The 63,537-nt window shown below is 36.5% G+C and overlaps 7 protein-coding genes across 19 annotated transcripts in view; 5 read left to right on the forward strand and 2 right to left on the reverse strand.

The window, feature by feature from the left end:
* Positions 1-1,904: 1,904 nt before the first annotated feature.
* LOC135594684 (transcription termination factor MTERF5, chloroplastic-like) lies at positions 1,905-7,741 on the reverse strand. 4 transcript variants are annotated; one of them, XM_065085118.1, is made up of 3 exons: positions 7,523-7,741; positions 4,553-4,614; positions 1,905-3,529 (listed from the first exon to the last, which is right to left on the reverse strand). In XM_065085118.1, exon 3 carries the CDS (start codon positions 3,159-3,161, stop codon positions 2,010-2,012), a length of 1,152 nt encoding a protein of 383 aa, XP_064941190.1. In that variant the 5' UTR covers positions 3,162-3,529; positions 4,553-4,614; positions 7,523-7,741; the 3' UTR covers positions 1,905-2,009. The 4 variants fall into 4 exon arrangements, with proteins under 4 accessions (XP_064941190.1, XP_064941188.1, XP_064941191.1 ...); XM_065085116.1 differs by having other exon boundaries at positions 7,510-7,741; XM_065085119.1 differs by lacking the exon at positions 4,553-4,614.
* A 1,193-nt stretch (positions 7,742-8,934) lies between these two features.
* On the reverse strand, positions 8,935-18,421 carry LOC135594685 (transcription factor TGA1-like). 7 transcript variants are annotated; one of them, XM_065085121.1, is made up of 9 exons: positions 17,816-18,421; positions 16,467-16,623; positions 16,311-16,385; positions 14,678-14,737; positions 14,525-14,602; positions 14,376-14,439; positions 13,413-13,708; positions 12,637-12,911; positions 8,935-9,518 (listed from the first exon to the last, which is right to left on the reverse strand). In XM_065085121.1, exons 2-9 carry the CDS (start codon positions 16,587-16,589, stop codon positions 9,362-9,364), a joined length of 1,128 nt encoding a protein of 375 aa, XP_064941193.1. In that variant the 5' UTR covers positions 16,590-16,623; positions 17,816-18,421; the 3' UTR covers positions 8,935-9,361. The 7 variants fall into 7 exon arrangements, with proteins under 7 accessions (XP_064941193.1, XP_064941194.1, XP_064941192.1 ...); XM_065085122.1 differs by having other exon boundaries at positions 14,537-14,602; positions 16,467-16,626; positions 17,816-18,418; XM_065085120.1 differs by having other exon boundaries at positions 16,467-16,626; positions 17,816-18,414.
* An 8,614-nt stretch (positions 18,422-27,035) lies between these two features.
* On the forward strand, positions 27,036-28,938 carry LOC103969648 (UBP1-associated protein 2B-like). Its single transcript, XM_009383249.3, has 2 exons — positions 27,036-28,541; positions 28,666-28,938. The coding sequence occupies exon 1, from the start codon at positions 27,078-27,080 to the stop codon at positions 28,530-28,532; it is 1,455 nt and encodes a 484-aa protein (XP_009381524.2). The 5' UTR covers positions 27,036-27,077; the 3' UTR covers positions 28,533-28,541; positions 28,666-28,938.
* A 6,461-nt stretch (positions 28,939-35,399) lies between these two features.
* Positions 35,400-44,957, forward strand: LOC103969649 (aspartic proteinase-like protein 1). The gene is made up of 10 exons (XM_009383250.3): positions 35,400-35,982; positions 38,651-38,786; positions 40,959-41,191; positions 41,312-41,539; positions 42,501-42,639; positions 42,718-42,791; positions 42,880-42,979; positions 43,843-43,906; positions 44,016-44,087; positions 44,638-44,957. The coding sequence occupies exons 1-10, from the start codon at positions 35,681-35,683 to the stop codon at positions 44,874-44,876; spliced, it is 1,587 nt and encodes a 528-aa protein (XP_009381525.2). The 5' UTR covers positions 35,400-35,680; the 3' UTR covers positions 44,877-44,957.
* A 4,398-nt stretch (positions 44,958-49,355) lies between these two features.
* LOC135594853 (transcription termination factor MTEF1, chloroplastic-like) lies at positions 49,356-50,006 on the forward strand. Its single transcript, XM_065085361.1, has one exon. The coding sequence runs from the start codon at positions 49,356-49,358 to the stop codon at positions 50,004-50,006; it is 651 nt and encodes a 216-aa protein (XP_064941433.1).
* Positions 50,007-52,515: 2,509 nt separating this feature from the next.
* Positions 52,516-56,168, forward strand: LOC135594687 (transcription termination factor MTERF5, chloroplastic-like). Its single transcript, XM_065085128.1, has 2 exons — positions 52,516-52,745; positions 54,427-56,168. The coding sequence occupies exon 2, from the start codon at positions 54,825-54,827 to the stop codon at positions 55,986-55,988; it is 1,164 nt and encodes a 387-aa protein (XP_064941200.1). The 5' UTR covers positions 52,516-52,745; positions 54,427-54,824; the 3' UTR covers positions 55,989-56,168.
* A 2,427-nt stretch (positions 56,169-58,595) lies between these two features.
* LOC103969665 (uncharacterized) overlaps positions 58,596-63,537 on the forward strand; it is a 7,049-nt gene continuing 2,107 nt past the window's right edge. The window contains exons 1-2 of one of the 4 annotated variants that reach the window (XR_010480196.1): positions 58,596-58,732; positions 59,202-60,782. The gene's annotated coding sequence lies outside the window, so the exon portion shown is untranslated. Of the gene's footprint in view, positions 58,733-59,201; positions 60,783-61,684 lie in introns of those variants that run through there. The other 3 variants (XM_065085130.1, XM_065085129.1, XM_065085131.1) reach the window with 3 other exon arrangements.

Below are 63,537 nucleotides of genomic sequence, written 5' to 3' on the forward strand. Positions count from 1 at the left end.
GAAATTGATAGATAACTTACGGATGCATCCCAATAGGAGTAGTCTTTCATAACAAATTTTAAATATCTTAATTATATGATAACTTTATCAACCTTACAAAAAGATACAGGATAAAAACGATATTTGTCAAGACGAAAGAGAAAAGTCATAAGTTGTTGATGATGTTACAACTTAAGAGGTCCTTCCCATGATCAAACACATAAGTACAGAGTACTAGAGAAACAATTTAATAAGATAATTATTCAAAGTACTAAAAGTTGTTGCTCGTGATTTCCACGTACCTTCATAATTGGAAGTTTCATGCTAAAAGGGTATCTTCATAATTGGAAGTTTCATGTTAAAAGAGCCTCAAAGAAAAAGACCTGTTTTTGATGAAATCGAAATCCTCTTAGGGTGAAATCTTATATTAATAATTTTTTTATTTTAGTTTTGAAATAAATAATCATGTCATGAAACAAACAAATCATATATATCCATCATGATAAACAGAAAAGAAGAAGTGGCCATCAGTGGCTTATGGAAGAGACCAGTCAACAAATTATTTACTAAAAAGAAATATATTGTCATTGAGTTTTTATGATTATGAATAACTTAAATACATAAATCTTGATGTTTTCTAATTTTTCATTAAGTGGAGGAGGAATATATGATGTATAGCATTATCATCCATTCAACTAGTTCTATTATGATCATTTTTCATCTCAGGCTTTCACTTAGATTGTTTTTCGATAAAGACTCCTTAAAAGATTTACTATATTATTCCACGTAACATATGAATAGTGACTTAGATTGTTTTTCGATAAAGACTCCTTAATAAGATTTACTATATTATTCCATGTAACATATGAATAGTGACTCCTCGTCGTCACTTGATTATAACAGTATATTTTCTAACAAAAATAAAGACGAGTGATACAGAGGTGGATAAATGGTAAGTATACATTCAATTGTTATACGGCTTAGACCGTAATTTCAATCCAAATGCATTTAATAATATCCATGATTCTATCCTTATTCATATTTTATTTAAATAGATCCCAATCATTTAAATTATAGTTCAACCATCAAGATTTTACATATTCCAATAAAATCAGTAATTAAGCGTAATCCATACCAATTAAAAATGATTGAGGCCAAGTTAAGATAGATCAGCTAAGAGAATTAACCATCTCCGGTAGAAACACAACATAAACGCTCGAGAATATTTTTGACCATCTTTCTAAAGTAATAATTCGTTCTCATTCACATCCGTATCCGTATAAAAGATTTGGCTCGTGGCATGAAAGAATATATAAAAAACCAATCTCAAAATCAAAATGGATGTTATAGTCTTAAGATGATTCAATAGCACAATCAATAAGCAATAGGAAGATACGGTTCGAAGGATGATAATACATACGGAGTTCATAAAAGCTTTTGTTGTTAAATTTTAAATAACTATACAAAAATGTAATCATAAAAAAAAAGAAGAACCCATTAAATATTTGGAGTTTCACACTTACAACATGTTCCTTATAGCTGGCGAGATGGTGAACTAAGCAGACATTGGATCAAAGAAATCCATATCAATATGACTCTTTCACAACATTAAAAACTCCAACATATTAACATTCTAAGATGACTTCACAAGTTCCAACAGAACCATTAATAAAATTTCTTTTGTAACGCTTCACACCAACTAACGTGACTGAGGCAAAGTTGACAATGATCAGTTGATAGAAACTAGCTGGCTATGATAGAAACATAACACAAAAGCTTGAGAAAATTTGGGTTACCTTTCTGAGGAAGTGACTGTTTCCCCACTCGTTCTTCCAATTTCTGAGTCAACAACAATATCAAAGAATCCTTAAATTTTGTTGTAAAAAAAATAAATAAATAAAAGAATATCAAAATCAGCACCGATGTTATACAAAAAGAAACTCCTGGAGAATTTATAATGTCACAAAATTTGAGATGATTAAATAGTGCCATCAGTATGAACTTGATCTTTTTAATATAAAGTTTCAATTTCAAGCAACAACATGTGGCTTTCCCTGCACAGCAGCAAGATAGGAATCATAGAGAGAAGTAAATTTCTCCTTGTGCCGGAAAAGATATTTCATTATGAACTTCTCCTCAGATAGTGGTATGACGGATAGTAGACTATGTCCTTCATCCAGCAATTTATTCTGCTTAAGAAAATTCATAACCTCATATCGAGGTCTCAGCCTCTTCTCCAAGCTGTAAGTAAGAATCACGGGACAGCAAATGATAGATGTCAGCTCAAAACCAGCTTCCTTGATCAGGAATGTCATCTTGTCACATATGGTCTTGTTTGAGAGTGCCCAAACGTTTGGGCACTTCCTGAATGCAGCAACGATGTCAGGCTGGGAACACCCAAAGCTCATCAGAGTTGCACTGGTAGAATCAAAACTAGATTTGTTCATGCCCATGACTACATGAAGTGCACACATGTATACTCCAGAGTCACGTGGGACACCCAATTCCTCAATATATTTGATAACCTCCTTTAATTTGTCTATTCGACCAAAACAGCCTGGCAATGTCGCCACCATATGCATGATACGCTCGTCATTGATGCCATGTTCCCTCAAGAGAGATATATTAGGTTCTATCGTCCGAGCCAAGCTATAACTAAGAATAAACTTGTTCCTCTTGCAGGCTTTCAGAAGCCTCTCATTCGAACCTAATAGTGACCTCCAGAAGTTGATCCTCGGTTTGAGGTCACGTAAAAGGAGCGCTTTCGGACATAATGAAACCAGCTGAACTATTTCAGTGTCAGAAAATCCCATGTCCTGCAAAGATCTCATCCTGGGCTTCAGGGCAGTCTCTAGATTAGCATGCAGCAAACTGGGTGCCCTCTTGATAAGCTTCATGACTTGTGCATCACTCCAACCGCTCTGCTTAAAGAACTCAATGGAAGGACTTGAACTTGGAAGTTTTTTTTCACAGATGCGATCCTTGGCTATTTTTGCAGCCTCTTTTGAGGAAAGTTCACATGACTGAAGGGGGTCGACCAACATAAATTTGGTTCTATGATTTGAACTGTGATCTTCGGCAGTGGAAAAGCTTAACACACTGCAGTGTTGATAGGAGGAAAGATGGATCGTGGACTTGTTACATGAGAGAAGGCAAAATAGCCTCTTCTGCACCAAATACATTGTCTTTTGAGGCAGTATCACGTACTTTTTGTATATCTGCCCTCTCCAATCCAAATTCCTCAGCCTCAAATCAAGGATGTTGAAAACTTTCAACTAATCATCTGTCTCAGACAACATCCTCCACCACTCATGTTAATCCACATGCATTCAGTTCCAATTAGCCATTTCTTTCACAGATAAGTCTCTAAATGGTGTTTGCGAGTTGATAAAGAGTACCTATGATTAGTTACTCATTCTCATGCTCACATCCAAGCAATTCTCCACCACTGAAATAATGGCTTCAAATAACACCTGCGTACTGACACTAAATTCCACTTATTTTTCTGTTGTAGTTGGTGGGTTTAAAAACTACCAAGCGTCCTATATCCCTGTAGCAATTTAAAAACCATATCAAATGTATTTTCATCAAATATATAAGAGTATACTCATGTTTATACTAATAGGTTGAACATCGATCACTTGCAAAGGGTACTACAGAATTCAGAATAACTGGAAGATGAATAATGTTTTCTCTAACATCGGATTCACTAATGTCCTACAACTAAAACCTGAAACATTTCAAATCAGCACTTCCAGAGTAATTGATCCATTTCATCAAGAATGCCAAGAGATGATCTAGTTATAAGTCTAGCAAAACCGGTAAGTAGAATAGACACTGTTTAATCAATCAATAACAGTAATTTGTGAGGTTCAACATGCTAAAAGAGGCATTGCTGATGAAGATGTGCAACTCGACAAAAGAAAACAACATAGCTGGAAGACCAGAGAAAGGCAATAAATTTTCTGAAAAATGAATAAAGAGATAAGAAAACTGCCTCAATCAAGAAATGCTACAGTTTAGTTGGCTCTATGCTGACAAAGGAACTTAATTTATGAGAAACATGCTCATGTAAACAACTTCAACTACAGTAAAAACATTATATGTAGCCTCAGCTACATATCATAAATGAAGAAAAAAAGCCTAGATCAGTGAGTTGCCAATAAAACCAGCAAGTGCAAACAACCACAATAATAACAAAAGCCATGATGTCCAAACTATTCACGATCAGCCATATGGATCTTTTGCATCATTGAACTCTGTGTCAGAAAATATCTGTAGTTAAATTAAGAGCATTCAAATCTCTTTCTATTGTTACCAGTAAAGTCCCCTTCAAATCTCCAACTAAACCAGCAAATACAAGATTTGACAATTCAAATGTAAGCAGGCCTGTGTGTTTTGAGGCACGAACAAGTCTCAAGTAGTGAAGATAGTTGCTTTCAGTACTACAGCAGAGAACACACTATGTTGACATAAAGGTGTAAGGTTATACCTAACCAAATACATTGAGATTTTGGGTCTATTTTGGGGTTTGGAGATCACATCAAATTCTAGTTGTTTACTCAACTTGTACCTTAGTGCGAGTCAGGTCCATTGGAGCATTTGGGGTTTTGTGTTGAAATTTTCTGGTGTGGCCTGTAAACACAATGCAGTAGACATTATAAGAAAACTAAGAGGTTTGATGAACCAAACACTTCATCAAAATAAGCAGTTTCTGTTGAGAGAGCTTCTTTTAGGAAACTTGGTCAGATTGGTACTACTTAGATGTATTTTGAATTATAATGCTTCACATGAGGAATAGTCAGACTAGTGCATGATTCTATTAACAAATAATTATAGTTTTCTTTGGCCAGTGACCCAATTACTGGCTCTGCTATCTCTTTTTCTATCTTTTCCCTGCGATTTATTTTTTTAAGACTTCCCCAGTTCTCTTTGCTCTATCTAAAAGCAGTACTTTTGCTGTCTAGCTTAACAATAGTATTTAACTTGCATTCTGCAACTTCTTATTTCTTTAAAGTAAATGCACATACATGATATGCAACATTGAACATTTGGGATTGTTAAAATTTATATTATTAGTTCAGTTCTAAACCAACTCATATCCGAGGGCTGAAAATTAATTTTCACCAGTGATTTACAAAACGCTAGGCGCCAAGGTCCAAAAATGCCCAAGACGCTAGGCGCTCGCCCGAGCAAAACGAGACGGTAAAATATAAAAATATATAATATAATTAATAAATTTAATTATTTAAATAAAAAAATATGCTAAGAAAATTAAGAAAATCAAGTACAAAATCACAATGTGACATTAATAAAAGGTCTCAAAAATCAAAACAATAAAATTTTACATCAAATCTATTTTCTTGCTCAGCAACTATATCGACGCCGATGTATATGCAAAGCGGCTATCACCTCTCGTCGTTACTCTCCTTACCCACAATAGCCACCCACAGCCCCGAGTGACGTCGTCGTCCACAATCACCAATGTCATCCGCCACCACTAATTGAAATATTAGAATTATCTTTTTCCCTTTTATTTTCGTATTTTCGTTGATAAAACCGACAACATTAAAGTAAATAAACCTAGATATTGCACTTCTATAACAATAGGGATACCGATGTAATTTTTTAAAATGTAGGAATCGGGATGCTAAACCTAGATATTGCACTTACATGCAATAGAGAGTAGGAATTGAGGATGCCTAGGGCACTCCAAAAGGAGAGGGGAAGAAACATTGGAAGGGAGGTGAGTCACGCGTGGGTAGGGAACAAATTGCTTGTCTTAATGGACCCAACATGAGTTAAATATAGGTGCAACACCACTCGGGCGTGCGAGTGGGCCGCCCAGCGCCCAACCGGTGCTCGCCTAAGCATCGCACGAGTGAAAACGCCCACGTGATGTGCACAACAAAGCGCTCAGGCCTCGTCTCACCTGAGCGATTAGGCGAGCGCCAAGCACCCAGTGTTTAGGTTAGATAGAACTAAGATGATCTAACTAGAATCTCATGACATTTAAAAAATAGATATGCAACCAATGTAGCTCAAATTCAATAATCTTTTTGGACCTATGATGAATTTTGTTCAGATCAGTGAGAATATGCCAATAAAACCAGCAAGTGCAAACAACCACAATAATCACAAAAGCCATGATGTCCAAACTATTAATCATCATCCATATGGATCTTTTGTATGTTTGAACTCTGTGTAAGAAAATATCTGTAGTTAAATTAAGAGCATTAAAATATCTTTCTATCGTTACCAGTAAAATCTCCTTCAATCACCAACAAAACCAGCAAATACAAGATTTGACAATCCAAATATAAGCAGGCTTGTGTGTTTTGAGGTATGAACAAGCCTCAAGCAGTGAAGATAGTTGCTTTCAGCACTACGGCAGAGAACATACTATGCTGACATAAAGGTGTAAGTTTATACCCAACCAAATACATTGAGATTTTGGGTCTATTTTGGGGCTTCGAATTCAAGTCAAATTCTAGTTGTTTACTCAACTTGTACTTTAGGGTGAGTCGAGTCCTTTGTGTCATTTGGGGTTTTGTGTTGTTCTGGTGTGCTTGAAAAGGATACTACGATGCAGTAAACATAATAAGAAAACTAAGAGGTTTGATGAACCAAACACTTCATCAAAATAAATAGTCCCTGTTGAGATAGTTTCTTTTGGGAAACCTAGTTAGATTAGTATTATCTTAGGTATATTTTTAATTAAAATGCTTCACATGAGGAATAGTCATACTTGTGCATGATTCTATTGACAAATGATAATGATTTTCTTTGCACAGTGACCCGATTGTTGTCTCTGCTATCTCTTTTTCTAACTTTTCCATGCTTTTTTGTCACTAGGACTTCCCCAATCCTCTTTGTTCTCTCTAAAAGCATCACTTATCCTGCCGTCTATCTTAACAACAGTATTTAACTTGCATACAGTGACATGCTATTTCTTTAAAGTAAATGCTCATGACATGCTGCTGACTGCTTGCTGGGAGGGTAGCGGGTAACTATCAGGGAGTAGGAAAGGCGAGGGGAAGATGTATAGAGAGAGCGAAGAGGAGTGTAGAGGAGGGAAATGGAGGCCGTCGGAGCTGGAGTAGGAAAATGGAGATGGGGGCTGTCGGGGCCGGAGCAGGATAATGGAGAGGGGGCTGTCGAGGCCGGAGTAGGAAAATGGAGAGGGGGCTATTGGGGTCGGAGGATGGTGAAGGTGGCTGCCGGGGTCGACGGGGGACGGGGGCTGTGATGAAGTGGAGGAGGGGGAAGGGACCAAGGAAGAGGGGCGGGGGGCTGCGATGAACGGGGGAAAGAGGGAGGAGAGAGGAGAAGGGAGGAGGAGGATGATGGCAGGGAAGCGGGAGAGCTGTGGCGAAAGGGGGAAGGGGAAGGAGGGATCGGGGAAAGGAGAAAGGGGGCTGCGACGAGGCGGGGGGGCGGTGGGCTGCGATGAAGGGGGGAAGAGGGAGGAGGAGGGACGAGAAGGGATTGTACGACGGCGAAGGAGGAAGAGGAGTAAGAGAGAGATACAGGGTGCTGTCACCGTTCGCCGACGGAGAGGAAGCCGCAGCATCCACCGTTCGCCGAGGAAAACGCCGCAGCGATAAGAGCTCGACGGAGGAAAATGCCGCCGCCGCCGCTGCCGGCTCTCGCCAAGGTACACGCCGCAGTCGCGGTCGCTGTGGAGAAGGAGACAGCTTCACCACTGCATTTAGGGCACGGTTGCGAATTTGAGGATGCCGTTCTCATCTGGTTCGATCGAACCAGAAATAAGTTACATTATAATTTTATTCGGCTCCTTTGGATCACTCGATGTTTTGATGATTTTTGAAATTTTCTGGTGTGCTTGAAATAAAAATTATAAAGCAGTACATAAAATAAGGAAACATTAATTTATGAGGTTACGTGGTCGATTGATCCTTTACCAACAAGTGTAATAATGTTACTGCACAACTATGATAAGATCAATTAACAATAGGCAAGAAAGAAGAGTTCTTTTGACTCCCCTAAAAATAATAAATAAGTCTATACATATCTTAGTCGGCATTTGATGATAGAAAAGCCTCGGATAGTAAGCCAAAATAATCATGTAGCATCAAATTTTTATGCTAAAAAAAATCTAATCAATCTGTGGATCCAGAAGTCTCCTTTACAATACATATCGAATGACTTTCTCAATAAATCTAGCATCATAGGTTATGTTACAATAATTTGCAATCTCATTCTAAGGTTTGATTTTATGATTTATTTACTCAATGATTTGGCAAGATCCTATTACTATATGAAAAGCTTTCAATTTGTTGTTTAGAAACATTGTAAGAGATACTAGAGAAAAATGATTTAAGCCTGCATATCTATTAAGTCCTCACTACAAAACTCACAGTGACAAACTTAACAACCACGAACTAAAAAGAAGCATAACTTGAAGAACCTATTAGGCACAACCAACAGCAGAGCATAAATTATGTCGAAAAATAAATTAGAAGGAGAAACGCAGCCAACCAGAAATAAAATTTACTTACAAATCATCTAATACAAAGTTCTTCCATCGTGTCTCGATCATCAGGATTTGAAAGAACAGTTAAAAGTTGGAAGCTATATTTTTTTCGTGTGTTTAGTAGCATCTGCAATGGTCTTAAATGTACCATGAATAATGCAATGGTAGTGAATCTGACTCGAGATTAGAAGGTTGCATGTTCGATTCATGTCGGGTTCAAATCCCGTAATCTTCTATTTTGTTTTTGTTTTACGATTTAAAATATTTTCTCATCATAATTTCTAACTTTCCGTTTTACATGTGACAGAAGAATGAATTTGTTTTCTCAACTTTCAGTGAGTGTTTTCTCAACTTCCAGTGAGAGAGAGTAATCAATGCATCTACAACACAATAATCTCCTGTTGACACTGCTACCTTCCAAATTCTCATCAACATCCTGTAGCAACATCCTAACCAGATTATACAACTGTCTTTGAGTTCCGTATAGAAATAGTAGTGCTCAACCTTTTAACTTCAACATTACATCGGTTTCTTAGTTGATCATCCGTAATCATGTTCTGTAAATAACATATGAACACTACATCATGAATTCAGCTCTTAGTCCTTGAATTATAAATAAATCTCTAACATTCTTTTATCTATTTGATTCCAATACGATAAACAGACTAGCAAATGCAGCTTTGTTGTTGGCTATGGAGCTTCAACAGATATCTATAGATCATCTCCACCAGCAGCTAACCATTAGAATTTGAGCGGTTAAGCTATTCGTAAAATTGATCCAGATGGATGCTGGTAGCCATCTTGTCGATGCTCATTCCCTTGGCTAGCTGACTTGGTCTTCGGTATTTGAACATCAAGTTGTCATAGTGCCTCCTCCAAAGATTTCTAAGCTGGTTCATGAGGGAGGACGAGTTGCCCATAGGGAACTAAGCGTGCGAAGGCATTGGAAGTAGTCACCCAAGGCAAGTAACCCTCGTGCTGATTGGCGAGTTGTGAGGATGCTGTACATTTGCTGCAAGGCCTGTTGTCGAAGGTGATCCGCCTGTTTCAAAAATTAAGGATGATTTTACAATTAGACGAATATGCAGTAGCAAATTCGAAGCAAGATATAGTAAATTATCATATACTAATTTTTATTGGTGTAAATGAGCATTTGATAAAAGTACATATTATGAAAGGAATAATGAGAGACCTACTGTTGACATTAGAGTTAATACTATATTTATTATTTGCATTATGCATAATTGCTGATGATATGCATCACATGTCCTATCAAGAGAGTGAAATGTAAAAGAAGTTTGTGACTTTATATATACCAAGTAATGCAAACTCAAGTAGAAAATGATAGTTAACTTACGGATGCATCCCAACAGGAGTAGTCTTTCAAAACCAATTTCAAGTATCTTAATTAGATGATAACTTTATCAACCATATAAAAAGATATAGGATCACGACGATATTTATCGAGGCCTAACGAAGAAAGAGAAAAGACCTTCTTTGATGAACTCAAGATCCTCTCAGGGTGAAATCTTGTGTTAGCCATTTATTTCCTTTTATTTTAGTTTTGAAATAAATAATCATGTCATGAAACAAATAAATCGTACCTATCCATCATGATAAATAGAAGAGAAGAAGTGGCTATCAGTGACTTATGGAAGAGACCTGTCAGCGAATTATTTACTAAAAAGAAATATGTTATTGTAGAGTTTTTATGATTTTGAACAACTTAAATACATAAACCTTGACATTTTCTAATTTTTCAACCATTGGAGGAGGAATATCTGATGTATAGCATTATCATCCATTCAAGAGGGACTTGTTGAAAAATAAATGAGGATATAAACAACAAACTTTCTAGAAGTTTAAAAACTAGTGCAGAAAAATGTGAGCTCCATTTGTTTTCATTTTGTTGTTCAAAATCCTTCGAAATAGATATCTTTTATGTTCTTTCAGAATTCCTGAAAAGAATTTTACAAACTTCAGCATCATTACTAACTTATAATCACTAGTTGCCCCACAATCATCCAACAATTGAGTCCTTCCTCTTATAATCTTTCATTAAGTTAAAATTTTGACAACTAAACATATAAAAAAATAATGATACTGTTTCTTATTTTGAAGACACCAAAATGGTAATACAACATTACCGGAAAACAAAAGCTTCATAACACAAACCAAGTTGTACCAAGCAAAAATTTCAGATACTATTCTCTTGAGAAACTAAAAATTAGTAGTCAATATTTATATGTTTTTCAAAATAAGGAATAGATATCTTTTATGTCCTCCTTTCAGAACTTCTGTAAAGAATTCTACACTCCCCGCAACCATCCAACAACCTTCTCTATATTCAGTCTGAGTCCTTCCTCTTAGAATCTTTCATTAAGTTAAATTTTTGACAACTAAACATATTATTAAAAAATATAATGATACCGTTCCTTATTTGAAGACACCAAAATGGTAATACAACATTATAGGAAAAAAAGAAGCTTCATAACACAAACCAAGTTGTGCCAAGCAAAAATTACATATACTATCCTCTTGAGAAACCAAGAATTAGTAGTCAATGTTTATCTTTTATGACCTTTTAGAACTTCTAAAAAGAATTTTATACTCTTTAGCATCATTACCAACTTATAATCACTAGGTACGGGTGGTACGTACTGATCCACCAGCATATTAGTATGCGGACCGCCCAGTACCTGGCGATATCGTTGATTGTGGTTGTTTCTGTCTCTTTATATCCTGAAACAGGTTGGTATCAGTTGATTTTGATCGTCACCACCTGCTACCAGGAGGTATTAGCCTAGCTATAGCGAGGGAGAAGAAAAAAGAAAGAGAAAGAGGGAGAAGAAGAGAGAGAATCTTACGTCCCGATTTGGTGCCGCCCTCCCTCGACGATTCCGATTCGTCGCCACCCTCTCTCACCGAACGTCGTAGATGAGGACGTCCTCTTCTCCTCATCACCTCAAATGAGAAGACGTCGTGGTCTTCTCCTTGTCTAAGGCGACGAGGAGAAGAGGGGAGTGACGTCACCTCTTTTTAATTTTTTTTATATTATATGTATATATATGTGTATATACATATACATATATATATATATACATATACATATACATAGACATACTACACACACACACACATATATATATATATATATATATATATATATATATATATATATATATATATATATATATATATATTTCAATATGCCCTGTATCACTCAGGACATCTATATCGTACCATATCAAACAGAGCTCGTTACGTTAATATGATATGAAATTACAAACCCTACTTCTCTATCCACTCTTTTAAGTTCTTCCTCTTGAAATCTTTCATTAAGTTCAAATTTTGGCAACTAAACATATTACTAAAAATAATAATAATACTGTTCCACATTTTTAAGACACTAAAATGGTAATACAACATTACATAAAAAAAAAAGAAGCTTCATAACACAAAACCAAATTGTACCAAGCAAAAATTACAGATATTATCCTGTTGAGAAACTAAGAATTAGTATTTAATGTTTATATGTTAAACTTTCTAACGAGTCCTAGTTCTTGCAAGTCCAGGTTCCAAATAGCAGTACCACTACCAACATCTTATCCCACTGGTATAACATGGTACATCTAGGTACACCAATAATGGATATCAAAATTAATATGTAAATATGGACTGGTACAATTACTATGCTGGTATATTGTATACCATTAAACCAATTTTGTACAACACCAAAATTGTGGTGTTTCAACAATGTTACCAATTAGAAATTGACTCTTTGAAAATGTACAATTACTATAACCAGTGCCTAATGGTTTCCCATTTTCCAGTAAATCACTAAGCATATTGCTTTGAGATCTTAAAGAAGCAAGAGACATACCTAACATATGGATTTTAGTGAATGAGTTCACAATTAAAAAGCATCCATATAGAGAAGGCTAAAGTAGAAACTAAGTGTAGATATATGCCATAGATGCATTCATACTATTACGGTATTACCTACCTTGTAATCGTTCTCTTAATATAATTAAACTGTTATTATCAAAAAATTCTTAAGCACTATACTGACACAAATCATAAGGAAAACAAAATAATAAGGAAAACACTAGAACAGTACCAGAAACAGAGGCAACAGCAGAAAAGGAAAAAAAATATACAGGATAAACTGATTGTGTCGACAGAACTTGTATGTCACCTGGTTGACAAAGCTTACAAGAGCTTCCAACTTTGTCATGGCAATTGCCATTTGTCCCATGTAGTTTTTTGCACCAAATGTGCCAAAGGGGTCACATGCTAGAGTTTCAGACAGAGTTTGCTGAAGTTTATCCAATCCTTGGGAAAGTGCATCTTCAGCCTGTTGTGAACATTGTTGCAGGCCCGTGACAGCCCTCATTTGTTGCTCTGTCAAAGGGTTTAGCTGTGAGGAGAGCACCTGTGAACCAACAATGAGAAATATAAGTAATATTAGAAGTACCTTTTATTCATATCTTACTCCAAGAATCTGTAAGAATAGTGAGATGGCTTTCCATAAAGTCAAGGAAAAGAAAAGAAAAAAAGAAACTACCACTAAGTAACATATGACATTGGCAAGAAACCCCATGCTGGCTGGTGACATGCTGACATGGAATATGCAAACCCTCTCTACATTGTCGTAGGCTTTCTAAAGTCCAATGCTGTGGTAGCATACCCTTGCATGCCAGCATGACAAGTGCAGGTAGCACATTGAGCAGTGCTTGCATGTGCAATCTTTATAAGATACTAAAATTTATGAACAAGATTTAATTCACCTTTAGATTGTCATAGGCTTTATATAGTCCAATTCTGTGTTAGCATGCCCTTGGAAGCCAGCATGACATGCAGGTGGCAAATTGAGCCGCACTTGCATGTGCAAACTGAAAAAGATATTAAAATTCATAAAACAAGATTTAATCACCTTTAAAAGCTTTGAGGGCCTAAATCCACCGATCCAAAGAAAAAACCTTTCTGTGGGTGTTCGCCACATGCCAGACATGAGATAGAAGACATCAGACTTTGCTGTGATTGCTTTTATTCGGAAAAGATTGTCATAGTGTCTTATTCCACTCTTTACAAGCATGTGAAGCTCAAAGTCAGATGCATGTGCTTGTAGTGCAGCTCTTAGTTGACAAGTTTGCTGATTCTGTTTTTCAACCCAGTGTCCATATTGCATTTCAAAAGCAGCAATCCCTGAAAGATGCCACCAACAAAGGCCTTTAGGTGCATAAGGAGCTGACATCTTGACCTTACATCAAATAATAATCCATGGAAAAAATTAAAAGAGGCATGTAAAACCAGCTAGACCCATTTTCCAATTCCAAACACTTTTCCTGTGTAGGTAAAAATTATTGTCATTTTTCACTCAGTTAATATCAGGGCAAAACATCTGATATGAGATACTACAACTGAACTTGAAATTTCCTGCACATATTTGTACATTACAGTCGACATTTTCAGAATGGATTTAGAGACACAAGTCCATGAAGGGCTAGCAGATAGCTAAATGTTTGGAAAGAGGGGTTGAGACATTTACAGAGTAAAAGTGAAGCCACAATGATGTTACCGAACAAAATATATGATATAGAAACTAAGAAAGAAATGCTTCACTCAATTCAACCTGCACGGATGGTAGAATGCAACACTATTTGTATGCATTACGGCTTATAGTACAATTGCATAATGAGAGTTGTTCCATCAAGCGCCAAAAGGTTTAGTGCAATTTTAGCAGTAAAGGTCTGGCTTTATCAAAATAGTGCAGAAAGGATTCTAAAACGATTGCAAGATAAAACATAGCTTGTTCTTCTTTCCCATGATATTTCAACATCAACGCTGTTAACATATATGCTTCAGAAATTACATAGAATGAAATGAACACTTGTACCTGAATTAACACTTCCTGACAACCCAAGAGTTCTCTCTCCCAAACGCCCACCAATGTAAATACCCTACAGTTCAGCACTAAATTTTCGGTTAGCTTATATATGCACAACAACAAACTTCCTTGTTCATCATAAAAGGTACCATTTATACCTTCTGTCTAACCTGCTCAAGCTCCTGCTCTAGTTGGCACAATTTTAAACGACTTGATTCCAACTGTTGAACATAAGCCTACAAAAACAAGTAGTAGACAACCAGCATATCAAGCAAATTATATGTTAATGGTAATTTACCATGGTAAGATACTTTTTTTCTTAAACGACTTTTCCGAGCTGCCTCTCGATTCTGTGCAAGCCGTCTTAGCACCTGCACATAAACCCTCTATTACACCATCAAATTGGCAACACTGAATGTATGAACCAACAAGTGTCAACAGTTTATAGCATTTGAGGTACATATTAAAAATATAATTCATTCTCTGATAGTCTTAATTAATTATGACTTGGAACTTAGCTCATGGATGTTATTGCAGTCTTGCAGTTACAGATCAGATAATGATGAACTTCTCAAACATAAGCATCAGTTTTGTAACATGGGTTGATTGAAGAACAAGTTATGGTATATTCCGTACCAAGCAATTTTCAAACATAACTAAACCATCAATTTAAGTGAATTAAATTTAATATAATAGAAATTTTGTAAATTCATATCCCTCAGCATCCAACCCCTGTTGTGATCTCATAACTAGCATCAAAGAATCTTAACATATCATAAATGGATGAAACTCCAGATAGATAAAACATTAAGATAATTTGTTAAAGGTCAAAAATCTTGGTTATTTAAACCAAACCTTTAGATAAACTAATTGCGATTAGAAAACAATATAAGTTACCCATTCTGGTGTTCCAGTACAGTGACTATATATGTGAACAGGCATGCTTTTGTTCTCACCATTTAATAAGGAACTGACAACATAAGTTACCTCGAAAGTCATATATGTTCTTTCTTTGTTGTCATTAAGCTATCTTCATTCACTTCCATACTCACAGAATTGCCACCCAAGTTCACTTGACACTAAGCTGGGATTAAACCCAAACAGACATATTCTCTGATTATTACCATCATCAGAAATCTCTTCTTGCTTCCTAAACGTTTGCATGATTTCTCTCAATTGCTTATCATAGATCCTTAAACCTTTCACATATATTACTAAATATTTTTATTAGCAAGAAGTAGGAAGAACATAAACAGTTTCCGGAAACAAAAACATTTATATATCACAACAGTTCATAGAAATTACCAAAGGATCATTATGAAATATGATAGGGAGTAAGTGCTGATCTTATTAGTCAAGATCACATTTTGATTCAATCAATTAGATTTATTGTGAACATAATATCTTTTTGCCGCAGACACCATATCAATGAACAGAAAACCTTTCTTTCTGAAAGAAGGTTCAATCTGGTAAATGATGATTGGGGGATTTCTAGAGTGTGGAACCAACAAAAGATGCATATTCACTACTAAAGGACAAAGCAAAGAGAAAACCATCAATATGTTCTATCAAAGTCGGCTAAAAGATTTATTCCTGCATATGAGAATATAGTGATGAAGGTCATAGCTGAAATAGGATTCATCTTGGCCAGGATATCCAAGTTCAACATTATATTTGATGCCCTTCTGACTTTTCCTTCTTGAAGTACAAGCCAATTGAACTTGGCTTTACCCTACCAGAAGCTGGTGGTTAAATTGAACAAAATAATTTGATCAAAAGAATCTCTTTTTACACGTATGAGTCAATGAAGTGAGGGTTCCATCTCCAAATGAATGAGCTAGCCAGGGTTGTAGATCTCTCTTATTCAAATAGAAAAATCAAAGCAGCATGAACAAAAAGTTCCTATGCCACAGAGATGCGGGTAAAAATAAGAATTTTACATACCTTATCTGAAGACTTGTTTGTTTCCTGGTCATGGTCCTTTGGTTGCGTTAGTTCCTTGTGAGGAATATCCTCTAGCTACAAAATATATCCAGTCAGATGTAGTACTCAGTTAGAAACAGAGTTACTAAAAAACATAGATATGCTATATATCTCTACCATATAAACAAGTCTCATGTCTGTTTCCGCTGCTGGTGATGTACATATATTCTGACAGCTATCAGTTTTAATGGAGTCCTCCCACCACATGCCAATATGGTGGTATGGTTCATATATGCCCATCCTTCTCGAGGTTGTAAATGGAAAGGTAGAGCTTCTACTGTTTAGACCGAAAGGAGAAGATTACTTATATGGAAAGGCAATGGACAAGTTAAATATTTTATTGATTCAAGCATATTTTCCTTCAGACAAAATGTTCAAGGTGCAATTGCATCAAGGATTTAATAGATCTCATAATGGCATGTAGTAAGGAGTCGCAATGGACCTTGGTAACTCAGAAAGTCAAAAATACCTCAATATGTCAGGATAAAATTTTTGTCATGAGCTTCCAAAATAAGACTCTGAAGCTATGGTTATGTAGCGAATATATAAAAGATTTTGTTGGGTCTGGCTTAACAACTAGCTAAGTAAAACCCAGTGACCAAATCAATAGCTTAGGCATCCACATTGTTTGTGCCATTTTCAATGTTATAGTCAAACTTAACCTAATTAACAAAACTCAGTTTTGTTATGTCAATTAATAATTGCCAACAGATAGTAAAGTCACATTTCTACGAGCACATAAATAAAATTTTGTAGGGTTCTTTACAACAAGTTGTAAAACTGCTCATTGAGAGCTCCTGAACACAACAGAACCATCCCTAAGTCACTTGATTACTTTATATAATGCAGCCACATGGTTTCTTTCTACTATCTCAGAAGACCTGTTCTGACTATATCAGACTTACACACAGGACCTCATCTCTCAAATTTGATTTGGGTTTTACAAATTATTTAATTTCATAGAGACAGTTCCATCAGGGAAAACCATAATAATTTTCTCCCTTCCAGGTTGTACATAACTGTAAATGAGTCATGACTTTCCTTCACAAGTCCTAACAAAGATGCTGGAACAATTTGTGTTGCGAAAAATATCAGAGCTGAAAGGTGCTTTATGTACATACTACCCAGTACCCACCATATTAATATGGAAGTACTCAAACCATAACAACCACAAGAAGCAAGAAAACGGCCACCTATGACATCAAAACATGTTCCAATTATGTGACATAAAAGCAATCAAAAGGTTTATTCTATTTATATTTACCATCTCATATCAGAGAATGAGATACATATTAGTATACTTCAATTTTTATTCAAAAAGTCCTCCTGATCTAATTTTTCTTATTTCGTAAATGGCAATTTTCCAGTAAATTTTGTTAGACAATCTACCAAGAGTTCCTTATTAAAAAATTACTCGAAGAAATCGCAGAAAAAATTCCTCGGTCATAAAAGAGGAACAATCTGACCTCGAGATCACTCCAAGAGCTGCCTCAGAGCCCCGCGAAACCGGGATTCCACCACGGATAGCAAAACCTTAAGCCCAATCCCGATCTGGGAAACCCCGGCGGTCGCCATTCCCTCTCTCTCGCTGCGCCTTAATCCGAGAGAGGGAGAAGGAGCGAGGAGAAACGGAGGAAGCAGAGGAAGCGAACCAAGAGACGCAAGAGCAGATTCCCAAAGCCCACTTCCGCTCCTTTGTCGTCCACCGTCGTTTTAATGGCGTGTCGCGGGAAAGGGAAGAAAGCTTCGCCGCGGATGGACGTTCTGTTATCTTGTTCCCTCGGCACTGCCCAGCACCTGCGCGCCCGTCTGACGTCAGCGACCGCTGTTTTCAACGCGCTGGTGGACTTACCCTGCGTCGGCACAGTATAAGGTTGAGACAGCAATGAGCCATCACAACAGCTGAGAGCCTTTAGTTGTGCCAATTTAATTGGCGGATTCTGATGAATTTTAGTGGATGGTTTCTATCACAGAGTAAAATAGTGTGATGATTCCAAGTTCATGGCAATAACTTGGAACCTTTACAGCAATCTTGCCACTTCCCACAACAATGTGTTGCATATTGATTGGAGATGAAAAGCACCACCCCCTCCCACCATTTCTTTTCCATCTGCCAATGGATGAGCTTTGTAGCATTATACTCAGAGAAGCTTTAGACAAGCCATGGCTAGCGTCATGGTAAGATTACTCTAAGAATCTTAAATCGAGTTAAAAATGAAAAAGTCTAAATATATTAAATCCTTCCTAAATGCTACATGAACAAGTGCACTCGATATGTGGAGGATTAGTATAGTTAGTCTCCTTCCCAACTTTGGTATTTTGGTTTTCAGGATGATCTTCTTCGTGCAAGCTTCGTTTCTCAGAAACAAACTTGTGGTGCTTATTGCTAGTGTAGAGGGAATGCAGTAAGTATACTTTCGAGTTCAATTTGCTTCTTCCTATTCATTGTAGAAACACAATGGGCGTGCATTAAACGGAGTTATAATTCAAGCAATCAAAAAAAGAGAAGGGAATTGATAGCTTTATCATGCTGTTGATAAGGCTTGGATCATTTCAAGTCCACTCTTAATAGAAGTATTTCCGTCGATAAAACAAAGATGATCTTTGAAGAGTGTGTGGCATACGAGTGATTTAGTTTGAGTGTAAAGATGAGAAGTTTTTGTATAAATCTTTTCCTTAGAAACAAAACTTAGTAATAGATCTGCTTTTAGTCTGCTAATCTCTCTTTACAAGGAGCAGATTACCACTACTACTGGTGGATATAAGATGTAGATCTCACACCAATTTCTTCTGATGGTACATGCATACTTGCACAGAAGTCCAACTTCACTAGAGTAAACGAAGTAAAATTCTTTATGTTTCTATCAGTAACTACAAGATTCTGATCATGTATTTCTTTGCTCAACCTTCCTTTTCTCCTTTCTTCCTCTTTGTTGGGAAATGGACTTTTTGACACTTGTGATTCTTGTTGGTACTTGGTTTCCAATAACAATTGTTTCCCCCCCTCTAATCATAGCTTGAGAGCTTATGAAAGAAAGCTTTTTGTTCTTCTTTCTCCTTTAATTGCACAAAAAAAAAATATATGCATTTAATTCATATTAGCAGTTATGATTGTAGACATACTCAAAGAAGTAATTGGTTGCAGCTTATATTCTCCTTTTTTTTCCTTTTCTGCTTGACAAGATATTGATATGTACACAATTTAGACTACACGTACTACCTTTCTCTTTGGTTTGCAAATATATGGCACCATCGACTCGGATTATCACAAAAGGCATTAGATTTCATATGGATATTAGACATGATCGAAAATATAATTGTAGAACTCCATATGTAAGAAAAGTAACAACAAGAATCAAGATAGAACGACAAGAACATGGAATTATTACGATAAAGAAAAGGAGTTAACCGCTTTGATCTGCTCAGAAATGGCGAGTCTGATCGAGAGAGAGAGAGAGAGAGAGAGAAGGCAGTATCAATCGAATTTGGAAGTTGGGAAGAGAGGTAGGTGTTAAATGGAAGATGGAAGTGATAAGCTCTTCTATGTGCACTTCCTATTAAGATATATACATAGTGGCTAACCTTTTAAGGTAGTTGACAGCCATTGACCCTTAGGCATTAAGCAATAACAGTAGCTTAAAGGAGCATGATGCATCAAGGACACTCTTAATGAGCCTAAAAGTAGAAGCAAGTTGGATGCTTGGGGTTCAAAGACATACTTAGGATTGAGCATTGCATGTCTACAAGTTCAGTTTATGGCTAACAAAATCCAACCATTAAGGTGTGGAACTTTTGATGAGTTGTATAAGTTCACTTTTTTAATGTATGTATCACTGACATCTTGACTAGTCTCAATGGGGTTTATCTTAAAAAAAACTCGAACATAAATTATTTATAGGGATATTAATCTCATGGATTCATATATTTCAAGAACAAAATATGTAGATTTCAGAATGAAAATCTATATAGCTATATAAATATGTAATAATGGATTTTTTCTTTATCTCAACTCTTCTAGTTCTTTAAATTAACATTCAATAAAATTGAAACGATACAGAGAAATTAATATTCTCAAAAGCTAACAAAGATAACAAAAAGATTAATGTTTGTGGTGGATAGATTGTTGACTTGTTACTGATGGGGAAATAGTAAGATAAAGTTTAGGCCAAAAATGTTTGTGCAAGATGAGAATTGTTACCTATGCTTGGAAATAAATGGAACCCCGGACTTCATTGGATATCAAGATCTATCGGATTCCATGATGCAAACAATTAATGATGAGTTCATGAGCCGCTTCAGAAACTTTCCATGTAGGTGACACCCCTATGAACTGAAGCTAGAAGGATGCCGTATACCTTACCACTTCTTTCTTCATCGAGACTATAAGTGCCTTTTGTCCCATCACCTTTGGCTTTTTCGGGTGGTGTCACTGCCACCTTCTATCCAAACTCTTCATCAATTGCGTACGACGTAAGTGTGGTTTGCTGTTCTTCTGTGTAAAGATCAAAAGCTTTAAAAAGCTACACAGGCTCGACTAAAGAAAGATAAGCTCAAAGCAACGTTCTCTTAGCCAATTATGCAGTGTAAGCAAATGTTAGTGCGCCCTATGTGGGGTACTGATTCAATCTAAACAGCAATGTCTGCACTGCTGTCCCTTTGCTGTGTCAAGCTTAACTACATAACAATGCACTTTGATTGACTAAATGAGTTCCTTTTTTTTTTTTTTCTTGACCAAGGATACATTTGCCATGCTTTTCTAGCACAGATCTATGGGTCTTATATCAAATTAGTCTGTCAAAAGAGCAAAGTCGCTTGGAAAAGGAGGTCAGCCAGGTAAAGAGGCATCTGAGGATAATATTAGAAATGCCAAATGACTAAGATTCTTTGCATGGGTGGTGCATTCTGCTTTTTGAGATGTTTTGATGTAGATCTGCAGAATGGAGAGGAACACAGAAAAAGATCCCAGTGGTCTAAAACCATATCTGAACATGTTCAATTGAGACGCAAGAAAATATATGCAACCACAAGCCCTAATTATACCAACTATCATCAGCTTATTCCATGTGTGAAGGATTAAATCTTTTCAGCATTTCTTTCTCATCTAACTCATGGACTAAACTGACTTAAAAAAGACTACATATATACATACATACATATATATATATATATATATATATATATATATATATATATATATATATATATAGGATTTATTATTCAAGGCATATAACTAATAGGATTTGATACTTTGGGTACTTTAGTAAATAGATCTGATACACAATATTTTCTAGGTATAAAAAATGTTATTGGAGATGGTCAATATCAAATCTTTGATAAGTGGTCTTATACACCACTATCAATTAAGGTTTTTGATATAAAAATTATAAAATGATGCCTTAAATCTTTGATAAGTAGGTCTAATGCATTATCTCCGGATTAATTTTCATAGGTGATGATATGGCACAATTTGGTAGCACGCCCCAAGGTAGCCATCCACAGCCACATCAGCGCCAACGAAGAGCTTCGAAGTCGACATGGCAAACCATATCAACACAATGCCCCGAACTCAAACGACACGTATATCCTCTGTACAAAGTCATGCAAGGGGCACGGCTCAAAAACGACGTCGCTCGGGTACGATGTCATCCCGCAAAGATCGAGACAATGTCACTCGGATACAACAGTGTCCTGCAAAGATCAGAACGGTGTCACTCGGGTACGACACTGCCCCGATGAGATCAGGATAGTACTGCTCGATGTTGATCCGCGTAGGACGATCAGTATCAGTGCAAGGGGTATGGGTTCGCCGCTTAAGAGGTCGACAACCATTAAGAGGTCGGGTACAGTCGATCCTCGTGTGTGGGCATAAAAACTCATCACCTGGCCAACACGGAGGAGGTTTTTCCTGCTCAAGCACTCTACTCTCTCTCATTCAACCAAAAAACTAACTTAAGCTTCGAAGGGGTTGAGTCGAGAAATCCCCCTCCTGATCTCGACCTATGTGCAGGAGTCCAGCGATGAAGAAGCAGGCCGCCCACCAAGAGAGAAGATCGCTCTCGGAGTAGGTTGACACTTGCTCTTGAGACTCGAGCGTCAGACCGAGCAACCTTGCGCGTCTAGAGTCAAACCTAGTCATGCTGACTCCCCAACCACGGTGTAAAGAGACACTAACATATGAGAATTATATTAGATAAGGTTTCGAAATCTAAAACTTCTGTAAGCGAGTCTCATGCATTATCAGACCAATATTTTAAGTATTAGCAAAATTATATCCATATATACATGTATAGGTGAATATATTACTTGTAGATGCATACTTGATGTATCCATAGGCTTGGTTTTGAACCTTGTAGAATCATAGAAAATCCCCTTTGGCCATCAGTTTAGAGCTTCACCTCAGCAAAAGCAAACAAGCTAGCAAAAGAGACTAGAAGAACACTGTGCTTCTGCTAATCCTAGGTATCATTTGGGGAGTATACTGTGGGTGATAGAAACTGTTGAGCTTTTCTTTTTCTATCCTATTTCTTGTTTCTGATGAGATCCCATATTGCATGATTACTATGTCTAGTGGAGGAAGCCATTCATTCATCAGAAATGAGGCTTCCTAGTCTATTATGATTGCAGAAGACCATCAAGATGTAGTGGCTGACACAGTTCTGGCCTTTTCTTCGAGGGCCGAGAGAGTTCCCACCTCGGCTGCACTATTACATTGCCTTCGTAGGCCACCGAATCCACTACTAACGAAGGGCACTCCCCTTTAGCATTTTGGATGTGCCTTAACGCGCAGCACAAAGTCAGAAGCTGCAAACAGTTCTCGCACTTTATCGCAATTTTTTGTCCATCAAAGAGCACGATAGCCAAAGCATTATTTGGATTCCAATATCTCTCTCTCTCTCTCTCTCTCTCTCTCTCTCTCTCTCGTAGAGGAAGAAGAAAAGCTTGCTGTTCGACTAGTGTCTGCCAACAAAGCTACAGAAGAACTCAAACCCTTTCCATGTCAGGAGTCTTCGAAGCTTTCTCCCAGAGAAACGGATCATTGCTGAGCCATTTATTCAGCAGTGCCTGCTGCATGCAGGAACGCAAGAAACTAAGGTTTTGGTCTCTGATTCAACAACGGTAAAAACACTAAACTAGAACTAACTGGAAAATATATGTAGCTTTTTCCTCAAAGATTAACATATATAACAAGACTTTTCTTTGTTATGCAGTTTCCTATCACTAGATTTATCTAAAAGATTAAGTTGATGGATGAGAAAAGGGTTTATGTATCTTTTCTATTTTAAGACTCATCCTCAGTTGACAGAATAATTGATATCTAATAAATAAAACTAAAATTTCCCTTATATTAATTTGAATTTAACCTATTTAGCTCAAGTTACTCTACTGGGGCAAAAAGGAATTGTCATAATATAAATAAATAAATATTATCTCATGTATCACCTTAAAGATTAAAATTTTAATGAGTTGTTCTAATTATCCTCTATCTATCGGAGTTATATCTAGTTATTAACAAATAAAAAAATTATATCTTTCCTAATAATTCGATATATCAATCTCATCAATATTCTCATCTCAATAATATAAGTATTTTATATATGTTATGATTTAACTACTCAACACTTAAAACCATAAAGCATTCATTATTTTTCTTTTAATCCTAAAAATATTTGATAATCACGTAATTAAATAATATAACATTACTATTTCACTCAGAACCGTATACCCATTCAATAAACTTAAATTAAATATTAGTCGTTGTGATTATCATTATTTTTTAAAATTTAAAATATTTTATTAATTTCAATAATTATTTGGTCTATCATGTTTCTCAATATTGTTGAAGGGTACTACTGTAAAATTCAATTTTAACGTGCTAACGATCAAAGTAATTTTTTTTCTAGGAATATATGATAACTTAAATTTAGAGAGATAAATATGAAACTCACTAACTTAGACACACTTTTGCCATTTAGTTTTAACGAGGATGCCAAACACTTCACATTATTTGGTGGATCAAACACTTTTGAAGGGTAAAGAGGCAATTCCCCTAATAGCCTTTTACTCGTTTGAACACTTCGACATCATTATCATAGTGGATGATTTTTCTTTGTGAATTTTATGAGGTTAAATTGATCTAAATAAATCAATTAGGCTTTGTGGGCTTGCGTTGAAGCTTGGAAGAATTTTTGGATCACATAGCTAAAGCATCTGGGGCAATTTTAGTAGCAATAAGTATCATCTAAAGATTGATCTGACATTATTGTTTATAACTTCATAGCAAGGATTTTAGTTATTGTTATGGAAAATTGGGCATGATTGACACATCAGCACCATGCGCTGACACATCGACTCCTTCTCAGCAACTTCTTGATCGACCTGATGAGGTCACATGGTTGACGAGCTGATTCCACGTAGTCGACATATCAATGCTACATAAAAGAGACAATGGTTTCACGTGATTGACCAATTGGCTCCAAGTGGTCGACATGTCAAAGCCATCTTGTCAACACATCAGAGCCACCTAGCTAATCATCTAGCCAGTGTCATGTTGACCACCTATAGAGTGAAGTTGGATGGCTACACCTAATGAATGTCATGTGGAGATGGGTTATGTAATCTTGGGTGTAAGATAATGATAGTTATACCCTTATTATTACATGAACTATATAATGAGTGATCGTAATAGTCTTAAACACCCACTATAAAAGGAGATGCATAAGTATATCTTAAGACACTAAATATCCAAAGTTTGACTTATCATATGACTTAAACTTCGAAATAACATTATCAAAAATATTCCGATGTAGTTTTTATATAATTCGAACAAAACTTGATAAGTTCATCTTGGATCCGAATTAACTTATAGCTCGAACGATCAAAATTTACTATAATAGATTGGCAATAGAAGGAAGATCAACAAACTTTGTAGGCCCATCTCGATCAAATCCTGATGACCTAAATATGAACAGGCTGAGTCTCATAGCGCGTAGAACACCCTTCTTACCAAATCCCCTAGTAATTATGATCTTGAGTCAGGGGCAACTTGGCATGTCATCTAATGAATCCATCTCCTCATATTACAACAAACCCTAACCTCTTTCGATGACCTTTAATTGTTCCGATAGAATCATTGCACACCCAAGTTAAATAAATGTAAGTTTTGATCGGAATAATCCAAAATGTAGTTTCATAACTTCCCCAACTAGCTCAGCTCACCCGTCAAACTCCACTTGTCTCATTCACACTACCATTCCTAGCTCCCATTCTACTATCTATTTTGTCTGTAAGCCTAATAGTTGAGTTTCGGTTGGCTCATATGCCACTCGAAGCACTTCATTTCTGTAAAATTCAATCCCCACACCAAAATTAGAAATCCCCATTGAGTCGATTCGATCGTGCAATCAACAAAACTCCCAACTGGATTCGGGATCACATCAATAAAATCAACCAAATATCGAAAGACATACAAAAAGAGATAAAACAAGAAAACCAATCCAAGATGGAATTTTATCTATAATCCCCCTTCATGAAAACCATAACTGAGGGGATAATTTTTGATAGAGGCTTCAGGCAATTTGTCCACCACAAAAGCTAAAAAAAGTGACAATTAAAGCCTTGATGCATATAGAGAGCCAACTAGATCTAAATCGATCCTCTTTAAGCAAATTACCGATTATCTAAGACTTAAATTAAAGATCTTCAGCTTTAAATCTAACCTATGTTGTATAACATTTTAAAGATCCCAAGCATATTTGCATTGAAAAAGTTAAATATTAATGAATGTGTGTATATTGAGTTTTAGCAATCTTCACCCACAATTATTGTTATTATTTAGGTACAAAGAATTGGTGTTTAGCTTGGATTGTGACTTAGTTGTATGAACATCTCGAATACCAGTGCGACGTTAATCTTAGGAGCAGTGAATTTTAATGGAGTTGGAGTATCTTCAGATCAAACTCCTCAATTTCCCAAATCTTGGTGCTAATGTTCTATTCGAAGCAACATAAAAAATTTACTGAAAACTTCAATGCCAATGTTCTATTTTCTGTTATAAGAAATAAAAATCAATATGCTGGTTTTTGTTCCATGATTATATTTCTGCATAGTTTATGCTTTATGTTTTCTTACTTTTTAAAACTGAAGAATTTCTAAGAAAACAAATTTAGTAACTTTGTCTCTTTTGTTGGTTTTATTAAGTACTTATAAAAATTATCAAAAATTTTGAATTGTTCTAATACATCCAATTTTTATCACCTAATTGAAATTAGGTAAAGAAGTTGGAAATAACTAAGAGATTTCCAAATATAATAAAATGGTGACCACTAAAATCCCTATTTAAAATAATTTATGTTTCTTATTTTTGAAAATATTAGAAACAATTTAAATTCCCTCCATATGAGAGGAGGACTCCTAGAAATATGGCAATGATCAGGAAAAACAAAAATATTTTTCTTCTTTACCTCCAAAATTTTCAGAAGCATTTTAGTAAATCTGGAAGAAAACAAAAAGAAAAACAAAGATTGATTTCTGTTTTTTTGTTTATAGAAACAAAAAACATGGAAATGTCTAAGGAAATTAATTTCGTGCTCTTGGTTGTGACCCGTAAGATTCCAAAGAGGCCCCCCTTTGAAGAAGGCCCAAAGAGGAGGCAAACGGTCCACAAAAGGGGCCGAGATCTAAAACCCTGAAAAGCCGATCAAACCCTAGCGAACCCATTACCCGGCATCGATGGCCACCAAGAAGCGGAAGGTCGACCAAGAAGATGAGCTCCTCATCTCCGCCGCCCCAAACCATGCCGGCGAACTTCTCCCCCAGGCCCCTCACCAGCCCGTCGTGTATACCCCGGCCCCGGCCTCTGACGAAGAGGAAGGCGGCGAGGACGATGACGACGATGACGTGGGGAAGCTGCTGGAGCCGCTCTCGAGGGACCAGCTTGTCGCCATCCTCCGAACCACCGCTGCCGCAGACCCCGCCACTCTCGTGGAGATCCGCCGCGTTGCCGACCTCGATCCTGCACACCGCAAGCTCTTCGTTCACGGTCTCGGCTGGGAAACCACCGCCGAGGGCCTCCGCGCGGCCTTCGGCAGCTACGGTGACATCGACGACTGCCGCGTCATCGTCGACAAGGGTAGCGGCCGATCCAAGGGTTACGGCTTCGTCCTCTTCCGCCACCGCGTCTCCGCTCGGCGTGCCCTTCGCCGCCCCCAGAAGCTCATCGATAATCGCATGACCTCCTGCCAGTTGGCCTCCTCCGGCCCCTCCGCGCCGTCCTCCCATCATCACAACTCCGCCCCGCAGCACCACCAAAACCTTAATCCTAGTCCTGGCCCCGCCTCTCATCAGGACAACATCTCGAGGAAGATCTATGTGGGGAACGTCCATTCCGACGTCGACGGCGGCCGCCTCCTTGCCTTTTTCTCCCAGTACGGCGAGATCGAGGAGGGTCCCATCGGCTTTGATCGACACACCGGGAAGCCGAAAGGGTACGCCCTGTTTGTCTATAAGACGGTGGATGGCGCGCTGAGGGCCCTCGAAGAGCCAAACAAGAATTTTGAGGGCCATCTGCTCCACTGCCAGCGGGCCACTGATAACAAGAGTAAGGCAGCGTCCCTTCAGAATGCTGCGGCACCGCCAAGTGTCGCATCCAGCACAGGAGCTCTCAATGGGTCCGGTTATGCAGGGACTACGTCTGATATGGGGTTAGCACAGCAAGCTGCCATGTTAGGTCAGGGATTTATGGGCATGGCTGGGGCTCAAGCTTATGCTCCGGGAATGCAACCAAATGCTGCATTGCTCACTCTTCTGGCAGCAGCTGGGCAGAATCCGGCAGCTTTCGGAGTCACACCAGCCATGCTTGCTTCTTTGAACCCTGCTTTTGCTGCTGCATTTGGTGTCCCGGGGAGCCAACAGGCTGTGCCTTCTTCAGTGATCCCGCAGGCGGCACAGGTGCCAAACTATGGGATGGGAAGTGTTGCATATCAGGGACCTCCAGGATTTCAGGGGTCTACTGGGTTTCAGGGAGCTTCTGGTTTTCAAGGTTCACCAGGGCTCCAAGGCCCTCCAGGTTTCCAGGGAACTCAGCCAGTTTCTCAACAAGGAGGAGGTGGCACTTCTTACCAGGGAGTTGCAGCAGTGCAGGGTCCTATGTCAAGGCCACCAACTGGACCAATGGGTGGATACTGATTACTCTAGGTATAAAATATATGAAATAGATTGATTTGCTGAAATTCTCGATCTTAAGAACTGATCTTTTTGTGGGTTTACACTTTCTGTTGTTGTTGGATTTTCTTGCTAATTGATCTTCCCTCTGTTCTAGTTTCATACTGAGACCGTGGTTATTCATGTCATTTAAAGATCACATGGCATTTCAATGTCTATCGGCGCCGGATATCAAGAAAGGCTTCCAATGCAACAGTTGTTCGAATACTGCAACTTTATTAGTTTTCTCGTTGTTTATGGATGTATGGATTTTGGACCTTATCTTTTGACTTGATATTTCTTCTGTTCTTGGAACTCAGTCTCTCTGTTTAGTGTAATGTTCAATGCTGTTCAAAATCTATCTTTCCATTGTGGATTGTCAGTTTGGCTATGTGGACTTCGTTAGCTGGTTTTGATTGGAGCTTGATGAGATCTTAACATCTTCTCTGCATTGTCATTTGTACAGTATGATACTGTTGCTGAATTTTCTGCCTTATCATGCTTTAAAGTGTCCTTTACATGATCATTTTGCATCTTTGGTTGCCTAGTCACTTGGGGAGCAGAGTTTCTATGGAGATGTCGCCAAAAGTTGTATCCTAGACATTCTCTTTGCCTTGAAATTGACTTAGGATTTATTTTTCCTCATTCTTTTGAGCATCAGGATGATGAATTAATTCTTTGAAGTCAAAGGTCGATATAGCTTTTGGTCAAACTTACAGCATTGCTTCTTGCTAATTGCTTGTCTTTACAGGTTTTAAAATCAATAGTATGTGAAATTCAATATATCTCATTGACTCATCCAAATTTTTATCACTTACATTGGTTAATGAGGCTGTTGTAGCTGCAGCATGCTTTCTCTAATCCCTACACCACCGTTCTGTAAGGTAGATCTCCTGTATTGTTTATCTCAAAATCATTCTTGTTTCACTTCATTACATGGCATTCTGCTAAGAATTTGTTTTTCCTTGGTTATCACCGTTATGTAAATATCCTTTATAAATTGAATATTGACTTGCACAATGGAATTGCAATGAATTAATCTGGAGAAATGGATTATGTTGTGGAGTTCATTTTAAATTTGATAAGCATGAATTGTTATGGTTTATTTCTGTTTGCATGCTTTCACCACATTAAGTTGAATATTTTTTCTTACTGTTGCAACTTCTTTGCCACTGAATAACAAATGAATGTCTGAAGTCCTACTGAAATATAATCTGGCAGATATTTTAGAAAAGTCAATGTCATGTTGTATTTTTCTTATACTAGTTTGCTATAAGAAATCATGTGAGGTGTAGAGACTATATAACCTTCCATCAAAATATGCACTGGTGCTGCTTGGCTTTTGGATCATCTCCATAACTACTTGTTTCTGAGCTGTTACCTTACAATAGTCCCAAAGAATAAGCCAAGTTGGTTTGGATGGTCGGCTAGTTGTAATGTCCACTCAAATAGTCAAAACTCTAGTAGATGACTGAAGCTTATGATTTGCTATGCTGATTACAACAATGTTGGCACGAATCTTTTGGCTGGTTGCTTTTGCCATACAACTGAGAGGAAAAACAAAGTCACAATTATAGAATTCTTTAGCTGACAATTATGCTAACTTTGCTGTGCGATGAACTTCTTTACCTTTTATCTCTGTTTCTCACCTCCTCAAGTTGACAAGTGTGACTGACATCCAGGATGCCATAGCTCTTTGCGAAGTAGTTGCATCCCAGTATCTGCTGGTGAGTGGCCAATGTGGAGGGATCATTGGAGCCAAGGTGGGATGGGAAATTGTATATTCTGCTGCTTCATCTCAGATTTGTGTGTGCGTTTATGTCAAAATGCAGTAGGGATCATAGTGTTTATCATGGCTGTCGAACTAATCTGGGATATACGAGGATATAACCTAAAAAGGACTCAATTCTGATGTACAGGGATGAAATTCTGATTTAAAACAAAACAAAATGTATTTTTTATGCCTTTATAAATTAATTTCTGGAAACTACAAATGTGTATTCTATGACAAATAGGTCCTATTTATAAGACTAATCATTACTTTTTCAACTATTATATTTTTTGTCTCTTCTATTTTCTACTCTTCTATTCTTCTTATCTTGTTTGTTCTCCCCTTTTCCCTTTTTTCTCCCTTCCCTTTCTATTTTTTTCACACCATGACCTACTCTCCCACGAGTATGCTACCGTGTGATGCAAAATTAGATCCCATGGACTTACCTCTCTATTTGTTACATAGCAGCGGTTTGTAGTGCAAACGAGTACCACCATTTCTCGTCCCTTTTGTCTCCTTTGATTCTTCCTCCATGTCCTTATTGTGCATCTGGTTGATAATGGCTGCTGCATGTTGTGGCTTTCATCTTTCTTTTCATTCTTAGCGAATGGATAGAATCATGTCTAGATGAACTAGTAGTCATGATCTTTGGTTGAATTGGACACAATCCATACTAGAATCCTTGTAATGTCAGGTAAAACTGGTATGGCGGGACAATCTGTCAGATTGTGAGGACCAATTTTATACGCTAAGTGCTGTACAAGTATAGTATAATATAACTTGTAATGTATAGCATATAATATTATTTAGTATAGTTTATGCTACAGGGTATAATATGCATGTATTTTTTAAAGAAAAAATGATAATTAACTTAAAAGCCACGTACAGAATATGCCTCTAGCCTACATGCATAATATATTATGCATGTACACTATCCTGTACTTGTGTAGTTAGCACAGTATAATATATAGTATGATGTAATTTAGTATTCTATAGTATTTTATAATGCAAGGCTTGCAAGATTGGTAGGACCAGATCAATCAATGAGGATTGGCATAAGAAAATTCAAAAATCAAAATGTTCAAAAAAAGATAAGAAAAGAAGCAAACGAAAAATGATGTATTTTAAAAGAAAAGTGTACATACAAATCTGTGCTTTCGAGTTGCAAATCTGTACATACAAATTTCTTTGCTAGTCCTGATCCTATGAGCTTTAGATTTATACAATAATGAACAAGTGCCATGTCAGTTCACTGTGACGTTCTGATGTGAACCAAATGGTAATAAAGGGTGGCCTAGTGCATTAGGCTCCTACAATCTTATGCAGTCGTACACCCGTAAACAGAGTGATTGCCTTCACATGGATCATATATTGATAGGCATATAATTATTTCTTATTATGCATTGTTAGGTTCATTATTTGGTGTAATTGCATGTGGTTTATTTGATGGAAGCGTTGGAAAATGAAAGGTAACTAAGAGAGAACATGCATCTGTTTTTCAGTCTATATCTTTCATTCATAGTGGTTCCAGAATCTAGATGATTAACGTGTAGCTTGGCTATCATATTCTCATCTATTGTTTGTTTATTTATTAAGTGCCACCATGCTGAGATGCATAGTTCCAGCTTACTGTGGCCATATTCTCTTAAATTTTCTTTTTTTTTTCTCAAAGAGTTTATGTTGGGTGTAACAATGAGTTGGGCATGGATATGACTTAAGACAGTTGCATCCTTGTAAAATCCTTGATTCTAGGCTCTAAAGTTGGTGTCTACCATGGAAAACAAATCATCTTGACAAATGTTATATCCGATATAACACCCAAGTCAGTTTTGTCTAGTGCTTTGAGTGATATTACATACAGCTTTCTTCCCTATATATATATATACCTAATCAGACTACTAAACTTGTTTACATGTTAAACTCTCCACCAATTTGGATGCCTTGCCTATTCGGACTACTACCTGATAAGTGTGAGTCTGACTTCTACTGTTGGACTCTTATGTAATAATGATGTTAGTGGTGGCTATTAAAATTTAGTTATTCAATGTTTTCATGAAATTTGGAAGGTATTACTAGAAACTTGTAGGCCAACTAGTTACAATGGAGTTTGATGGACACGTCTCTCCTTTTTACAAAAGAATTTATAAATGGTGATTATAAATGTAATATCAAGTTATATGGAAACATGTGCTTCTTATTGTTCCTCGCACTTTGCTGTTTGGGACAGGAATGAGATGAAAGGGTGACTTCATTTGGACCTTCACATCTTGAAGCAATGTTGCCTTAGTCTTTTGCCTTTGGTTGTTGAAAGATAGGTCAAAAAACTTTGCTCTCCAGGTGTAGGATTGTTTACATTGTCGAGTGAATGTGGTCAATGTTCTTTGTATGTCAATGGTTGATTTAAGAGTTAGTATGTATCAATTATGCTAATGCCTTGTTACAAAATCTATATTCGAAATGTTGTGTGAACATGGAGTTTTCTCATCAAGAATGACCACAAATGTTGCAGGCTAAACATCATCTTATTAACTTTATGCCGACGTCAGGTGAATTCTTGGCAGCTTCTGCTTGTCTATTGATTATTGGAGGTTGAGATCATGTATTTATTAGTTATAACCATGTTGTACAATAAATGTTTGTACTGTTTGATTTGGTGCAGAAAGATCCTCCTGGCCAATGCATATGGTCGGTGTTCATTTACTGGTGTTATGGAATTAGCTTTATCTTGGCAAGCCAAATTTAGATTGTGGTAGTATATATTTGCTGGTGATATTTGTGTTCGTCCGGCCTTATGCTATAGTTGTGTATCCTTTACATGGGCTAGCAATGTCTGAGTCATCTATAGACAATTGTGAAGACAGTGACAATCTTATTGCAATTATGCTGCAATAGATTGACCATAACGGCGTGGTGTCAGTTAAAGTGCTGACTAGCGTTCTCAATTTGCTTAGTTTCTCAGTGACTAAATACAAGGATTTAAAGCTGCATCCGTTCCGGAAGGTCTTATTTGCAGCAAAGCAGTGGGGGCCAAACCATCAGAACTGGTTATTACTGTGTAGGAAGAATAGTTGGTCTGTGTAACGAGAGGATGATGAAGATGTAGTCCGAGTGGAAGATGGTGATGATTCGTATTATGATGCAGGAAGGGAGCATGGGCAGTGCAAACCCTTGGTTTTTTTTGTGTTTCTTTCTCCAGTTCAAGGTCCTCCGGATACATGCATTGTTCACAAGATGAGATGCACGTGAAGATCACTGTCAGTGGTAGGTGTTGTATAATATCAGACCAGGCTTTCACGTGAATCCCCCATCATCCCAATCCCATCAGCCCTTTTCTGTAGTATGGAATCAATCTCCAACAACCTCCACTATGTATTTAGCTGGTCACAATTCTCTTTCTTCGAGGAGAATGCTCTCTTTTTCCTTATACGGTATCAAGGCCTCTTCTTTCAAGCTTGTATTTGGATATCACAGTAACATGGCAGTCGATGTACAACCCATCCAATTAGATCCATAAGTATGACCAAGGAATCAAACGAGGTCAACGTGTAACTTCTAACGCCAAACCAAACTTATAAGGGTTACTGTTACACTTTTTCATCTGGGGGCATCAACTTTGAGACGTGTCTTCCTTTCGATGGGAATTGCATGATGTCAATGATTGATGCTTTTTATTGCAATTGATTTCCGTGCGTGCAATTTCTTTTTGAACTATGCAGCTGAAAGGTTGGAGAGTAACTTTGCAACGCAAAGAAGTTTGATCAAATAATTTTCTGTTTGATGATAAACAACAGAAAAGAAAATTATGGCCGATAAAAGCTTGTTGTAATATCGGATGTTCTCAATTAAGTGCCCTGAATATTCTGAATTTTCATATCAGTCACCCAATGGGTCCTTAGTAGGTAATATATACAAAAGGTTTAGGATTTTGAGGACCAGTGTTAACAACATGCAAATTAGAAGGAATCTACTTACTACATTTTCCAACTTTTTTTTTTTTTATTTTGAATATACTTCTTAGCAATATGAGGTATTTCACAATGATGAAGAATTTGAAACTTATTAGTAAATTTCTAAGATGCAAAAGAAGCATTAGTAATATTTCCAACTTAATTCCCAAAATTAATCAATATAATAAATTTTTTTTCCTTGGAAATTAAATATTAGGATTGTAATATTGGAAGATTTAAAATGAATTTTCTTTAAAATAAAAAATCATGATATTTGAATAAAATCATATTAAAATATTTTTCACCATGGAGCATCAATATTTTGGTGGATCGAATCACCCAAAAAAAAAAGAAAAGGAAAAATGCAGGAATGAGACAACCTCTCACTCACGAACAAAATTGAGGTTCTATGTGTACATCCCACACATCAAGCTTGTTAGAGACTTCCTTATCCTAAATATATCTTTTAAGGTAATTTAGTCTATTTAAAGATCTTTTCCTTTCATCAAGTGGAGCCTCCGAGTTAAAAACCAAGCCAAACCACTCAAAACTATTTATATAAAAAGAAATGAATTGAGAGGTTGAAATGTTTTCTTATGATCAACACTATATTTAACATCTATTAAATCGAACACTTTGTAGCCACCAAGTGATGGTAATTTGACGATGCTCTTTTGGAATAAAAGAAAGGGAAAAAAAAAAGTGAAGGATATGGTACAAAAGAATTACATATTATTGCAGATTGTCAAATTATCTGTCCTTGTACATGAATTTTTTAGTATTTTATTCTTTTACATCGATGTGTATATATTTTTATATTTTAATTTTTTTGTCATTTCATATAATATGCATTATACTAACACCAATAGATGAAGCATTGATCTATTACCTATGTACATAACATCTTAATCATCAGAGAATATTTTGAAATATATATATATATATATATATATATATATATAACACTGAAAATATAATAAAATTTTAAACATTAAAATTTAAAAAAACTATTATTAGTTTGAATTAGATGGTGTGGGTTTGTGAGTAGTAGAAACTTTGTAGGGCCCCCAAGAAAAATACATGATCTGTTGAGGGGGTTCCCTGCAAAATCTCACAAGAAAAGACACCGCCGCGGCCTCCCTGCGCCCGCTCTGCTCTCTCCCTCTCGCTTTCGCCGAAACCTGAGCTCCTAAAAAGCGAAGCCCCAATCCCTCGATCGAAACCCCTCCCTCTCTTCCACAAAACCCTACCTTTCTGCGCGACGCCCGACCCGTGTTTTCCCCCAGTCGCGTCTCGTTGGCTCAGATCTCGCTCCATTTGTGCTCTCGCTGCCGACCGCTGTTGCCTCAGCCTCATTGTACCTTAGATTGACCCCCATTTGAGCTCCTAACGTCGGATCTAGGCCGCCTCGGGCCATGGCGAGAGCGTGTTTCTTGATCTCTTTGGTCGTCGCGAGCTGCTTGGTGTGGAAAGCCCACTCGTTCGCGCTCTCCGCGAAACTCGTCCACAGGTTCTCTGATGAGGCGCGGGCCGCGGCGGCGTCCCGCATCGGCGGAGGAGGCGGGGAGCGGTGGCCGACGCGGCGAAGCAAGGAGTACTACCAGATGCTGGCGAGGAGCGATCTCCTGCGGCGGAAGCGGCGGCTTGGTGCCCGGTACCAGATGTTGTTCCCCTCCGAGGGGAGCGAGATGTTGTCGCTTGGAAATGACTTCGGATGGTGAGTTGAAACGCTAATTTCTGGAGCCCCTTCTTTTTTCTCTAATGCATTTGAGCCATCAGACTCTCCTAAGAAACAAAGAAGAAGAACTATGTGATTCTTGTATTTAAATTACCTGAGAGCCAATGATAATTGATTTGGGTCTGCATGAGTTAGAAAGGGACAGTTTGTGGTTACTACTTGTAATTTCATTTCTAAATTTCAAGTTCTTAAAGGGTTTTTCCTCACTTGAATACTTATATCAAGATAAACGAGATTTTGAGCTAAGTCACTAATTTAGCCTCAGGCACTTGGATCATCAGATCTTCTCTTCTTATATTAAGAAAGCCAGAATTCTCTTACGCTTCATTCTACCTGTGCTTAATTACCAGAGAAACGCCAAAGCAGAATCGTCTGAGGGATAATAGTTTGGATTCTAAATAAGTTAATTAGGACTGCTGTGGTGGTTATTAATTGTAACTTGATTTTTAAATTAATGCTTGTGAAGGGTTTTTTCTCTAATGAATGTGTCTATTAAAACAAATAGGACTTTGTGTGTTTAGGAATATGTTCATACGTTTGCATTATGCAACCTGCATTGCGAGTCTTGTCGTGTTTGCCGTGGCTGTCATGTGATGCGTTCCTGGAGAAGCAATATATGGGATTCAGATAGTAAAAAAATCATTAGGTTAGTTATAAATGTAGATGGCCTCCTGTGAGCTTTTTATGATTTTCCTTTTTCCTCTTGTTATATGAGGTCTGTGATTGGCAGTCTTTTGTAGCAATCCTATTACAGAACAAGGACTGGTTCCTTTGTAAAAAGATTATGATAAGTTGTTTTTATCAGGGGTGTGACTGACTTATAAAGGTCTCATTTTATTTTGTTATTTTCCCTTCATGGAAGTGATTGGTTCATAACAATCCTCATGTTGATTGATTTCCTTTATGCAAGTCATGTGAATGTACCATAAATAATTCATTTGAAAGTAATTAAATGTCTAGAATTTAATATTATGCTGGAATTGTGAGGAAATTAGCCCTGATTCATAAAGCATTATCATGATCCTCCCAAAATGGCATTAATACTTTGGAAATAGGCTTTTGAAGCCAATCGTTGACTCGATAGTGAGTTCCGAGTCCAAAATTCCTCATAAACAGACCTCTTACAATAAATCTGTCTCACAAGTGAGACTATAGAGAGAACCTAAGAGAACAAATCTTAAATCTTCCCCATTATAGCATTTGGAACAAGAATTTTCTTGTACACTCTGTGAAACATGGATATCAGCACATGTAGTTATAAATCATGAAAATAAATTATTAGAGTCCAAATTTGCAACAAAACATCCAAATATATAATAGAGGACTTAATAAAATGTAATTAAATACATGATTTACATATTATGATTATAATTCATTTTGAATTTCACTAAATTGTAGAGTCATCCATCTATTTTTGCCCATTAGAAAGTTTAATATGTAGAGAGCAGACCATCACGGAAGGTATCTAAGAAATCTTCCTTAGATATCTATGGTATCTGTTATTCTGAAAAATCATTGACAGAGCTGCTATGTAAGTCAAAAGTTACAAAATGTATCCATATCCAAATATTGCTGATTTTAATTAGGATGGCCGTACATTTTAAACTAGTCTGGTTTAACAGCAGATATTGCACTCAACCATGATATGCCCCCTTAAACAAGCACTTAGTCATCAGTATCATTATGAATGCCAATAGATATTGTAAATCAGAGGTTCAATTGCATGACAGAGACTTTGTAGATGTTTGGTTCTTCTTAGCTTGTTTGTAATATGTGTCCAGTTATATAGGACAATGTAACTGTGAGCGGTGGGCGAACTTTAGCAAGTTGCTGGTTACAATTGTTACAGATAAAAATCTTGCTTGTGTGTTGCTTCTGGAAATGACTCATAACTGACCAGTTATTTGCTTGAAATTCAATGGATATGTGTTTCGTTTGTTTGCTGACAGAGTTCCAGCTGGTAGCAATCAGGTAATTACCAGAGTCTGCAGTCTTTTGATTTTCTTAGATAGAAAATTAGTGATTGATTGTTCATTGCTATTGTTGAATGCGTGAAGGTGTACTCTTATTCAGTTGAAGGAGATTTTAGGAATCTACGGAATCATAGAAATGAGTTAAAAATCATTCGGGTAGTATCTTAAATCTTCCTTTTGCAAGCCGCTGAGCCGAATCTCAAGCATGTCTATCTGCTTCCGGTAAAACATGAATAAGTTGATCATCTCATTTGGTTTGTCTAAACAAACTCGGACAAGAATGGCATCAACCAGCATGTTTTGTATTCTATATGCTGTTCCCTCTCTCTGGTTGGTGCTCTTTTCTTTGTGAAGTACTTTCCACATGTTATATATTTAAGTAGTTATCTAGTCACTTGCAAAGGATCCATGTGTTTCTCCTTTTTGCCCCATTTATTTTAGCATTCATAAATTGTAGCCTTCATTTTTCTCATTATTTTCTTCCATTTGTTTGTCTAGGCAGATTTTTTTTCTTTTATTGGTGTCTATATTTGATGAAGCATTTTATTTCATGTGTTTTATTTAGTCTGGTCACCATCGTATTACCTGTATCCATATTTATGATATTCACATTACTAATTAGTGGGATACTGCTAATTGTTTCGGAATGTTTCATTTTTATTTCTGATTGGCAGGTTACACTACACATGGATCAATATAGGAACTCCTAATGTTTCCTTTCTTGTCGCTTTGGATGCTGGAAGTGACCTGCTTTGGATCCCATGTGATTGCATACAATGTGCTCCTTTGTCTGGTTATCATGGCAGTTTGGTAGGCAAACATCTGCTTTGGCTTTGGGTTATTGTCATGAAAGACATGCCATTGCCTTTGGATTTCTTATATATTACTGGATTGCTTTTTGGTTTATGATTGTGTCTCTATCTTCTTTCTATTGCTTTGTGTACTTTGATCCATCCCACCTGATTTCTTGTCCTATTTGTATAAGAAATTATGACAATGTAGTATCCTTATTTCATTTTTTATTTATAACCCTTTGAAAGTTCAAAAAATTCTTCTTTTTCTCAATAATATGTACGTATGATGGCCTTCTTTCCTTCAGAGGTTCAAGAAGTGACCACAGAAATGAAATGGAGAACAGCAAGAATACCTAGTTAAATGGATCATTAGGCAGCAACTATTAGGTCATTATGTTGAATGATCAGAATTTGATGATCATATGTTCTTTTGTTGTTATAGAACAGTATAGCTCAGTAACTAAAATTAGCAAGCACAAACCTATGGGGTTTAATTGCAACAAAGAAATATTATTTTTTTAGTAATAATTGCAAGTTGCAACTATATATAATTCTGCCTTAGAAAATATTATAGAAAGAATTTCACTAAGCAACAAAAGAGAGCAAACGTTGTTGGCTTCAACATACAGAGTTGTTGGATTTCTTTCACAAAATTAAGCAGCTAAGGATGCAGTTTGCTCTTCTTTCTGATCTGTCTCCATCTTCACCCAAATTTCCATGATTAAGGCGACGGTCATCTGCGATAATAATGCTTTTACACTGTAGCATATTAAAAGAGAGAAACTCCACTTTATTTGAACTATGTGTTTTTTTAACAATATGTGCTTTTTTAACTATATGCATTATTTAATAACGATAATATAAAGTGGTTCTTCACAATGATAAGATGATTATATGCTCATGTTTTAAATCTCTTATTTAGGTTAATAATTTTGTGTATTCAAAGTTGAGTATTCTTATTGTTTCTGATAGTTCTTATATAACAAAGTTTTGCATACAGACAGTAGTACCACTACACCTTTAGATAACTTCAAGATTAACTACTTATAGGAGCTTATAAACTCACCTTTCACAATAATACTCTAAATATATTTAAGAAGTAAATCAGGAGAATATCAAATTAAGTGCATTCTCCATATTATGTGGAAACACTTTACAACTGTCTAAACAACAACCAACTGAGATCAATATTAAGAAGTCTTACAGACACCATAAGAAACTTACTATAGAAGTTTTATTTTTCTGCAATGAAACTGATGTACAGACAAGATTTAAGTACTATTGGGCTACCATATTTCTGCATAATTGCCTTGGATCTGTTACCTTAAATGTCTTAGCCATTATTTAATATTAGTGACAATTAGTTTGTGCGTACGGGATTAATTTACACTTATTATATGTTTTCTTTATTATTTTGAATTTGATGATGCAGTTCATGGAGGCTACCTTGATTTTCTCCATTATCCTGGACCTGCATTGTTCACTACTCTTATGCTTATAAAGAACTTCAGTAACCCTTTCACATAAGATTGCCCCTTCTCATATTTAGACTTCAACAAAAGAGTACCTTGGTAAGCCTCATAGCTTAAAAAGATGATTCATGACAGTTTTCTGAAAACCTCAATAGATATGTTTAGCCTGTAGTCTTTTTATAATATGATACATGCTTACGTATACCAGATGACCTATAAGAGCAGAGATTTATAAGGAGCCTCTCTAGCTGTAGCACCAAGTTTTAATATGAATTATATTTTATTCCATCATGTGTATATTTTGCATTTCATGGTCTCATCAAAGTTCTGAAAGATTGTGCTCAAGTTCAGAAATAAGTGTATGAGCATTTTTGCTTCTCTCATTTTAATTTGAATATTGATTTTAATTGATAGAATTTTTTTGAAAGGTTTATTTGACTATAGGAATTGTGGTTTAGTTCTGGTATGCTTTATTTTATATTAGCCTTTATTTTTCAAAGGTCCTTATAATTGTGGCTACAACTGTTAGATCACTTGTGTGGTGGATCTTACCTGTGATAGAAGCTGGTAACTTGTCAACATTGTCTATTAGTAATTTTGCTGTTGTAAACAGAAAACAAGGGGATATTCTATTTACATTTAACAGCAGGTTTAGCACTTATTTCCGATGATTGATTGGCAGGTGCTCCTTTCTGTATGGAGCATCTATTGTGCAGGATAAAAATCTCAGCATGTATAGTCCGGCTGAATCGAGAACCAGCAGATATCTCTCATGCAATCATGAACTATGTAGTTTGGGTTCAACCTGTGGCAGTGCAAAACAGCCTTGCCCTTACAGGATAAACTACTATTCAGAAAATACATCCAGTTCAGGTTTGTTGGTTGAGGATATATTACACTTGGCAACTAGTGAGGATCATGCATCAGTGCAGGCTTCGGTCATCATAGGGTGGGTCTACTTTTAGGTTTTGCATAATGAGTAGATATGAGTTTCTCTTTTTGTATTTTTTGTCGACCTTTTCTTCTATAAGATTTCTACTTTTTAAGATTTTTTCTGCTCCTGATTCAGATGTGGTAGAAAGCAGAGTGGTGATTATTTGGATGGAATTGCTCCTGATGGTCTTCTGGGTTTGGGATTTGGAGACATTTCGGTTCCAAGCTCCCTTGCAAGAACTGGACTGGTACGAAACTCTTTTTCCTTGTGCTTCCGGGATGATGACTCTGGAAGAATTCTATTTGGAGATCGAGGCTTGCCCACCCAACAGTCTACACCATTTGTTCCCTTGGATGGAAAATAGTGAGTTTTATTAAGTGACACATCATTTGTCGCCCTGGATGGATTATTCATTTTATAGGGCTTTGATCCATCATTTGTTATTAGGTTCAATCTTTTTGTTTGATACCTTGCAAATGCCTAGGCTCTTTTCTTGCTTTGTTTGTTGTACATTGTCATTCAGACATATGTTTCAGATCAGCACCATTAAAAAGGAAAAAAGAACGAAAAAAATGTTCAAATAACAGATGTCAGTGGATGAGAATGACAATCAGTGGAGCTTTCATTCTTCGCCATGCATTTAATCATTTATTTAAATTTTATAGGTTCATTGAGTGACAATAAAGCAAACTGTTATAAAGAAAGCACTGAATATTTGTAATTATCCTCCTTTACATGAGCTGAGCAAGAATTCTATCAGGAGGCTTGGGTCTCAACTCTCAATCCTATCACAAATTCAATTGTGAAAGGTCCAAAATTCAGGATCAATTCTATTGAACATTATCTATGTGATTTGGATATCTTCTGGATGTTTATGAAACTAACCAAAAAACGATTGGTTAAACGGTGTTCATGAGGCAAAAGTATGATCAACACTATTTCAACTAATGATCCAGTGGATTGATCGTGATTTAACTAGTATTAGATGAATGCACACAAACATTCAACTCATGTTTAATAGAGCTGATTTTCGATTTAGAACCTCCAGAATCGATTTTGTGGCGATAGGACTGAGGATCAATCCTCCGATAGGATTCAACCTCAACTCCCTTGCTATTGCCCAATGCATAACGTAGGGGAACATATTTAGCTAATTAATATTGATAATTGAAGGCATCTGTAGGTTTTATTTATGACTTAAGTTCAATACAGTGAACTAATTTTCCCCTAATCTTTAATCTTTTTCCCAATTTATTCTGGATGCTAGTTGTGGTAGTTTTGACTTTTCATAGTGTTGATTTTAGCTTTTGGCCTTGTGCTTCAGCGACACTTACGTCATTGCGGTGGAGAGTTTCTGTATGGGATCTTCATGTCCTGGGAAAACCAGCTTTCATGCACTAATTGACAGTGGATCATCCTTCACCTTTCTTCCTAACGACATCTATAAGAGAGTCACTCTGGAGGTACTTTTTTATTCTTTTTATATGTCAGAAAAATGTTGTTTTGTCTAGGCACTGACTTGACCCTGGATTGGTGGATAGTTCGACAGACAAGTTAATGTCTCAAAGCGTGCCACTAATAATGAATCTCCTTGGGAATACTGTTATGAAGCCAGGTGAATTTCTTAGAAAGGGTATCATTTTGCACATTTTGCTATCTTTATTTTGTCATTTTAAACCAAGTTCTACTTTTTGTGATGACAGCCCTCTTGGGATGCCTGGTCTGCCAAAAGTAAAACTAATATTTGGTGGAAACAAGAGCTTCATGGTTATCAATCCTATTTATCCTTTCTATAATACAGAGGTGCCTGACTTTGTACTTAAATACTATTTAATTTTTTTATCATCAGGATATGTTTAAACATTAGTATTCTGTCCTGAAGCAAGTGTATATCTGCTCTTTTAATCTAATTTCTGATAGTTTAACAAATAATAAGTTTTACTCCTGATATAGTTGTATGGTTTTGTTGAGTTCAGCAAATACAGGCGTTAAATGTTCCAACTAATGCAACTGAAATTAGTCATCCCAAACTAATATAACAGAGTAGAGGCCATAAAGGCTTTTTGAAGTTCAAGATTTTTTCTGCTCATTTTATAACAATCCTAATAGGACAATGTTATTTTCAACTTTAGGTGCAGACAGAAGCTACATATGTAACTATTGTTTGCTCTATTGTCTAGGATTTTGTGAATGAAAAAATTAGTTGATGATGTGGTTCCAAGAGCAGTTTTAGCTTATGGATATTGCTCAACACTTTTTGCAACTAAACCTTTGAGGTATAAAACTGGTCCAGACCATGTGGGGCATATTATATGTGCATAACTACTCAGTCATCATCTGCAAATGCTTTGTAAAGGACATTGATAAGCTAAGCAGCAGATGTTGTTATTTAAATTATTAAATTTCTGAGTAAGAACATACTACTTGATTAGATCATAAAAAATGAGCATATGATGACATACCATTTTATGGTTGATCTCGATCGAATTTGTAACTAGGTTCATTTTCTGTTAAGTGATGGTACTATAAAATTTGTGATTGGATCTTTGTTGCAAAATTAGTGTTAATAAGTGAAAGGTCCCATAAGAAAATTACTCTGGTTACTTGCCTGTCAAATTGTATATGTATGGTCAGAGAGATAAGATGATTGTTTTTTGCCTTCACAGGGAGAACTTGCTGTGTTTTGCTTAGCTCTGCAGTCATCTCAAGAAAGTCTTGGCACCATAGGACGTGAGCATTCTTCAACCACAACTTGATCCATACAAATTTAGCTTCCATATAAATTTTCACTTATTTATTTTCTCTTTCTCAGCTAAAAGATTTCATATTGTGGATGCAGAGAATTTTATGACGGGATATCATTTGGTATTTGATAGAGAGAACTTGAAGCTGCGATGGTCACGATCTGATTGTGAGTCATTCTGTAGTCTATTCTTTAGTTGATAAGATACCCTTTTTATCCTTCCCATTTTGGTTAACACAGATCAATATGGTAATGCATCTTGACATTGGTGAGTCTTGTGTTAACGAATACTTCAGATGCTACATAATGATGTCACTTCTATTAGATTTACAAAGGCTTACCAGTATTCTTGTGGTCGTTGAGATACTGTTGTATTTATTGCTTATCACATGCAGTAGATGTCCATCCAAGACATGACTGGCAATGGGTTTATTTGACCGGAATTATACTTGTTTGGATTCTCTGCACATTAGCCTTCCTAGACCAGAGGAGCTCCCATGGATACAATATCACTGTCCCAAATGCTAAATTAAGGCAATAGTTTTTGGTTGACAAACGCAACACTGTCTATTCTTCATGTTTCTCTCATTTGATTGTTATAAGCATGATGGTATTGTTGTGTTCATGCATGATATACTGTCTAGAGTCCCATAAGTTTATTAGAGAGGAAGTAAATACGACCTTATTTATTCACCATATTTTCCTTGCATGGAGACAGGTCATCATGATCTTGACAACAGCAGGAGGATGCCATTGGGTTCACCACCATGTAACAGGCCTGAGAATCCTTTGCCGACGAACGAACAACATAGCTTTCCTAACAATGCCCGTGCCATTTCTCCTGCGGTTGCCGGGCGGGCTCTCCCTGCTAACTCATCGTCTGTTTCCCAAGGGTTGAATGCCTGGTACTGTCTGTTGTTGCTACTGACTCAACTCGCTGTATTTGCCATCGGGTGATAGTCTTGGATCTAAAATACATAAATAGTGTTGTAAATCTCGGTTCATGGCTTTCCGTTATCCAATGTGTTTTTGTGGTCATTGGATTCTTGGGGCTGTTGTCCACTATATCCAATGTCTCTGTTATCAATTCACATCCTTCTGAAAATAAACATGAGAAACAGAATCTAAAAATTAATTTTTTAAAAAAATATAATCATTATCTTTGCAGATTGTGAGAATATCTCCATCACTATCCATCATAAGAAAACACTTGCTGGCCTCTTCTTGTTTTTTGTTTTTCTTTTTCTGAATCAGTTTTGTCTTTAGTATCTATAATATTGAACATTATCCAAATATTTGACTCTTGATCTCGACTAATCACGTTGAGATATACCATTATTAAAAAATCTTCTTTGTCGACCTCCACTTTGAGTAACTAATGTTTCACCATTCATATTCTTAGACTTATCTTTTTTTTTTTCCCGGAGATATTAAAGCTTTTTTAACTTGTTCTTAAGTTACTGTAATCTTCTCACACAATATCATCTCCACAAAATTGTCATAAGTAACAATACCTTATCTTTTTCATCAACCTTTATATATATTTTTTAGTTGATCTAATATTCCTTTGAATATGCTCATATACTCTAACACGTCTCTACCTTCCTCCATCCTTAACCTATATTACTTTGACTTCAAATACAACTTATTAATGAAACTTTTAGCTATATAACATTCATATTCTTTGAATATGTTTAAATGCTCTATTACGTCTCTACCTCCCTCCATCCTCATCCAATATAAATTTTACTTTAGATACAACTTATTATTAAACTTTTAGTTAGAAAAAGCTTTTCTAACTTATCTCAAACACTTACGTTAAAATCATCATTAATAATATTATTTATAATATTATCAAGGATGCAAAGATGAATAGTATTATACACTTTACCTCAAGCTCCTCCTAGTCTTTATCGCTAATTTTTTCTGATTTATCTGCTTGTCCCTTCAATGATCCTGCTAGGCCTTATCGAGCAAGATGATCACTAACACATGTACTCTTATTAGGAATCACTCGTCATTGGATGGATAGTGATTGGACCATGCAAAAAAAAAAATTATTGCTTTTAGATTTTTTGTTGAATGGAATATAGTCATCAATATTTATAGAATGATAAATTTTATAAAATATTATTTGATTTTTTTAGTTTTTATTAGTTTTAATAATACAATGGTAAATTCTGCTTCTATTATGGAATTACAAGATGTTCGTAAACCTATTTTTGTCATATTTTGAATTTATGTATACAAGAAGGACTAACATCTCTTAAACGTTTTATTTTTTAAGACTATTTCATTGTAATGGGTCATCTACAAATAATGAAAAAATAAATCAAATTTTATAAATTAAATAATAAAAGTCTCAAAAGATTTCTTAGAGATGTTCATACATGATGAAATTCAAATTATTTTTATTACAAATAATATTATGAAAGTTAGTTTATATCTACAACATTATGTATGTGAAAGAATTTTAAAAATTTTAAATTTTTTTAATAATATAACATATACTTTGACTAGTGTTTATTATCTTACTGTATATATTTTTTTTAGTTGTTTGCATTAATATGATTGGTGCATTATAAGAATATCAATATGATAATAATTCAAATATGACAATAATGGCTATAAAAAAAATAGATTATTATTATTTTAATTACACTGATTTATTTAATTATATGTGTTTTCAATCCTCATACTAGAGGTATTAAAAAATTAATTAATTATTAGACAAAGGAGATAAAGCAGAACATTAATGATCTTTTATTAAACTTATCAATCGAGGGGAGGATTAGAATATCCGACATCATAAGGGATTAAATATTTATAATTTTACTCATTATTAGTTTCTCGCCTCTTACCAACAACAGCCTATCTTTGAAGGGTTACTATAAAAGTCGCACCCGTGCCCTAAATGCAGCGGTGGAACGCGAGTACGACATATTCCTTGGCGAAACGCGGCAGCAGCGGCCGCATCTTCCTCCGGCGAGCTCTTATCGCTGCGGCGTTTTCCTCGGCGAACGGTGACAGCGCCCGGTATCTCTCTCTTACACCTCCTCCTCCTCCTCCTCTTCCTCCTTCGCCGTCTCACAGTCCCTTCTACTCCCTCTTCCCCCTTTCGCCGCAGCTCTCCTGCTTTCCGGACACCATCCTCCTCCTCCCTTCTCCTCGCTCTTCCCTCTTTCACCTGTTCATCGCAGCCCCCCGCCCCCCGTCGACCCCAACTGCTCCGATCCCAACAGCCCCCTCTCCGTTTTCCTACTCAGGCCCCGACAGCCCCCTCTCTGTTATCCTGCTCCGGTCCCGACAGCCCCCATCTCCCTCCTCTACACCCCTCTTCCCGCTCTCTAATACATCTTCCCCTCCCCTTTCCTACTCCCTGATAGTTACCCGCTACCATCCCAGCAAACAATCAGCAGTATGTCATGGGCATTTGCTTTAAAGAAATGGCAAGTCACAGTATGCAAGTTAAACCTTTATGTCACAGTATGAGCATAACCTTACACCTTTATGTCAGCATAGTGTGTCTCTGCTGTAGTGCTGAAAGCAACTATCTTCGCTACATGAGGCTTGTTCATACCTCAAAACACACAGGCCGGCTTATATTTGAATTGTCAAATCTTGTATTTGCTGGCTTAGTTGGTGATTTGAAGGAGATTTTACAGGTGACAATAGAAAGAGATTTTAATGCTCTTAATTTAACTACAGATATTTTCTTATACAGAGTTCAATGATGCAAAAGATCCACATGGATGATCATGAATTGTTTGGACATCGTGGCTTTTGTTATTATTGTGGTCGTTTGCTGGTTTTATTGTCAAAGTCTCACTGATCTAGGTTATGCCAGCGAAGCTTCTCAAATAAAAGACTTTCTTTTTTCTTCATTAATGATAAATAGATGAGGATACATATTTTTAACTGTAGTTGAAGTTATTTGCATGAGGAATCTTTCTCATAAATTAAGTTCCTTTATCAGCATAGAACCAAATAAACTAGTAGTTTTTATTGATCGAGGCAGTTTTCTTACCTTTTTATTCATTTTTCAGAAAATTTGTTGCCCTTCTCTGGTCTTCCAGCTATGTTGTTGTAATTTTTGTCGAGTTGCACATAATCAGAAAATTACTGTTGTTAATTTCTTAAACTGTGTGTTTTCTAATTACCAGTCGAGTTAGACCTATAACAAAATCATCTCTTTACATTCTTGTTGAAAAGGATCAATTATTCTGGAAGTGCTCATTTGAAATGTCACCGGTTTTAGTTGTAGGACATTAGTGAATCTGATGTTAGACAAAACATTATGCATCTTCCACCTAATCTTAGTGCTGAAGTACCCATTGCAAGTCATCGACTGATGTTCAACCTATTAGTACAAAGTTGAATATCATCTGTATACAATCAACATAGTAAATGCTATTGTCACTCGTATGCCGCATATTTGATGAAAATACATTTGATATAATTTCTCAATATCTGCAGGGATATAGTGTGCTTCACAGTTTCTAAAGCTACTACCAACAATAGATAAATAGCGGAAGGTAAGTGTCAGTGTGCATGTGTCATATCAAGACATTATTTCAGTGGTGGTTAATAGCTTGGATGTGAGCATGGTAATAAGTAAATGTTCAATGGTACTCTTAATCAACATTCAAACACGATTTAGAGGCTTACATCTGAAAGAAACTGTTATTGGGAACTGAATGCAGGTGGATTTACGTGAGTGGTAGGGGAATGTTATCCGATACAAATGATTAGTTGGAAGCTTTCAACTTCCTTTTGGTTGGAAGCAGATACAGAAAATATATTTAGTTCGGATGTGCTTGATTTGAGGTAGAAGAGGCATTTGGACTTGGAGAGGGCAGTAATAAAACTACTTTTCTTGTGTTTTTCTGCAAACAGTGTGTGATACTGCTTCAAAATATAATGTTTTTGGTGCAAAAGAGGCTCTTTTGCATTCTCCCATGTAACAAGTCCACCATCCATCTTTCTTCCTATGAAATCTGCAGTCTGTTTAGTAGCTTTTCCACCGCCAAAGACCAAATTTCAGATCATAAATCCAACTTTACCGTGGTCAATTCCCTTCAATCATGTGAACTTTCCTCAGAAAAGGCTGCAAAAACAGCCAAGTGTCGCACCTATCACACAAAATCTTCAAGTTCAAGTCTTTCCATCGAGTTCTTTAAGCAGAGTGGTTGGAGTGATGCACAAGTCATGAAGCTTATGCAGAGGGAACCCAGGCTTCTACGTGCTAACGTAGAAACTATCCTGAAGCCCAGGATGAGATCTTTGCAGGACATGGGATTTTCTGACACTGAAATAGTTCAGCTGGTTTCATCATGTCCGAATATGCTCGGTTTACGTGACATCCAAACGAGGATCAACTTCTGGAAGTCACTTCTTGGTTCTAATGAGAGGTTAATTAAAGCCTGCAGCAGGAACATGTTTCTCCTTGCTTCTAGCTTGGCTCGAAAGATTGAGCCCAATATATCTCTCTTGAGGGAGTGTGGCATCAGTGAGCAACGCATCGCGCAGTTGGTGGTGAGATTCCCAGGTTGTTTATTGCATGCAGAAAAATGTATCAAGGAAGCTATCGAATATGTAGAGGAGTTGGGTGTGTCACGTGACTGTAAAATGTTCCCTCGTGCACTGTTAGCAGTCGTGACCCTGAGCAGGTCCAGGTTTGATGCTAACTTTGCAACCCTGATGAGCTTTGGGTGGTCCCAACCAGACAGTCTTGCTGCATTCAGGAAGCATCCAAGCATTTTGAATTTCTCAAAGAAGAACTTATCTGACAAGATGACATTCCTGATGAAGGAAGCTGGTTTTGAGCTGACATATATCATTGGCCATCCCGTGCTTCTTACATATAGCTTGGAGAAGAGGTTGAGACCTCGATATGAAGTTATGAATTTTCTTGATCAGAATAAATTGCTGGATAAAGGATATAACCTGGTATCTGTCGTTAAGCTATCTGAAGAGAAGTTCAGAAACAAATTCCTTTTCCTGCTAAGCAAGGAGAAATTTATTGCTCAATATGATTCCTATGTTGCTGCTGTGCAGGGAAAGCACTACGTTGTTGCGGAAAACTAGGATTGCAAGTGCTTCCTCAAGACAGTGTCAACCTATTGCATACTGACTACAAGTTAATCACTTTATATTTGTGACAATTTAAATTCTGCCAGAGTTTCTTGGAGTATAACTTCCACGTTGATTTGGTGATTGTTCTTTGATTTATGCTTTCTACAACAAAAGGTACTGTTTCTTTTATGCTGATGTCTCAGAAATTGGTGTGGGGGAAAGTCAATTACTTCAGAAAGGCAACCAAAATATCAAGCTTTTGTGTTCTGTTTCTACCATATTTAGCTAATTCTGCCAACCGATCGATCAGTGTCAACTTGGCCTCGGTCATGTTAATTGGTGTGAAGGCATATTGGTAACTGTGCTGTCTTTTGAATTGGTACATCTCAAAGAATTATGTAAGAGCCGTTTTGACAGAACATACTTCAAAGGAAACAACAGATGAGGATACGACTATTAACATATTTGTTCTACTCATATCCGGACTCACATAAAAAAATTAAGAGCAATACGTCCATTGTAACCGTTTAATTTAACGCATTATTAAACCGCATATCTATATTAAATTTGATACACATCTTTATTGTTTTATAATTAGATTATATGTTTGACTTTGCTTGTGCGATCTAATAGACCCAACATGTCTCCCGCGTTTGGTTTCATTTAATTATTAAGACCCATGCATTTTGCCACAGTCGTGCATTTATTTGTATGTTTGAATTCATCTGAACCAAATTGAGCACACAGGTCCAGAAAAATTATTGAATTTGAGCTACGTTAGTTGTATCTTTAGTTTTTTTTGTATAATAACAGTTTAATTGTATTAGGAGAACAATTAGTTGGTAGGTAATAAAATGAACACATCTATGACATATATCTGCAATTAGTTATGAAGCTTTTTTTTTATTGTAATGAAAAAATTAGGAATGTTTCTACCCGATGAAATTATATATATATATATATATATATATATGAATTATTTAAAGAATCCTTTAAAGATAATAAATTATTATTTATTTTTATTATAAATAATATTACGAAAGTTAGTTTATATCTACAACATTGGAATGTATGTGAAAGAATTTTAATAATTTTAAAAGCTTTTTATAGGTTTAGTATGTTACTGTGCATGCTTTTTTAGTTGTTTGCATTAATATGATTGGTGCATTATAAGAATATCAATATTATAATAATTTAAATATGACAATAGTGGCCACAAAATCAAAAATATAAATTATTATTAACATTTTTTTTGTCGATTTATGTAATTATAAGCGTTTTAATCCTTGTACTAGCTTAAATGACTTCAGTAATTATTTAACTACTTATTATGGAAGTTTAAGAGTCCATGATATTAGTGATAAGATTAGAGATATTAAAAAAATAATTATTAACTTATATAACCATTATAGTACTAACTATAATAAACAACATGATACCTTTAAAACTTCTCCATCTAGGATCTAAGTTAGGGAAGGTAATAAAATTTATAAGGGAGAAAATTATTATTACAAAGATTTAAAAGAATGAAAGGGATCATAAATCTCAAACTTCAAGTTTATTATGTATCTAACAACTTTAAAGTTTGTTGACAACATATATGTATAGAGTTTTCTATCATGGATTGGACATGATATATAATAACATTTCTAATTTTAACGATTAATACTAGCAACTTATAGTGTTGGTACATGTGGAGTGAGCCTTCAGTGCAAGATTAAGTATGACTCTCGAATCAATCGATGTTTAAGTATGAATTAATAGACAAAGGCGACGAAACATAACCGATACATCTTATGTGAGGATAATGATCTTCTATTAAACATATCAATTGAAAGGATGATTGGAATGTCCAACATTAGAAGGGATTAAATATTTATAATTTTAAATAATTTTATATTAATTTTTATATTAGATCATTATAAAATTACACTCATTAGAGTTGTACATTCATTTTTCAGAATTTAAAAATAAAATTATGATTTTTTATTATAATTTTTAAATAAATAATTGAAAATATCATGTCAAACTATATCAAAATCGATCAAATTGGAAACAACCCTTACGGGTTCGATTTTTGATTCTAACTTTTGCTTAGGCTAGATAGAACCTTACATTGATGAAAGCCGCTATCTCGACAATTCGAGACTTGTTCTTAACACAAAATACAATGCCTTACCAATCTTTAGATTATCCGATCTTATATTTGCTCGATTAGTTAGTGACTTGAAGGAGAATATAATACTGGTAAAAATAGAAAGAGATTTGAATGCTTTAAATTTGACTACATATGTTTTCTTACACAGAGTTTGGATATTATGGCTTTTTGTTATTATTGTTATTGTTTGCACTTGTTGGATTTATTGGCAAATTCTCACTGATTTAGATTAATAGCTGAAGCAATTGAAGTCACGGAGCGCCCGATAAGTGGGCCGGACGGGCGTGTTTAACCGGATGCGGCCCAGGAGCCCGTCTGATTAAGGTTTTGTCTAGCCCAAGTCAAGTCAATTTGGATCTCTGGTTCGATTGAACCAGATGAGAACGGCATCCTCAACTTCGCACCCGTGCCCTAAATGCAGCGGTGAAACTGTCTCCTTCTCCACAGCGACCGCGACTGCGGCGTTTTCCTTGGCGAAAGGCGGCAGCAGCGGTGGCATCTTCCTCCGTCGAGCTCTTATCGCTGCGGCGTTTTCCTCGGCAAACGGTGGATGCTGCGGTTTCCTCTCCGTCGGCGAACGGTGACAGCGCCCGGTATCTCTCTCTTACACATTCTCCTCCTCCTCTTCCTCCTTCGCCTCTTACACAATCCCTTCCCCTCCCTCCTCTACACCCCTCTTCGCCCTCTCTATACATCTTCCCCTCCCCTTTCCTACTCCCTGATAGTTACCCGCTACCCTCCGAACAAACGGTCAGCATCTTGCCATGAGCATACTTTAAAGAAATAGCAAGTCACAGTATGCAAGTTACATACGGTTGTTAAGATAGACAGCAGGAGAAGTGCTGCTTTTACAGAGAGCAAAGAGAATTGGGGAAGTCTAAGAGAAAAGGAAAGCACGGAAAACATAGAACAAGAGACTATAATTGGGTCACTGTCCAAATAAAATCGGAATCGTTTGTCAATAGAATAATACAAAAGTCTGACTATTCCTCAGGTGAAGCATTTTAATTAAAAATATACGTAAGATAATACTAATCTGACTAGGTTTCCCAAAAGAAGCTCTCTCAACAGAAACTGCTTATTTTGCTGAAGCGTTTGGTTCATCAAACCTCTTAGTTTTCTTATTATGTTTACTGCATTGCAGTTTCCTTTTCAAGCACATCAGAAAATTTCAACACAAAACCCCAAATGATACAAAGGACTCGACTCAATATAAAGGACAAGTTGAGTCAACAACTAGAATTTGACTTGATTTCCAAACCCGAAAATAGACTCAAAATCTCAACCTATTTGGTTAGGTATAACCTTACACCTTTACGTCAGCATAGCGTGTTCTCTGCTGTAGTGCTGAAAGCAACTATCTTCGCTACTTGAGGCTAGTTCATACCTCAAAACACAAAGGCCTGCCTATATTTGGATTGTTAAATCTTGTATTTGCTGGTTTAATTGGTGATTTGAAGGAGATTTTGCAGGTGACAATAGAAAGAGATATTAATGCTCTTAATTTAACTACAGATATTTTCTTATACAGAGTTCAATGATGCAAAAGATCCATATGGATGATCATGAATTGTTTGAACATCATGGCTTCTGTTATTATTTTGGTCGTTTGCACATGCTGGTTTTATTGTCAAATTCTCACTGATATAGGCTTTTTAATTCTTCATTAATGATATGTAGCTGACGCAACATATAATTTTTTAACTGTAGTTGAAGTTATTTACATGAGCAGTCTTTCTCATAAATTAATTTCCTTTATCAGCAAAGAACCAAATAAACTAGTAGCATTTCTTGATTGAGACAGTTTTCTTATCTCTTTATTCATTTTTCAGAATATTTATTGCCTTTCTCTGGTCTTCCAGCTATGTTTTTTTTTTTTGTCAAGTTGCTCATCATCATCAACAATGCCCTTTTTAGCATGTTGAACCTCACAAATTACCCTTGTTAATTAATTAAACAGTGTCTTTTCTGCTTACCAGTCTTGCTAGACTTTTAACTAGATCATCTCTTTACATTCTTGATGAAATGGATCAATTACTCCACAATGTTTCAGATTTTAGTTGTAGGACATTAGTGAATCTGATGTTAGAGAAAACATTATGCATCTTCCAGTTATTCTGAATTCTGTAGTACCATTTGCAAGTCATTGATGTTCAACCTATAAGTATAAACATGAGTATTGTCTGTATACGATCGACATTGTAAATGGCTATGCCACTCTTATGCAGCATATTTGATGAAGACACATTTGATATGGTTTTTAAATTGCTACAGGGATATCTGATGCTTGGTAGTGTCTAAACCCACCAACTACAATATAAAAATAAGTGGAAGATAGTGTCTGTGCGCTGGTGTTATATGATGCCATTATTTCAGTGGTGGAGAATTGCCCGGTTGTGAGCATTAGAATGAGTAACTAATTATAGGTACTTGTTATCAACTCTCAAACACCATTTAGAGACTTATCTCTGGCAGAAATGGCTGATTGGAACTGAATGCATGTGGATTAACACGAGTGGTACAGGAATGTTGTCTGAGACAGATGATTAGTTGAAAGTTTTCAACATCCTTGATTTGAGGCAGAAGAGGAATTTGGACTTGGAGAGGGCATAAATAAGACTCCTTTTCTTGTATTTTTCTGCAAAGAGTACGTGATACTGCCACAAAAGACAATGTTTTTGGTGCAGAAAAGGCTCTTTTGCCTTCTCTCATGTAACAAGTCCACCATCCATGTTTCCTCCTATCAACTCTGCAGTCTGTTTAGATTTTCCACTGCCGAAGAGCACAGTTCAAATCATGGATCAAACTTTACGTTGGTCGACCCCCTTGAGTCATGTGAACTTTCCTCAAAAGAGGCTGCAAAAAGGGCCAAGGATCGCATCTGTGAAAAAGAACTTTCAAGTTCAAGTCCTTCCATTGAGTTCTTCAAGCAGAGCGGTTGGAGTGATGCACTAGTCATGAAGCTTTTGCAGAGGGAACCCAGGTTGTTGCTCGCTAATGTAGAGACTGCCCTGAAGCCCAGGATGAGATCTTTGCAGGACATGGGATTTTCTGACACTGAAATAATTCAGCTGGTTTCATCATGTCCTACTCTGCTCCGTTTAAGTGATATCCAACCAAGGATCAACTTCTGGAGGTCACTTCTTGGTTCTAATGAGAGGTTAATTAAAGCCAGCAGGAGGAACATGTTTCTCCTTACTTCTAGCTTGGCTCAAAAGATTGAGCCCAATATATCTCTCTTGAGGGAATGTGGCATCAGTGAGCAATGCATCATGCAGATGTTGGTGGCAGTACCGAGTTTTTTTTGTCGAATGAACAAATGTATCAACGAATCTATCAAACATGTTGAAGAGTTGGGTGTGTCACGTGACTGTAAAATGTTCCCTCATGCACTTTTAACAGTCATGACCCTGAGCAGTTCCAGGTTTCATGCTACTTTTGCAACTTTGATGAGCTTTGGGTGGTCCCAACCAGACAGCCTTGCTGTATTCAGGAGGCATCCAGTCATATGGAATTACTCAAAGAAGAACTTATCTGACAAGATGACATTCCTGATGAAGGAAGCTGGTTGTGAGCTGACATATATCGTTGGTCATCCCGTGCTTCTTACATATAGCTTGGAGAAGAGGTTGAGACCTCGATATGAAGTTATGAATTTTCTTGATCAGAATAAATTGCTGGATAAAGGACATGACCTGCTATCTGTCATCCTGCTATCTGAAGAGAAGTTCAGAAACAAATTCCTTTCCCTGCTAAGCAAGGAGAAATTTATTGCTCAATATGATTCCTATGTTGTTGCTGTGCGGGGAAAGCACTACGTTGTTGTGGAAAACTAGGATTGCAAGTGCTTCCTTAAGACAAAGTGTCGACCTATTGCATGCTGACTGCAAATTAATCATTTTACATTTGTGACAATTTAAAATTCTCCTTGAGTTTCTTGGAGTATAACTTCCATGTTGATTTGGTGATTGTTCTTCTATTTATGTTTTCTACAACAAAAGGTGCTTATTCTCTTATGCTGATGTCTCAAAAATTGGTGTGGGGGAAAGTCAATTACTTCAGGAAGGTAACCAAAATATCAAGCTTTTGTGTTCTGTTTCCACCATTTTTGGCTAATTCTGCCAGTCGATCGATCGGTGTCAACTTTGTCTCGGTCATGTTATTTGTTGTGGAGGCATGTTGGTAACTGTGCTGTCATTTAGATGATTGTGATCGAATTTAATAAGGATACCTTCCTTTTGAATGGGGACATCTCAAAGAATTATGTAAGAGCCGCTTGGACGGAAAATACTTCAAAGGCAACCACAGATGTGGATATGACTAACATTTTTGTTGTAGTCATATCCACACTCAGCTCATTAAATAATTATGTCCAGTTTAACCGTTTAATTGAACGCATTAAACAAATGATCTATATTAAGTTTGATACACATCTGTATTGTTATATAATTAGATTGTGTGTTTTACTTTGCTTGTGCGATCTAATAGACCCAACATGGCTCCCGTTTAATTGTGTGTTTCATTTTTTTCTTATAATGTTGTATTATCATTTTGGTGTCTTCAACATAAGGAATAGTATCATTATTTTTTTAGTGATATGTTTAGTTACTAAAATTTTAACTTAATAAAAAATTATAAGAGAAAAGACTCAGAAAAGTGAACAAAATATATTGTTGGATGATTGTGGGGGAACTATTGATTATAAATCAGTCATGATGTTATGATGCTGAAGAGTGTAAACTTCTTTTTAAAAATTGTGAAAAGACATAAAAGATATGTATTTGTAAGATTTTGGATAATAAAAAAATACAAATGGAGTTTACATTTTTCAGCAATAGTTTTTGAACCAAACAATAACCTTTAGTACTTTGAATAATTATCTTATTGAATTGTTTCTCAAGCACTCTGTACTTAGGTGTTTTTTATCATGGGAATTACCTATTAAGTTGCAACATCATCAACTACTTTTGTCTTTTTTTCTTTTTCATTAGGTCTCTACAAAAATCATCTATATTTTTGTAAGGTCGATAAAGTCATAATCTAAGTAAGATACTTGAAACGGATTATACAGACTACTCTTGTTGGGATGCATATGTAAGTTATGACAGACTACTCCAAAATAGACCCAAAATCTTAATGCATTTAGTTAAATATAACTAGTCCTAACTAAATCACAACTGATTTGTTGTGACGGGTTTGAATCACAACTGAATCAATGCATTTAGTTAGGTATAAATATGACTGGTTGAATTGAATCAAACCATAATCGGATTGCAAATCAAATCATAATCAACCAGGGGTAATTTAATTGAGGTTCCTAGGTTTGAAAAATTAGAATCAATGATCCCATAATTGATTATTCCGCTTCCTATTAAACCATCGATTTGATGGTGTTTTATATAGATAAAAACCCCGATCAAATAGGTTGTAGATAGATAATTGGGCTTAAACAATTGGGCCCAATAGTATGTGCTTGGACCAACAATCGAATGAATGTCAAATTGGCTATATTTAGGGATACTTAAATTATTTTATAATTAAAAATATTAAAATTAGAAAATAAATTAGTCATTCCAATAAGCAAATAATAGTTAGTTATGAAGATATTTTAAGAAAAAAAAATTAAAAACCCTATAGATACCCCAAAAAATCTTTTATTGTTTCTCATATTAAGTACTTGTTGAAGTTTGAACGATTTAATGCTCTTTTCTTAATTCGATGGCAAGTGGAAGCTATCACTTCACCATTGAGTAGGCTTTTGGAAACATGATCTTGATAATTCAAGAAAGCCAATATATCAATGTTGATGTTAAGATGTTGATATGATGGCTTTTATGATGAGGATATAAAGCGAAATAACCTTTGTATATGAACAAATACTAGCAGGTCATGATATGCAGTGGAATTAAATAAAATCACAATCAAATATACAACCAAGATATACGTAGAAAACATCTCCAATGTGAATGATAAAAACCACGGGATAAACTAGAGATAATCCACTATGAGAATAATAAATATACAAATCTAAATCTCTTGCCCTAAACCCTACTAACAATAACAAGAGAACAACTGGGATTTGAATGCTTTAAATTTGACTACATATGTTTTCTTACACAGAGCATAAATAGTTTGGATATTATGGATTTTGTTACTATTGTTATTGTTTGCACTGGTTGGATTTGTCAACAAATTCTCACTGATTTAGATTATGCCAGTGAAGATTCTCAATAAAATGTTAATTTTTCTTCATCGATGATAGGTTGTTTAAAGTTCTGTACTATACTATAGCAGAAGCAATTGACGACACCGGGCGCCCGATAAGTGGGCCGGGCGGATGAGTTCAACCGGGTGCGGCCCAGGCGCCGCCTGATTGGGCTGTGTCGAGCCCGAGTCAAGTCTATTTGGAACTAAGGTTCGATTGAACCAGATGAGAACGGCATCCTCAAAGTCGCAGCCGTGCCCTAAATGCTGCGGTTCAACTGTCTCCTCCTCTACAGCGACCACGACTGCGGCGTTTTCCACGGAGAACGGTGCATGCTGCGGATTCCTCTCCGTCGGCGAACGGTGACAGCGCCCGGTATCTCTCTCTTACTCCTCCTCCTCCTCCTCTTCCTCCTTCGCCGTTAGTTATATGTGCTTTCCCTGCACATCATCAACAGTGGCTTCTTTAGCATGTTGAACCTCACAAATTACTGTTGTTAATTTCTTAAACAGTGTGTTTTCTAATTACCCGTCCTGTTAGACCTATAACAAAATCATCTCTTTACATTCTTGTTGAAAAGGATCGATTATTCTGGAAGTGCTCATTTGAACTGTTACAGGTTTTAGTTGTAGGACATTAGTGAATCTGATGTTAGGCAAAACATTTTGCATCGTCCACCTAATCTTAATGCTGAAGTACCCATTGCAAGTCATCGACTGATGTTCAACCTATTAGTACAAAGTTGAATATCATCTGTATACGATCAACATAGTAAATGCCTTTGTCACTCTTATGCCGCATATTTGATGAAAATGCATTTGATATAATTTTTCGATATCTGCAGGGATATAGTGTGCTTCACAGTTTCTATAGCTACTACCTACAATAGATAAATAGCGGAAGGTAGTGTCAGTGTGCATGTGTCATATCAAGACATTATTTCAGTGGTGGTTAATAACTTGGATGTGAGCATGGTAATAAGTAAATGATCAAAGGTACTCTTAATCAACATTCAAACACCATTTAGAGGCTGACATCTGAACGAAATGGTTAATGGGAACTGAATGCAGGTGGATTTACGTGATTAGTCGGGGAATGCTATCCGATACAGATGATTAGTTGGAAGCTTTCAACCTCCTTTTGGTTGGAAGCAGATACAGAAAATATATTTAGTTCGGATGCGCTTGATTTGAGGTAGAAGAGGCATTTGGACTAGGAGAGGGCAGCAATAAAACTACTTTTCTTCTATTTTTCTGCAAACAGTATGTGACACTGCTTCAGAATATAATGTTTTTGGTTCAAAAGAGGCTCTTTTGCATTCTCCCATGTAACAAGTCCACCATCCATCTTTCCTCCCTTGAACTCTGCAGTCTGTTCAGCTTTTCGACCTCGAAAGACCAAAGTTCAGATCATAAATCCAACTTTAGAGTGGTCGACCCCCTTCAATCATGTGAACTTACCTCAGAAAAGGCTGCGAAAACAGCCAATTGTCTTACCTGTCACACAAAATCTTCAAGTTCAAGTCTTTCCATTGAGTTCTTTAAGCAGAGCGGTTGGACTGATGCACAAGTCGTGAAGCTTATGCAGAAGGATCCCAGGTTTCTACATGCTAACTTAGAGACTGTCCTGAAGCCGAGGATGAGATCTTTGCAGGACATGGGATTTTCTGACACTGAAATCGTTCAGCTGGTTTCATCAAGTCCGAATGTGCTCCTTCTACGTGACATCCAACCGAGGATCAACTTCTGGAGGTCACTTCTTGGTTCTAATGAGAGGTTAATTAAGGCCTGCAGGAGGAACATGTTTCTCCTTACTTCTAGCTTGGCTCAAAAGATTGAGCCCAATATATCTCTCTTGAGGGAATGTGGCATCAGTGAGCAACACATCGCGCAGATGGTAGTGAGACTACCAAGTTTTTTATGTCATACAGAAAAATGTATCAAGGAAGCGATCAAACATGTTGAGGAGTTGGGTGTGTCACGAGACTGTAAAAAGTTCCCTCGTGCACTTTTAACAGTCGTGACCCTGAGCAGGTCCAGGCTTGATGCTACCTTTGCAACCCTGATGAGCTATGGGTGGTCCCAACCAGATTGCGTTGCTGCATTCAGGAAGCATCCATCCATTTGGTCTTTGTCAAAGAAGACCTTATGTGACAAGATGACATTCCTGATGAAGGAAGCTGGTTGTGAGCTGACATATATCATTTGCCGTCCGGTGCTTCTTACATATAGCTTGGAGAAGAGGTTGAGACCTCGATATGAAGTTATGAATTTTCTTGATCAGAATAAATCGCTGGATAAAGGACATGACCTGCTATCTGTCATCCTGCTATCTGAAGAGAAGTTCAGAAACAAATTCCTTTAATATGTTTTAATTGTATTAAGAGATCAATTACTAATATGATCACATCTATATCTCCTATTAAGTAAGCTATTTTATTCTTGTGAAGTTAACGAAAAAATAAGACAGATTTTATAATTTAAATGATAAAAAGATCAGAAGATTTTCTAGAGATGTTTCTGTCTATAGAATTCAATGTATAAACTATTTAAAAAATATTTTGAATATAAATAGTTATTATATATTTTTATTACAAATAATATTATGAAAGATTGCTTATATTTGCAACATTTTGAATGTGTGTGATAATATCATTTTCAATATTGATGATGAATACTAGCAACCTTTGTATGGATGATAGTTATGGATCAAGATTTGAACATAAGAGAATAGATCCTAGATGAAAGTAGATTAACCATGCCCATTTAATTAGTTAAATCTATTGATGATTAGATAAAGACGATGAAATAGAAGGACAAAAATTTTATTTATAAATAAGGATTAAATATTTATAAATTTAACATAATTTTACATCAAATATTTTATTATATCATTATATACTTGTACTTATTATAGTTATACATCCATTGTCTTCAAAAATTTTAAAAAATTATAAAACTTTTTATATTTTAAATTATTTTTAAATGAAATAATAAAAACTTATGATTTTTATTCAAAATTTTGAATTGACAATTTTAGAAATGGATGATTCTGAAATGGTGACTAAGTCTTAAATATAACTTATATTTAAATCATCAAATCTTATATTTGCTGGTTTAGTTTGTGAATTGAAGGACAATTTACTTGTAACAGTAGAAGGAGGTTTGAATGCTTTAAGTTTGACTACATATGTTTTTTACATAGAGCATAAATAGTTCGGATATTACGGATTTTTGTTATTAGTGTGATTGTTAGCACTTGTTGGCTTTATTAGCAAATTCTCATTGATTTAGATTATGGTTTTATTGAGAAAGTTCTTCACTACAGCTGAAGCCATTGATGTCACCGGCCGCCCGATTAGTGGGCCGGGCGAGCGAGTTCAACCGGTGCAGCCCAGGCGCCCGCGGTGATTCAGGTTGCGTCGAGCCCGAGTCAAGTCAATTTGGACCTCTGGTTCGATTGAACCAGATGAGAACGGCATTCTCAAAATTCCCACCCATGCCCTAACTGCAGCGGTCAAACTGTCTCCTCCTATATAGCGACCGCGAATGCGGCGTTTTACTTGGCGAAAGGCGGCTGAAGCGACGGCATCTTCCTCCGTCGGGCTCTTATAGCTGCGGCGTTTTCCTCGACGAACGGTGGATGCTGCGGCTTCCTCTCCGTCAGCGAACGGTACAGCGCCCGGTATCTCTCTCTTACTCCTCCTCCTCCTCCTTCGCCGTCACACAATCCCTTCTCCTCCCTCTTCCCCCTTTCGTCGCAGCTCTCCCGATTCCCCGACACCATCCTCCTCCACCCTCTTTCACCCGTTCATCGCAGCCCCCCGCCCCTCTTCCCCGATCCATCCCCCTCCTCCACTTCATCACAGTCCCCGCCCCCCGTTTTCCTACTCCGATCCCAACGGTCCCCTCTCAGTTTTCCTACTCCGGACCCGACAGCCCCCTCTCCATTATCTTGCTCCGGACCCGACAGCGCCCGACAAGCCCCCGTCTCCCTCCTCTACACCCCTCTTCGCCCTCTCTATACATCTTCCCGTCCCCTTTCCTTCTCCCTGATAGTTACCCGCTACCCTCCCAACAAGTAGTCAGCAGCATGTTTTGAGCATTTACTTTAAAGAAATAGCAAGTCACAGTATGCAAGTTAAATACTGTTGTTAAGATAGAAAGCAGGAGAAGTGCTGCTTTTATAAAGAGCAAAGAGAATTGGGGAGTCTTAGAGAAAAATAAAAAAACACGGAAAAGATAAAACAAGAGATAGCAGAGACAATAATTGGGTCACTGTCCAAAGAAAATCATAATTATTTGTCAATAGAATCATGCACAAGTCGGACTATTCCTCATGTGAAGCATTTTAATTAAAAATATACCTAAGATAATACTAATTTGACTAGGTTTCCCGAAAGAAGCTCCCTCAACAGCAACTGCTTATTTTGATGAAGTGTTTGGTTCATCAAACCTTTTCAAGCACATCAGAAAATTTCAACACAAAACCCCAAATGTTACAAAGGACTCGACTCAATCTAAACTACAAGTTGAGTAAACAAATAGAATTTGACTTGATTTCCAAACCTGAAAATAGACCCAAAATCTCAAATGTATTTGGTTAGGTATAACCTTACACCTTTATGTCAGCATAGTGTGTTCTCTGCTGTAGTGCTGAAAGCAACTATCTCAGCTACTTGAGGCTTGTTCGTACCTCAAAACACACAGTCCTGCTTATATTTGAATTGTCAGATCTTGTATTTGCTGGTTTAGTTGGTGATTTGAAGGGGCCTTTTCCAGTAACAACAGAAAGAGATTTGAATGCTCTTACTTTAACTACAGATATTTTCTTATACAGAGTTCAATGATGCAGAAGATCCATATGGCTGATCATGAATAGTTTGGACATCATGGCTTTTGTTATTATTGTGGTTGTTTGCACTTGCTGGTTTTATTGGCAAATTCTCACTGATCTAGGCTTTTTTTTTCTTCATTATTGATATTTAGCTGACGCCACATATAATTTTTTTTTACTGTTGTTGAAGTTATTTACATGACCAATCTTTCTCATAAATTAAGTTCCTTTATCAGCATAGAACCAAATAAATCAGTAGCATTTCTTGATTGAGGCAGTTTTCTTATCTCTTTATTCATTTTTCAGAAAATTTATTGCCTTTCTCTGGTCTTCCAGCTATGTTG

Source organism: Musa acuminata, chromosome BXJ1-10 (genome assembly GCF_036884655.1).
Source record: "Musa acuminata AAA Group cultivar baxijiao chromosome BXJ1-10, Cavendish_Baxijiao_AAA, whole genome shotgun sequence".
Lineage (NCBI taxonomy): Eukaryota > Viridiplantae > Streptophyta > Magnoliopsida > Zingiberales > Musaceae > Musa > Musa acuminata.

Bases quoted from the DNA above. Each gene is read 5' to 3' on its own strand.
- LOC135594684 (XM_065085119.1), bottom strand. From the start codon at position 3,161: ATGTATTTGGTGCAGAAGAGGCTATTTTGCCTTCTCTCATGTAACAAG.
- LOC135594687 (XM_065085128.1), top strand. From the start codon at position 54,825: ATGTTTTTGGTGCAGAAAAGGCTCTTTTGCCTTCTCTCATGTAACAAG.
- LOC135594853 (XM_065085361.1), top strand. From the start codon at position 49,356: ATGTTTCTCCTTGCTTCTAGCTTGGCTCGAAAGATTGAGCCCAATATA.
- LOC135594685 (XM_065085121.1), bottom strand. From the start codon at position 16,589: ATGGGCATATATGAACCATACCACCATATTGGCATGTGGTGGGAGGAC. The intron at 14,603-14,677 runs GTATCTTACCAT...TTGTTTTTGTAG, and splicing joins AAAGTCGTTTAAGAAAAAAA to GCTTATGTTCAACAGTTGGA. The intron at 9,519-12,636 runs GTATATTTTTTT...TTTTTGAAACAG, and splicing joins CGACACAATCAGTTTATCCT to GCGGATCACCTTCGACAACA.
- LOC103969648 (XM_009383249.3), top strand. From the start codon at position 27,078: ATGGCCACCAAGAAGCGGAAGGTCGACCAAGAAGATGAGCTCCTCATC.
- LOC103969649 (XM_009383250.3), top strand. From the start codon at position 35,681: ATGGCGAGAGCGTGTTTCTTGATCTCTTTGGTCGTCGCGAGCTGCTTG. The intron at 41,192-41,311 runs GTGGGTCTACTT...CTCCTGATTCAG, and splicing joins CAGGCTTCGGTCATCATAGG to ATGTGGTAGAAAGCAGAGTG. The intron at 42,792-42,879 runs GTGAATTTCTTA...TTGTGATGACAG, and splicing joins GAATACTGTTATGAAGCCAG to CCCTCTTGGGATGCCTGGTC.